We start from the raw sequence: 72089 nt of genomic DNA, 5'->3' as shown, positions 1-72089 counted from the left end.
GAGACTTAATATCATGCTTAAATCTTGTCAGATGGCATCTCTGGGGGAAATCGCTTCTTAGCTCTATAACTAGTGGCTGTGATTCTTTTAAAAATAAACAGATTGATCCTTCATATGACAATGCTGCCACTCTTACCACCAGTCTGACTTTGAATTTCACTTGGCGCTGGAATTCACTTATTTGAAGGGATAGTCCTCCAATTGGGGCAATTCTTCTTGTCCCCTTTAACCCAGTTTTGGCTTCTCTATCTTCACTAGACCATGTTGCTGAAGTTTTAGTACTTTTCAAACCTGAGCCTTAGAAGTGAAGACTAAACTGAACGTTACGTAGAGTAGCAGTTCTCAAAGTCTAGTCCCTCGACCCCTGCAGGTCCCTGAGATGCTTTCAGAGTCTGTCGGGGGGGAACTTCATAATTATATCGACTTTATTTGCCTTTTTCACTGTGTTGACATTTGCACTGATGACACAAAAGCAATGAAGAGTAAAAGGGCTGGTACCTCAGTACAAATCAAAGCAGTGGTACCAAACCACACTAGTAGTCATTGCATTCTTCCTTGCCATACATTTGCAGTTAAAAACAAAAAAGCCAGTTTCACCTAACAACGTCCTTGGTGAATTATGAATTTTATTAAATATCAATCCTCAGGTGTTTGTAACATTCTGTGTAATAGAATGGGAGATGCATAAAACATTTCTGCTGCATTCTAAAATATGATGGTTGTCACTGGGGGAAAAAAACTTTGCAGTTGTTTAAGTTGTGAGCTGAGCTACTGACTTTTCTCATGAAACACCATTGTTATTTGAAAGAATAATTGACATATAAACTATGGTTGTTTTGACTTGGGTATCTGGCAGACATTTTCTAAAAAAAAAAATGGATGAATTAAACCTGTCACTTCAAGGAAAACAACTGACAGCGTTTGTTGTCAATGATAAAATTAGAGCATTCAAGCAAAGATTCAAATATTGGAAAAATTTATTTGCTACTATAAGCGTGATAGCTTCCTAATACTAAAAGGGTTTTCTGATGAGAAATGTGATTCTTTGATATTGTATAATGTCAACATTTGGAAAATCTGCACAACTCAGGAAACCAGTATTTTCTAATAACCAAAGTATGATGATACAAAATTATGCATGGTTAAAAGATGTGTGCAAAGTGCAAGATAGACCAAAGGATTTTAATGTAATAAGACTACAAACAGTTCATTGAGGCAGTTTCAGATTTCATACTGCAAATAATCTGTAAAAAACTATCACTTGTAGAATTTTGTTTTAATGTCTAAGAGGAATAGCCTCAATTATGTGCAAAGGCTAATAAAATATGCTTCCTTTTCCCAACTATATCTGAATTAAGCTGTCTTTCCTTCATGAACTTCAATGAAAACAGCATATTAGAAGAGACTGAATACAGAAGCAGATATTAGAATCTAGCTGTCTTCTGTCAAGCCAGACATTGAAGAGCTTTGCAAAATGAAAAAATAATGCCAGTCTTTACACTTAAATTTCTTTCTTCTGAAAAAGAGTTATTTTTCATTAAATATGTCTATTTTAAAGGGCATTGGGTTTATTATTGTCATTCTTAAATAAACAGGTAAATATTTTTTAAATGTCTCAGTTTTAATTTCTAATATGGTAAATATCAATAGATGTAACTCACACAAATAATTCTTTTGGAGTTTTCAATAGTTTTAAGGATATAAAGGGGGTTGAGAACCACTAACATTATTGAGAATAAGGGTGGAAATATTATCATTTTCTAGATGGCTAAAGGTTCAGACTTTCTACAGCATTCTAGATAATTTACACAATTTAAATTTTCCTTATGCAAAAAATAGCTAAAGGATAATTTGTTTTGTAAAAGTATTACTCATTAGGGATCACCTGTTAAGGATATGTTTAAATAATAATAGCAAATAACTACACAACAAGACAAATCAAGGCTACGGGAAAAAAAGTAATCTTCTAAATTAAAAAAGAAGTCAAATAGATATAGAACATCCATTACCAAATTCCCAAGGGCAGAAACTTGAACTTCGTTGATTATAAAGAAGGAAATTCTAAGATGGATTGTCATTAGTACAAAAATAAGCTTCTCTTCTCATCTAAAAGAAATTTTAGATTAACATGAATACTTTCACTGATCATAATTGTTGCAGAAATTGAGAAGGAATTAAACAGTTTCTCATTGTAAATATTCATACTGTAGGGTATCGCAGTCAGTTTGAATTTGTCAAATTGTTCACAACTGAAGTGTAAAACTCTGGAGGTCAAGTTGTAGATTTATTAAAGTGAGTAGCAGCTAAAACTGGAGCTTGCAGGGCCCCTGTTCCAGTGATCCAGATACCTTTGTCATTGTCTTTGCTGGTCATTGAGTAATAATTATAGATGTCAGGAATTTTTTATTCTTTCTTCGGTACTGTGAAACCATAAAATACTAAAACATTTATGAGGCAAAATTTAATTTCCATACTTAAAAAGACAAGACATTCTTCATTAGAGACGAGACATTCTGCATTATATGTGGATGACATTCAGCAAGGTAGCAGGATACATGATCAACATACAGAAATATGTTACATTTTTTTTACACTAACCATGAAATATCAGAAAGGGAAAGTTAAAAAAAATTCCTTTGAAAATCGCATCTAAAAAAACTACTTAGGAATAAACCTGACCAAGAAGGTGAAAGACTTATACACTGAGAACTATAAAACACTGATAGAGGAAATTGAAGATGATTCAAAGAAATGGAAATATATCCCATGCCCTTGGATTATAAGAATTAATACTGTTAAAATGGCCATACTATCCAAAGCAATCTATAGATTTAATGTGATCCCTATCAAATTACCCATGACATTTTTCACAGAACTAGAACAAATAGTCCTAAAATTTATATGGAATCACAAAAGACCAAGAATTGGCAAAGCAAACATGAGGAAAAAGAACAAAGCTGGAGGCATAACCCTCACAGACTTCAAACAATACTACAAAGTAATCAAAACAGCATGGTATTGGCACAAAAACAGACATATGGATCAATGGAACAGAATAGAGAGCCCAGAAATAAACCCACACACTTATGATCAATTAATCTTCAACAAAGGAGGAAAGAATATAAAATGGAGAAAAGACAGTCCCTTCAGCAAGTGGTGTTGGGAAAGTTGGACAGCCGCATGGAAATCAATGAAGTTAGAACACTCCCTCACACCATACACAAAAACTCAAAATGGATTAGACTTCAACATAAGACATGATACCATACAACTCCTAGAAGAGAACATAGGCAAAACATTCTCTGACCTAAATCGTACCAATGTTTTCATAAGTCAGTATCCCAAGGCAATAGAAATAAAAGCAAAAATAAACAAATGAGACCTAATCAAACTTATAAGCTTTTGCAAAGCAAAGGAAACCATAAACAAAATGAAAAGACAACCCACAGAATGGGAGAAAATCTTTGCAAATGATGCTACCAACAAGGGATTAATTCAAAATATACAAACCACTCATAAATTCAATAACAAAAGATGCTCAACATTAATTATTAGAGAAATGCAAATCAAAACTACAATGAGGAACCCCCCTCACACCAGTCAGAATGGCCACGATCAAAAAGGCTACAAATAATAAAGCTGGAGAGCGTGTGGAGGAAAGGGGAACCCTCCTACACTGTTGCTGGGAATGTAAATTGGTGTAGCCACTATGGAAAACAGTATGGAGGTTCCTTAAAAAACTAAAAATAGAGTTACCATATGATTCAGCAATCCCACTCCTCGGCATATATTTGGAGAAACCTATAATTCAAAAAGACATATATAATAAAGACACCCCAATGTTCACTGTAGCACTATTTATAATAGCCAAGACATGGATAAAGAATGTCCATTAACAAATGAATGGATAAAGAAAATGTGAGATCTATCTATCTATCTATCTCTATCATCTATCTATCTATCTGTCCTACACACACACAATGGAATATTACTCAGCCATAAAACAGATTGAAATAACTCCATTTGCAGAAACATGGATGGACCTTGAGATTATCATACTAAGTGAAGTAAGCCATACAGAGAAAGCCAAATATCATACATATCACTTATATATAGAATCTAAAAAATGATACAAATGAACTTATTTACAAAACAGAAATAGACTCACAGACAGAGAGGGCGGACTTATGGTTACCAAAGGGGAAAGTGGGGAGAGGGATGAACTGGGAGTTTGGGATTAACATATACACAGTACTAAATATAAAATAGAATAACCAACAAGGACCTATTGCATAGCACAGGGAACTATACTCAATGTCTTGTAATAATTTATAAGGGAAAAATTCTGAAAAAGAATATATATATATTTATTTATATATAATATATAAAACTGAATCACTTTGCTGTACACCTGAAACTAATACAACATTGTAACCAACTACACTGCAATAAAAAAATAAAGATAAACCTACTGTAGTATTTCTGATCATCTTTTAATGCCAACTTTTAAAAAATTACAAAAACATAGAAATAAGGCTACTGAGGTGTAACTGACATTAATTATATTCAGTGGGTTTAAACTCAAATTTATTTTTAGCTTGTTTTTGAAAGGACACAGTAACTAATTATCTCTAATATTTATCTCTGAATTTAAGTCCTACCTTTGTAGTTAGCAAACTGTGCTACAGGAAGAATTTTTATCTGCTTGTGAAAATCTTTTCTCTCTTAATTACTTCTTTGTCAGCTACCCCTTGAGGTATTAAATATTGTTACCCAGTCAAAACTGTCAAACTGTCTTTGTGAAGCTCATAGGATTATGGTTGTATACATTTATAGACAGAGGATTTACCTCTTCAGGAGACAGAAAGTGACAAGGTACAAGATTAGGTTAACCTCAAGTGGAAAAATGTAAATGGTTGTCAGCAGTGAAAAGAAATATCCTTGTCCCATTATAAAAACATCTATAACACTGAATTATTTCACAGCAGTTGCGTGGTCTTTCCTACGTGCCAGAGAGCACTCAAAATTCACAAATTATACATGGCTGAGAGTGCATTTTAAAAAATGTGTCCCAAACATGACTTTACTCAGTGGACTTTACTTTACTTTCATCTGTTTAGTGATTGTGATCCTGCTTCTAATAAAACCCTTTGGTAGTTGTTTTCTTTTTTCATTCATGGAGTATTGTGAACGAACAAATAAATGTTTATAGAGCATCTGCTATGTGTTGCTTACTTTTCTAGGTGGTGGGGATAAAAAGAGGAAAAACATGGTCTCCTCTCTTTGGATAGCAGAAAACAACCTGACAAGACACTGCGAAATATTATACAAAGGTAGTGCAGAATTGAGGGGCACTACCTCTATTCTGTTCTAAGTGGGGGAGATCGCCCATCTAGTCATCTTATATAAAGTCAATCACTGCTACCTGGGCAGAACCAATAACTTCTATCACAATTCCCATTGGAAAACTTAGTAAAATATTCTGAAACTGCTGTCTGTATAAAACATCACACTGCCCCCTTTTCTAGTTTTTAAGTTTCTTTAATCTATGGCATAGAAAGAACATGCTTCCAGCATCATGTTCTCTGTGGGGTTTACTCTCAATCCAATATGAAAGAGGTTAAGCAGATTTGAAGATGAGATCAAGACTTCCTATATTTGCATCATCTGTTGTACCCACAGGTTGCTGAGTGAGGAGTGGATTAACTGTACATTGTGTAGGTGTTACAGAGGAAGTGTACTGGACTCTCTTTCAGGCCAGGCCCAGTCAGGAAGCTACCCTGGAAGCTGGGGGCAGAAGAAAGAACACAGTGGCTTCTGGAGAACACAGAGGTACTGGAGACAGAGCTCAGAGGAGCTAGGGTAGCATCAGCATGCCGGTGAAGAGAGAAGCTATTCCTAAGAAACTGCATGGCAGAGATCTAGCAAAAAACTATAGAGAAAGAGAGAAATATAGTCAAAGAGGACTCACACTTAACCTTTGAGCAAATGAAAGCAGGTTGAGAATTTACAGTAATCCTGTTATAAAGAAGTAGTGTTTCCAAGATTTTACAGAGAGGAAGCTTTGTTTTTGTCTTTGTGGACTGCACAAAAATCAGAACCCTTATATATTGTTTACTGTTAACATTTTTGGAGAGATCTTTCCAGCTTTCAGCGACTTTCTTAACTGCTCCCTCTCAATTCATGCATGCGGGGCTGGGGGGCGGCTCCTAGCAGCCATGTGGGTATAAAATAACTCTGCCCTCTGCCCATGGTTGCTTGGTTTAGGTGTGAGAACTTGACCCAAGTTGACCTAGCCTATTTGCTGGAAATTTAGAACAGGAATTGAGAAACACATTCCCCTCATATTGCTGGGCCTGTTGATTCAAGCTGGGTAGTTATGGACAGCCATATTCTGCACTGCAGGCTGGGAGCAGACGAAGATGCTCTGTGGAGATAGGGGAGAAGGAGTCAGTGGTCAGAGCAGAGACATGAGAGAGCGGATCCTGTCTGAGTTTTTAGCAGTTTTCCAGATTCTGCAGCAGGTTCTTCTTGAGGCCAGGCTGTGTGTCTGTCCTATGATGGGTAGTCCTACACATTTATCAAAGTATCCTCTCTTTTGCTTAATTTAGCCTTGTACTACAGAGCACCTGAAATGTGTGGCATTCATAATTGATTTAACTGTACAGTATACCACATAGTAGTTCTTATTCCAAGGGTTTCAGTATGAACCTGGTATAACCTGCTGCAGTTCTTCTGGTATTGGTATGGCTACATCACTATGTGCCATGTGACAAGTTGAGTTCTTCTTCCTCTCTCTCTCTTTTTAAAAAATTTTACTTAGCCACAGCAATCAGAGAAGAAAAAAAAATAAAAGGAAACCAAATCGGAAAAGAAGAAGTAAAGTTGTCACTGTTTGCAGATGACATGATACTATACATAGAGAATCCTAAGATGCTACCAGAAAACAACTAGAGCTAATCAATGAATTTGGTAAAGTAGCAGGATACAAAATTAATACACAGAAATCTCTTGCATTCCTATACACTAATGATGAAAAATCTGTAAGTGAAATTAGGAAACACTCTCATTTACCATTGCAACAAAAAGAATAAAATATCTAGGAATAAACCTACCTAAGGAGAGAGAAGACCTGTATGCAGAAAATTATAAGACACTGATGAAAGAAATTAAAGATGATACAAATAGATGGAGAGATATACCATGTTCTCAGATTGGAATAATCAACATTGTGAAAATGACTATACTACCCAAAGCAATCTACAGATTCAATGCAATCCCTATCAACCACTGGCATTTTTCACAGAACTGGAACAAAACATTTCACAATTTGTATGTAAACACAAAATACCCCAAATAGCCAAAGCAATCTTGACAAAGAAAAATGGAGCTGTAGGAATCAGGCTCCCTGACTTCAGATTATACTACAAAGCTACAGTAATCAAGACAGAATGGTACTGGCACAAAAACAGAAATATAGATCAATGGAACAGGATAGAAAGCCCAGAGATAAACCCATGCACACATGGTCACCTTATCTTTGATAAAGGAGGCAAGAATATACAGTGGAGAAAAGACAGCCTCTTCAATAAGTGGTGCTGGGAAAACTGGACAGCTACATGTAAAAGAATGAAATTAGAACACTTCCTAACACCATACACAAAAATAAACTCAAAATGGATTAAAGACCCAAATTTAAGGCCAGACACCATCAAATTCTTAGAGGAAAACATAGGCAGAACACTCTATGACATAAATCACAGCAAGATCCTTTGTGCCCCACCTCCTAGAGAAATGGAAATAAAAACAAAAATAAACAAATGGGACCTAATGAAACTTAAAAGCTTTTGCACAGCAAAGGAAACCATAAATAAGATGAAAAAACAACCCTCAGAATGGGAGAAAATATTTGCAAATGAAGCAACTGACAAAGGATTAATCTCCAAAACATACAAGCAACTCATGCAGCTCAATATCAAAAAACAAACAATGTAATCCAAAAATGGGCAGAAGATCTAAATAGATACTTCTCCCAGGAAGATATACAGATGGTCAACAAACACATGAAAGAATGCTCAACATCATTAATCATTAGAGAAATGCAAATCAAAACTACAACGAGATATCTCACACCGGTCAGAATGGCCATCATCAAAAAATCTACAAATGATAAATTCTGGAGCGGGTGTGGAGAAAAGGGAACACTCTTGCACTGTTGGTGGGAATGTAAATTGATTCAGCCACTATGGAGAACAGTATGGAGGTTCCTTAAAAAACTACAAATAGAACTACCATATGACCCAGCAATCCCACTACTGGGCATATACCCTGAGAAAACCATAATTCAAAAAGAGTCATGTACCACAATGTTCATTGCAGCTCTATTTACAATAGCCAGGACATGGAAGCAACCTAAGTGTCTATCAACAGATGAATGGATAAAGAAGATGTGGCACGTATATACAATGGAATATTATTCAGCCATAAAACGGAATGAAACTGAGTTATTTGTAGTGAGGTGGATGGACCTAGAGACTGTCATGCAGAGTGAAGTAAATCAGAAAGAGAAAGACAAATACCGTATACTAACACATATATATGGAATCTAAAAAAAAAAAAAGGAAAGAAAAGAAAAAAAATGGTCGTGAAGAACCTAGGGGTAAGATGGGAATAAAGACACAGACCTACTAGAGAATGGACTTGAGGATACGGGGAGGGGGAAGGGTAAGCTGGGACAAAGTGAGAGAGTGACATGGACATATATACACTACCAAATGTAAAATAGATAGCTAGTGGGAGGCAGCCGCATAGCACAGGGAGATCAGCTCGGTGCTTTGTGACCGCCTGGAGATGTGGGATAGGGAGGGTGGGAGGGAGGGAGATGAAAGAGGGAAGAGATACGGGGACATATGTATATGTATAACTGATTCACTTTGTTTTAAAGCAGAAGCTAACATACCATTGTAAAGCAATTATACTCCAATAAAGATGTTAAAAATTGTTTTTCACTTTTCTCCCTTTACCACAGAAAACTTGCTTAGCCTTCACTTAGTTGTTTATCGTTTACATATTACATTCTCTTTAGTTGTTTGAGACAATTAAAAACTTGTTCCTTTTGGCACCAATGCAGTCATGAACATAAACGAATTTGGTCATTGGTCATGCAGATGATCCCAAACATGCTTATATTCATTTTTAAAAGAGTAACTTGCAAATTCTTTTGGAGAAATAACATACAATCTTTTAGAGAAGCACTGACTACTGGATTGTGTGGTGAGAATAATGTCAGTGCCCATGTAAGCCCTTTAATATGTCCTTGAGCAAGGACTTTCCTCACCATTGCATGTTGATCACAGTAATACCAGGTTGTGACAACCAGCAAACCAGAGGTATCAATGCTCTTGGCCTCCAGACCCCCGTGGCTCCCAGCCTGACTTGTGTGCCTCTGACTTTGTCCTTTACAGAGCTCCTGTTTGCACAAAGACCTGTTGCTCTCTGCAAGTCCTATACGTTACCCCCAACTTGAGGTGGGGAAACCCAATATCTGATACTACACCACAATTTTGACCTGGCAGGATCTCCAGAAGTTACTCATGTTGAACCAGTCAAGTCCTGGCAGGGGGTCTTGACCCAAGTCCCATCTGGTCAATCTCTAGCTCCTGACTTCAGTGTGTTCATACAGAAACATGAGACCAAGAATAGCTGGTAACATTAATCGGCATTCCTTGGAAATTATGTAACTTATTTATTTAAATAAAGTCCATGTAATCAGCTGTCACTAGGATTTTATTGGAAATACCCACAGGGATATTTGCTTTGCCTGGTGCATTGCTTTAGTCCCGATATTGCGTTTGGTCATCCACTGGGGATTCCTTAGAGGTCTGCCTTTTCATTGAACTGAACACAATGGAAAAGGCAGAAGTTCATAATCTGGAGAATGTGTTTATAACATTCCATCATATCAGAAAGTTCTAAGTCTGCACTCTGTTGTTCCAATTTTTGTCCATATATTTTGTTGTTACTCACCTGCCCTAGATTTGTCTTGAAAGATCAAATTAGATGACATTAATAGGGTGCGTTTCATAATCTTAATTTTGCAAATACAGCTACAAATGGCACTTTGTAATATTGTAAAACTGCCTCTGTGAGTTCCACCTGCCAACTAGGTGGAAGTGGTGTGCTCATCTTAGCAACAGAAACAAGTTTCCAGAAAGATTGCTACAACAATGCTTCTACCACCCACCTGCTGCCTCCCTATTTTTCTCTTTCCAACTCTCTTTCTAATTTGGAACAAATTCTGCAGTTTCACAATTCACAGACATCCCCACTCTGTAGAAAGGGAAAAGGCTTTTATCCAAATTACTTGAATGTGACAATTCATATTTAGCACACCTACAGAGATAGTTTCTCAGATACTTTAAGTCAAATATTTATACTCTATATTATTTATACATTTGTTTTCAACTTTGAAAAGGTTTGTATGTTTAGTTGAACTTGGGGCTGTCCATCTTTGTCTAAAAAGACTCTGGATAGCTATAATTTATGAGTTTTGCTTTTTTTTTTTTTTGATGGGGGGAGGAGCGAATAAAATAAAACTTTGCTAGAAAGCTAAGGTGTAAAATAACTAACGGAATTTTGAAGGCTGCCCGCATGAGAGGCCATAAAAGGCAACCACAGAGATGGGCTGGGGCTATAAATAATGGCCAAGGAATAAGTACAGTAGTAAGGACTGGTAAGTGGGGAACAAATGAGGGTGGAGGGGTTTGGGTGACAGCCTAGTGAGTTGGCCCACTTAAAGAGATGAACAGGAAGTCTCCTCTTCCTTAGGCTTTGTATCACAGGTGCAGCAGGGCCCCAGGGTCCTTGAAAAGACCTGGCTTATTAAGGGAGGAACAGTGGCTAGGCTCCCATGACTCTTCTTTCAGTTCATACCCTCCCTTGTGCTAAGTGACAGAATGGATTGCATCCTGTGGGAATTCAGTACTTCTTATGTCATGTGTCTAGGTCACCTCCTCAAGTTTTCAAAGCTGGGGTATAGAGAAGCAGTGCAGGGTATGGCAGAGAGTGGATGGATAGTGAGGCAGAGCCACATGAAAGCAGAGGCTAGGTTGAGGTAGAATTTCCACAGCATTAGGAAGGTTCCAGGTGTATTTTGTTATCAGTAAGGGACTTGTGTGTTTAAGGAGGGGAGCCAGATGATGTTTCCTGCTCAGATGTTCTTTCTTGATTCTCGATGCCACGGATGGTAGCTCTTGAATTACTTGTGTGTTGAAGTCGCTCATAGGCTCTCCAGGGTAATGATTGATTAGGAAGGTGATGGTGAAATAGTCAAGGAGTGTTCTGGGTGAAGTGCAGTAATTGGCTAAGAGCAAACTGGTCAACATGAAAATGATCTTTGGATATACCATCGGCACATTTTCCAGCCTTTAGTCTTCTAGTTACTTACAGTCTTCATTACCCACTATTTCATAATTAATTAATAATTAGTTTTCAGTCAATTATTTTTATAAATTCCAATATGTTGAAACAAACTAAATTCCATCAATTGGTGGGTTACTGAAATAAATTATGTAAGTTTAAAATAAAGTAAGTGTGTTTCAATTTTTGAAGAAAAACATATTTATGTACATCCAAAACAATGAGAGAGACTAGATACCAAGTTGCTCACAATAGTTGCCTCTTTCACTACATTCAGGTCTTTGCTGCGATGCTCTTCCCCAGAGAGTCCTTCCCGGACCATATTCTATATAACAAATTTTTATTCTTCTTCCTGGTCCTTTTCCCTCCTTGACATTATGCTTATTATCTACCTGTTTAGTATTTATCTCCCCCTACATTATGTAGCTCCACACTACCAAGGGACTTTGTTTTTCTTGTTTTCTGCTGTATCCCTAGCGCCTAGGACAGCGTCTGGAGCTCTGAAATGTTTGTTGTACGGATGACTGAATATGAATGAATGAAATTGCATAAATGGAAAATACTGCTAGCACAGTGTTAGAACAATGGTGCTTCCTTTAGGTTCAGAGTAGGATCATGCTTCAACTGGTTTTGTCTGCTGATTAAACAGGATGCTTAAGTCAGCTAAGGGAAGGATTTTCTGAGAATATAAGGACCTAGTCATGCTTTGAATTGTAACCAGCTGGGGCACCAAGCTATGAGCCACCCACTGTGATACTCACTTGAATTCCAATAAGCTGGGAAAACTGGGACCTGTGATTCCCTGTCGTCGAGGTGTCATTGCAGGAGTGTGAAGCTGTCTTATGATGTACAGTACAAGGCAGCTGCTGCTTCCACCTCCTGCAGCACTGCAGTCGCTTATTTACTAATGGGCTAGGATTTCCTTCAAGGCTTTGGAAACAGTGACAGCCAGCTGTGTGATTTAAACCACAGGATCTACTTTGGGCGTTCCTGGTTCTTAATCTACTCACTGCAGTGCCTTAAGGTCAGCCAACTGTACAGATCTGTTTCATCATTTCAAACACGAAGGGCTATTAATGTTTCCTGGCATCTAAAGAACATTATGTAAAGTAATTAGTTCATATTTCAAATTGTTTCACATTTATAAGTATCATTATTTTGAAATAGACTCCTTCAAAGAGTCAGAGAAAACTACATGTCAAAAATACTAAGCTTCTCCAATAAAAAAAAAAAAAATCCAAGCCACCTGGAAAATGAGTTGCCAATTGGAGGACCGTTGCCCTGGAAGTTCACCTGGACCCACAATAGGCTTTGCATGAGCAGGAAATAAACCTCTGTGACACTTTGAAAAAACAAAACAAAACAAAACTAAGCTTATAACATGTCTTCTTACTCATTTACTCCCCTTGGGAATGGGCTTGCTCAGTGGGAGTTATTTAGTCAGAAGTGTTTGTTGCATTTTCACTGGATGCAGTTTCTTGTTGGGTATTATCTGGTATGAGGGAGATAGGATGGAGGCTTTTTCATGCCCTACAGAAGGATCCATTTGTCTGAAGGGGTCTCTCGGAAGTGGACTGAACCATTCTTAGCAATGCATACTTCTGATTATGTGTATTTGTTCATGGCTGAAAGATCTGAAAGTTCATTCACCCTGAAAGGAAAGCTTCTGGAGTTCATATCTAGTCCCAACTCTTCAAATACCTTGGGTAATCTCCTCAGCCTATAGAGTCTGAGAAGTCTAGAGAACCAAGGACAGCAGAATATTCCTTATCTGGTCCTTGCATTCACATTGCTGCTGCCATCATGCCCAAGTACGTTGGGAACAGAGAAGGATATGGGGAGGGGGAAGGGTAAGCTGGGACAAAGTGAGAGAGTGGCATGGACATATATACACTACCGAATGTAAAATAGATAGCTAGTGGGAAGCAGCCGCATAGCACAGGGAGATCAGCTAGGTGCTTTGTGACCACCTAGAGGGGTGGGATAGGGAGGGTGGGAGGGAGGGAGATGCAAGAGGGAAGAAATATGGGGACATATGTATATGTATAACTGATTCACTTTGTTATAAAGCAGAAACTAACACATCATTGTAAAGCAATTATACTCCAATAAAGATGTTAAAAAAAAAATGGTGGTTGAAGATTTTGATCCACATTCTCATTTCCAATAAAACTTTTATGTCTAGGGTCAGTTCAACAAATTTTTGTTTTTTAACTTTCATAAAACAACTTATCATCAAAATTAACATTATTGATAGGCATCTGCACTGTGGTAAAGAACTATAACTATTGGGAAGCACTTGGATTCAGAAAAATATGTTTGTATTTTGTCTAAGAAGTGGAAGTATGAAGAGTTTAAAGAGGTTGAAAGTATTTTCTTTGGGGAATTCCCGGACTTGGCTTGGATAAACTTTAAGGCACATTACATTAGTGCGGGCGGGCTTCTGTTGTCCATGCTGTCTCAATAGCCTTGTGTGTGCCATTTGTCAAAGATGAAGATCTAACTTGCATTTCTGAACTCCTCAGGAGGATAGAAATGCAGCAGAAAATTAGAGTAATCACAATAATATCTGATACTTATAAGGCACAGTGCTAAGGTGCACCACTCATTTTATCATCATGACTCTTCTGTGAGGTAGAAACTATTATCCACATGTCACAGATGAGGACACAGAAACTTGGTTGGGTAAGGCAACTTGCCCCATATTGTATAGTAACAGGAGTTAGGGCTGGGGTTTGGACCTGAGTCAGTCTGACTTTGGAACCTGAGGCTTTTAGTCACGATGTGTGTGTCTAGGCCCCTTTCACTGCTTACAATTTTGGGAATTAAATGTGCAAGAAGAGTTAAGAATGATGCTACTAAAATTTTATTTAATGAGGTGTGAGATGGGGCAGTTGAAAGCTATTTAGGATATATCATATTCTGTATGGCTTTTTGCTATAATATATTTAAATACTAAAATATTACATTTTTAGATTAATTAAGAAATCAAAAAGGCATACACACACAAAGGAATATTATTCAGCCATAAAAAGAAGGAAATCTTGCCATTTGCAACAGTATGAATGGACCTCAAGGACATTATTCTAAGTGAAATTCATAGAGAGAAAGACAAATACTGAACAATCTCACTTGTATGTGGAATTTAAAGAGGCAAAGGTTGAAGGGAATAAGTGAAGGTGATCAAAAGGTATAAAGGGCCAGTTATAAAATAAATAAATCCTAGGGGTGTAATGTGCAGAAGTGACTTTAGTTAATAATACTGTATTGTATATTTGAAAGTCACTAAGAAAGTAGATCTTAAAAGTTCTCATCACAAGAAAAAATATGTAAAAAACCTGAAATTAAGAAATTAAAAGATATCTTTATGGAACTCATAACCAAAGCCCTTTATGAAATATTCCAAAGAAAGGTATTTTCCTTTCTATCATTGTCAGGTTAAACCTTGCATTTAATGGATTCTCTGCCTATGTGTTGATCATCAATGTGGGAGAGAATTTTTGGACTGTTTTATTACAACGGGTAAAGAGTATGGTATCAAGGGGATTCCCATTATCCCAAACCTAGTTCCATATCCATGCACCTTGTCTTGTGCTGAGCAAAACCTATAAGAGAGTTGTGCCCAATAATTTTACTTCTTATCCTACTTATCTGAGCCTTAGATGTGTTTTTTATAAATTGTTAAGAGCAGGAGATCAACTTCTCACATCACCTTTCCTACAATGTCTGATCCATTTCTCAGGTTCTGTCACATAAAGTTTTTTTTTTTTTTTCACATAAAGTTTTGAATTTACCTATTGTTTCTCATGACCTATTTCTATCTCAGTGTTTACTATAGCTGTGCTAGGTGCGCTTAGTCTCAGAATCTGAAAAAAAAACCCAAAAAACATTAACGCAAATAAGTTATTATGTTGGGAGCTACAAGTTAGTTCTCTCCTAGCTCTGTCATTCTACAATTCAGACTGTTAGAGAACTATCAGCTTGTATACTGGATACAAAGTCTGAGAAAACCACAAAAATACAATGTGGAAATTTACATTAAGAAATCTTAAATATTTACAAATGGAAAATTTAAGTACAAAGTCCAAGAAAAATAGAGGATACATTCTGAGAAAAGCTTTACAATTCTACCTGAGTTTTTTTTTTTTTTTTTTTTTTTTTTTTTTTTTTTTTTTTTTTTTTTTTTTTGCGGTACGCGGGCCTCTCACTGCTGTGGCCTCTCCCGTTGCGGAGCACAGGCTCCGGACGCGCAGGCTCAGCGGCCATGGCTCACGGGCCCAGCCGCTCCGCGGCATGTGGGATCTTCCCGGACCGGGGCACGAACTCGTGTCCCCTGCATCGGCAGGTGGACTCTCAACCACTGCGCCACCAGGGAAGCCCCTACCTGAGTTATTTAACAAAGACTACAGAAAAGCTACAGCTTTGACACCAGCTCTTGTTCTTACATGTCACCATTACATTACACAGCACATTGTGAGCTTCTGATTTTAATATATAATATTACTGTTATTCCTTTTGTCCAAAAAGTCTTCTCTTTTCTATATGTACCCAGTTATATCTATTCAGTAAGACTCAGTTCTGTTCATTGAGAAAAATGTAATTAAAACTCAGATTTTGTCTCCCCGTTCAAGTCTTTCTTGACTACTTTAATTCTCTTTGACCTTTTTTCCATACCTATAATTGGTAATACACAGTTTAAGACATAAACATGTAATTTTCTAGTTTTCTGTTACTGCCCATTATTTCATCTGCTTCTTATTCCTCCTTCAATTAGAGAGTGAGGTTGCGAGGATAGTACATGACCATTCTCTTTGAGTCCCCATCATAGAACTGAAGGACAGCATAGGGACCCATGAAGGAAGGAATGGGCTCAATACTCTTAAGGTCAAGCCATTTGTATCTCAACCTTGTCTTGATGGGGGAATCCCTGATTTATCTCCCAGGAGGGGAGCATTTTCAGAGTGTTACTTCTGATTTTTCCTCCCTCTGCATCCTCACTCACTTCTCTTGGTGGGAGGGGAAATGGCTTTTCTGATGGGTGAAATGGCAGAGTGTCGTTTGGTTGACCTGAAGAAGACCTGGAGCCCTGCCTGTCTTACTTAGGCTGTTTCTTCTGCTCTTTAAGGGTGGGAAGCAGACTGTGGTCCTCCATGCATCTGGCTAGAGATGAGGTCTTTGAAGAACCCACTGTCCTAGGCATTTTCCAAAGTCTAGATCTGAGGGAGAAGAAATAGGATTCTGATTCTGATTGTGGGTTAAGTGAAATTTTCTAATCCAGGTTGAACAGGAAGACCTTGTATTTTGGGTGAGGAAGGCAATGCTGTATTTTAATCCACATTTTTCTTCTATGGCTTTTTCTCACTCACTTAGAACCAATAAGGAGAAATATATATGTCTATTGCTAGCACCTCCAAATTCATAACAGTTATATATTAATTGCCTTAAAGGAAATTTTCCTTTTTAATGTAAAAATTCTCTCCTTATTTCAAAAGGGAGTTCATAAGTCATTAATCTTAGAATAAAACAAAACTCATACTGTCTTACAGATGGCCAAGAGGCACATGAAAAGATGCTCAACATCACTAATTATTAGTGAAATGCAAATCAAAACTACAATGAGGTATCACCTCACACCTGTCAGAATGGCCATCATTAAAAAAAATCTACAAACAATAAATGCTAGAGACGGTGTGGAGAAAAGGGAACACTCAGGCATTGTTGGTGGGAATGTAAATTGATACAGCCACTATGGAGAACAGTATGGAGGTTCCTTAAAAGACTAAAAATAGAATTACCATATGACCCAGAAATCCCACTTACGGCATATACTCAGAGAAAACCATAATTCAAAAAGACACATGTACCCCATTGTTCATTGCAGCACTATTTACAATAGTCAGGACATGGAAGCAACCTAAATGTTCATCAACAGAGGAATGGATAAAGAAGATGTGGTACGTATACACAATGAAATATTAGCCATAACAAGGAATGAAATTGGATCATTTGTAGAGACATGGATGGACCTAGAGACTGTTGTACAGAGTGAAGTTAAGTCAGAAAGAGAAAAACAAATATCATGCATATGCATGCATATATGTGGAATCTGAAAAAATTGGTATAGACCATCTTATTTACACAGCAAAATATTATCTGATGTCAAAAATTATAATATACGTGCAATTATTGTTTCTTTGAAAAAGACACCACCAAAGATCCAGGATAAGTATATAGCCAGAAACGAATTTCAAAACTACTTTCCACTTGCCCTGAATCCTGCCAGCATATTTGGGTTCAATGGAACTTGATAATTCAGGTATAAGTATTTATTGTGAGTTCCACTGATGTGAGCTCTGTGGGAGGTGTTTTGTGTATAGACGCTGATAGAGTTGGGGCATCTGTTGCTACCCATGGGCCCAAACAGTACAAAGGGGGAAGTTTAAAATCTAAAAAAAAAAAAAGAAAAAATGGTTCTGATGAACCTAGGGACAGGACAGGAATAAAGGCACAGATGTAGAGAATGAACTCTAGGACACGGGGAGGAGGAAGGGTAAGCTGGGACGAAGTGAGAGAGTAGTGTTGACATATATACACTACCAAATGTAAAATAGATAGCTAGTGGGAAGCAGCTGCATAGCACAGGGAGATCAGCTCAGTGCCTTGTGACCATCCAGAGGGGTGGGATAGGGAGGGTGAGAGGGAGATACAAGTGGGGAGGGGATATGGAGATATATGTATACATATAGCTGATTCACTTTGTTATACAGCAGAAACTAATACAACATTATAAAGCAATTATACTCCAATAAAGATGTTAAAAAAATAATAAAGTGATAAATGCCTACATTAGGGGAAAGAAATCTCAAATAAACAACCTAACTTTATATCTCAAGGTATAAAGGGAAGAGAAAGCAAAGAGAAGAACAATCAAAGCCCAAAGTTAGCAGAAGGAAGGAATTAACAAAGATCAGAGCAAAAATAAATGAAATAGAAACAATAAAGACAATAAAAAAGATCAGCAAAACTGAGTTTTTTAAAAAGATACACAAAATTAACCAACCTTTCTAGACTAAGAAAAAAGGGAGAATACTCAAAAAATAAATCAGAAATGAAAGAGGATTCATTACAACTGATACCACAGAAATGCAAAGGATCACAAGAGACTACTAACAACTACATGCCAACAAAGAAAATCCAGACCAGATGACTTCACTGGTGAATTCTACCAAACATTTAAAGAAGAATTAATACTAATCTTTCTCAAACTCTTCCAAAAAATTGAAGAGGATGGGACACTTTCAAACTCATTTTACAAGACCAGCATTAACCTGATACCAAAGCCAGACAAGGACACCCTAAGGAAAGAAAATTACAGGCCTATAACCTTGATGAACACAGATGTAAAATTCTTCAACAAGAGTCTAGCAAAACTGAATTAAACAGCACATTAAAAGGATCATACACCATGATAAAGTTTTATTTATCCTTTGGGTGCAAGAATGGTTCAATATACACAAATGAATCAAAGTGATACACTGTATTAACAGAATGACAGATAAAAATCATATGATCATCTCAATACACACAGAAAAACATCTGACATAATTCAGTAACTTTTCATGATAAAAATTCCCAACAAACTGGATGTAGAGGGAATATAACTCAACATAATTAAGTTCACATATGTTCAGGAACAATATAAGGATACCCACTCTTACCACTTTTATTCAACGTAGTACTAAAAGTCCTAGCTAGAACAATTAGATAAGAAAAAAAAAAATAAAAATCATCCAAATCAGAAAGGAAAAAGTAGAAGTCTCTGTTTGCAGATGATATGATCTTATATACAGAAAACCCTAAAGACTCCACCAAAAACTGTTAGAGCTAATAAATGAATTCAGTAAAGTTGTAGCTTCAAAAGCAACACACAAAATCAGTTTCATTTCTATATACTATCAACAAACCATCTGAAAAGAAATTAAGAAAACAGATCTCATTTACAATAACATCAAAAAGAATAAAAGACTGAGGAATAAATTTAGCCAAGGAAGTAAAATATCTGTACACTAAAACTCACAAAACTTTGATGAAAGAAATTGAAGACACACATAAATGGAAAGATATCCTGTGTTCATGGATTGGAATAATTAATATTGCCAAAATATCCATAATACCTAAAGCAATCTACATATTCAATGCAATTCTTATCAAAATTCCAATGGTATTTTTTAGAGAAATAGAAAAACAACTCTAAAATTTGTATGGAACCACAAAAGACCTTGAGTAGATAAAGCAATCTCAAGCTAGAAGAACAGAACTGGAGACATTGTACTCCCTGATTTCAAAATATACTACAAAGCTATCATAATCAAAATGGTATGGTACTGGCATAAAAACAAACACATATACCAATGGAACAGAATATATAGCCTAGAAATAAACTCAACCATATACAGTCAACTAATCTTTGACAAAGGTACCAAGAATACACAACAGGGAAAAGATAACCTTTTTAATAAATGATACTGAGAAAACTGGATATCCCCATGCGAAAGGATGAAATTGGACTGTTATCCTATGCCATATGCCTATCCTATGCCAAAAATCAACTTAAGTGAGTTAAAGACTTAGACACTTAAATGTGAGACCTGAAACCATAATAGTCCTAGAAGAAAACATAGGGAAAAAGCTCCTTGACATTGGTATTGGCAATTGTTTTTTGCATATGACACAAAAAACACAGGCAATAAAAGCAAAAATAAACAGGTGGGACTATATCAAACTAAAAATTTTCTATGCAGCAAATGACACAATCAACAAAATTAAGAGGCAATCTATGGAATGGGAGAAAATATATGCAAACCATATATTCAATTAGTGATTAATGTCCAAAATATATCAGGAAGTCATACAACTCAATGGAAAAAAAAAAAACAATTTAAAAATGGGCAAAGGGCTTGATTAGACATTTTTCCAAAGAAGACATAAATGGCCAACAGTTACGTGAAAAGATGCTCAACAACACTAATCATTAGGGAAATGCAAATGTAAAATGAGGTATCACCTCACACATGTTAAGATGCCTATTATAAAAAAAGTCAAAAGATAAGTATTGGTGAAGATGTGGAGAAAATGGAGTACTCGTACACTGTTGGTGGAAATGTAAACTGGTACAGCCACTTAGGGAAATAGTATGGTGGTTCCTCAAAAAATGAAAAATAGAACTACCATATAGTCCAGCAATCCCACTTCTGGGTATATATTCAGAGGAAATGAGAACAGGATCTGGAAGAGATATCTACACTCTCATGTTCAATGCAGTGTTAATCACAAGTTATGGAAGCAACCTAAGTGTCCATCAGAGGATGAAGAGATAAAGAAAATGTGATAGATATACACAATGGAATTTTATTCAGTCTTAGAAGGATATTCTGCCATTTGAGTATAATGGATGAAACTGGAGGACATTATGCCAAGTGAAATAAGCCAAACATGAAAAGGCAAATACTGCATGGTTTCACTTATATGTGGAATTTTGCAAAGTTTAACTCTTATTAACTGAGAGCAAAAGAGTTGTTACTGGGGTCTGGTGGGGAAATAGAGAGATGTTTGTCAAAGGGAACAGACATTCAGTTATAAGATGAATAATTTCTGGAGACCTAGTGTACAGTGTGATGACTATAATTAATAATACTGTATTGTATACTCGATATTTGCTAGGAGGACAGATCTTAAGTATTCTCACCACACACACACACAAAGGTAACTATGAGGTAATTAATATGTTAATTAGTTTGATTGTGGTAATAATTTCTCTTTGGGTATGTATATCAAAACACCACATTGTACACTTTAAAAATATACAATTTTTTATTATCAATCGTATCTTAAGAAATCTGGGGGAGAAATCTGTTTTACAGAATATCAGGACTAAGCTCAGACAGAGCCTGTAATATAAGTGACTGACCCAGAGACTAAAATATTTCATCTCTTTGATTAATTGTAAAAGTTTTTGTAAATGTTGTAAATATTTGCTCGTTCTCCCTGTTTCTTCTTTTCCTGACTTCCATTAGTCCCTCTTTTTCTCTCCTTGGCACACCCCATATCCTGAAAATACCCTCGATAATACCTGAAATAACCTGCTACCTCAATATCCATGATTCTATGAATGTGATCCTAGTGAAAGAGTTTCTGGTGAAGACGTTTGTTCATTGCTAACTTTTCTAAATCATTGAAGAGATACTTTTTCCTAGCCTGTGTTTTACATATAAAACAAAGAATTTGCCAATTCATATAAAAGGAGGCTAGGAGAACTTGGTAACTTAGAACATTTGTCATACTATAGAAATTATATATACTTTTCCAGAGCAAGATTTCATATAAACCATTTTGTTAGAAATCTCCAATTTTCAGGTCAGCTTTAGCTCAAGTTGTTACTCTGTCCCTTTGGACTTCTGAAATGTCCAATTTTGCCAAATACTCATACATGAGTAATTTTGGAATTATTAGACAATTCACTGCACTGATCTAGTCTGAACTGAGGGATAAACTCTTGCACATGCCCAGTTTCTTAATTACTGTGTGTCACTGTTAATCTATAATATCGTAATGATTGTAGGAGGATTATCCTTTAATAATGACTAAACTGAGAACAAAGAAGAGAAGGGCCACACAGACACTTTTAAGCCAAAATGGCACAGAGTATGGAGCCTGGTCACAGGTGAGGGTGCGAGTCCTCAGGGGCTTGATGATCTGCTCTCTCTGAGTCAGGATGGCTCCTTGGGCCCCAGCCCACTTCCCTGGCCCTTGTAGGTGGTACTGGTAAGGTGTGCATGGCCCAAAGAAAATTTCCAGAGCCAGCTTTGGATCCCACAGGAAAAGTGAGAACAGGTTGGGCTTCACTCCTATTTCAGAGGCAATTTCATCCACGTAATCCTTACACTGCACTCTGCATGTATCACAGGGATTATTCAGGAATCTGAAACCAGAAGGGGAAAATACCAGAACCTCCATCTCTCCATGCACAATTTCCTCTAAACATTGGTTGAAGGTTTCTCCAAAAACTGAGAGATAAAATGAGTTTTCTTGTTTTCACTGACTATGGTCTCAGTGGTTTCTAACAAAATATTCATGCAGTGCATTTTTCCCCATTAAATCCCTCCAGGGATCTTGGATAGTAATAGGTGGGTTTCAGAATATTTTTGTCTTTTCCTAAATCCTGTACTTTGGCCATGAAATTAATTCTCAATTAGGATCTAGTCTCATTTTGGTAAATCGGTGGTGAGGAATATGTTATGTGAATTGTACAGGCAAGTTATTTAGATACGTGTGACATTAATTTATTTTAAATATTAATGAAATGCAATTCTTGGCTCAGTTTCTGAAACCAAAATTACTGGATAACTGACTGTTCTTAGGATAAAGGCTGTGGCTCATAGAGAGCACGCTGTGACCTTCACATTGTAGATTCTCAATAGATATATGCTGAATAGAAATAAATTACATTCCCAGCCCCAGTGGTTGAGAAGAATTTTCCATTAAGAAGATTTGGTGCAACCCACAAGCTTCTGACCTCACATCAGAATTTTAATTGGATTCTGTAATGATTTGCTATCTCATTTCTCACATTGGTTTATCTTCTCAACACCTTAAAAGGGTGAAACAATCCTTCCATTTCATCACATATATATTCACATGCTTTACATCTCTAAGGCTATGGTAAGACATAAATTTATAATTGTATGTTGTACTTAGTGTTCCATGAACTTTAAACAAAATTCTGAGTTTTCCAGGTTAGACCATTCTCTATCCATTCCATTCCATAAATATTCCGTAAGGGATATTTATGCTTGGTTAAGAGGAAATTAAAAAGTTGATTATTTGAGATCCCATCCAGGCAAATAGACTCAGAGTCTATCATAAGAAAAATATAACGAATACTTGAAAGACAAACAGCTCCACCTAAACACTTCCAATTGATTTTCACCAAGAAGCAAGCTTCTTACTCTTTCAAATTTTTTTCTCTTCTTTCTTATGTCAGCCATCATGCCACTCACTGAGGGTAATTTGTTCAGTCCTGGGAAAGAAATTTCAAATGTGAACATGGTTTTCTTATTGAAAAGATGTGGTTTCAGGAAGAAATGGGTACTGTGAGACTCAGTTTGGTAGAGAACATCATAAGTGAGGTAACACAGGAGTGGGGGAGATGGATTCAGGAGTCGCTTTGCAATGCCCTCCATTCATTGTTTTATCTGCCTTCCATTCATTGTTTTATCTGCCTTCCATTCATTGTTTTATCAGGTGCACGTGACTTACAGATGCAAAGACGTGTGTTTAATGAGTTCACTAGCAGACCTCAAAGCTCACGAAGAAGGATGGACTGAAGGGAGCTGCATCCCATGACAAGACACAAGGTAGTGTGTGTGTAGTCTCATTACCAGAGTATTCACTCTGGCTCTCCTTTAAATAGTGAGTTACACTTGTTCAATTATGTTATCCCTTAGTTTTCTAATACTTATTGTATTATAGCTACTAATGGTGACTCAGTATCTCCTGATTGTTTTCAATCGATAGAGATTTCTCTTTAATTTTCCATCTTAACTCATGGAAGACACTTTCCTATATCTTCATTTCTTTGATGGATGACATCCTACATTTTGAGAAACAGAATATTCTAGGAATATATGCAAAACGTTTTAAAGGAGAAGCAAACAAATGAGCAGAATTATTATAACGTGATTGACATCATTTCATTAAGGTAGGTTTGAATTTGTCTTCATCACTTTATTCTTAGCCTTAGAATTAATGATATAATAAAGAAGAATAATAAAGAATTTCAACCACAATGGTTAATCTTCATTCATTCAATCAATATTTATTGAATGCCTACGAAAGTCAGGTGCTTAATTGTTAATTCTTACTACTCTGCAAAGTACACGTAAGTATTCCCATTTTTATAAGTGAGGGAATTGTGGGGTCGATTAATATGTCAAGGTCATGCATTCAGTACATGGAGGAACAGGGTTTTAATCCCGAGTTCATTTGATTACAAAGTTCTTGCTCTTTTAACTGTGCTGTAGTGCTATTCCAGTTACTTTATGACTCTGCCGTAAGTTTCATAATTCACAGTTCATAATTCTGTGACTCTGCTTGTCCTTTTTATATTTTGAACTTGAGAGAATAACATTCCAGGCAGAAGAAACACCAAGTCCCAAGGCAGGAATGAGCATGACTTATTCCTGGGAGGTGATAGGTCCATTCTTTTAATTCACATACTTGCTACCTATACAATAATGAACACACAGACCAGCTCAGAAAATATTTGTTGACTCATTACTCTTGACACTGCTGACCATTCTCTTCTTGAAATTTTCCCCTTCTTATTACCTGTCCTTAGTACTGATTCTCCTACTTCTTCACTTGTAATTTCTTTCTCAGTGCTTTTAATGGCTACTCTTCTTCAGATTTCTCTTTAACATTTGGGATTCCTTAGCTTCTGACCTAGAACCTCTCCCCCAGAACCACACCCAACCCAGATTATTGTTTCTTAAGGCAGCATGAGAAGAAGGGTGTGTGGGCACGTGCGCGCAAAGGAAAATAACAGAAGTACCTGTTCAAGCTTTGCCAGTCTCCTTCTTCCTAACCCTGACAATCACATACTCTATCACTGAGACTCTGATATACATCTTCAGGGCTGATGACTCCAAGCCTAATCTCTACTTTGATTTTCAGAATCATCTATCCTAATGCTTGCCATGTATCTCTGTTGGGATACCTCACAAGTATCCCAAACAGTTTTCTGAACCTTAAGTCCTCAGCAAGCCTCCTAAGATCTTCCAAAGTTGCTTTCCTCCTGAATTATTTACCTTTGTAAGATGGTACACTCTCTACTCAATCATTCAAGCTAGAAACTGGATGTCAGCCTATAATTGTGCTTTTATTTTCTATATTTTATGATGTTTTGATATCTTAAAAAACTTGTTGACCAGGGAGAAGGCTAACCTGTTTTAAAGATAGCAAAGAGCTCTGCCAGGAGCATGTCTTTCATATGCGAACCAGCCAAGCCCAAGTCTATAGCCCCAAACAATTCTCCCAAGTCTGTAGCCCCAACCAACTACTTATCTAACTCTCATACCCCAACACAATATTTCTCCTGCCTTAAATCATCCCAGGGCTAGGAACCAGGCAGATCGCTATAGATTAAAGCCCATGGGAATTATTCAAATTAGCCAATCCTAAACTGTTTGCGATGCCCTGCTTTGCTTGTCCCACAGAAACCCCAGTAAAGGCTCTGGCCTCAGCTTTTCTCTTGTTCCTTTTTCTGTCTGAACAAACCCAGTGCTCCCATGTGGCCCTGCGAGGCCTGGCATGTCTCTTTCTCTTAGGAAATGTAAGTCATACATTCTTCTTTCAATGGCATTGACCTCTCTGTGTTGTCGCTCAATCACCTCCAAAAACTAAAATCCCATGAGTATAATTTTAATCTAGTTAGAAAGTTAATAACATAATAAAACAACAGAAAATTGTTGAGCATTTACTATGTGTTGGAGACTATTCTAAATTATACATGTATTTTCCTCTTTAATGTGTAGAACAACCCTCTGAATTGGTGCTAATGTTATTGCCATTTTATACATAAGGAAGGTGAGGCACAAATAGTTAAGTAAATCTGATATCACACAGCTGGAAAGTGGTGAAGCCCGGATCCAAACCACAGCTGTCTGGATTCAGAGTTCTATTCAAGACAAAGAAAGAATGTGTTGAATTTCAAAGGACTCTCCCCCAAATCTCCCATCTTATTGCTGGCATCTTACCAGATTCCTGATTCTTTCTCTTGACTTGGAAAAATGGAGTTAAGTTTTGTGACATAATATACCATTTGCTTGTCCACCATCTAAGGTCTCAGAGCCTAAATACCTGCATGTTAGCCTGAAACCATGAAGGGTGGGGACAGATGAAGCTGCTCTTATGTCCTGAAATTCAATTTCTTTCTTCTAAGGTTAGTAAATAGAAAGGTCCAAAGAAACATGAGAAAAGAAATGATGATTAACATTCTCCTAAGATAGGTGAAGTCTATTTTCAAGGTGGCAAAACTGAACTCTAAATCTTCCTTATGTTCCAAGTCTGACCTGCTGACTCCAAAAGGCAGGAGCAAAATTATTTTTAAAAAATCCTAGAACATACCTGTGTTGAGGCAGCAAACCATAAATGTCATGGTTAAAGCGAGCATTTAATTTATTCTCTGCCCATCTGTTGATTAAGAATGTAGGGTAAACTTGGTTGACAACAGAGCTAAAATGAGTAAAGAGAACAATGTCCATGGGCATCCCATAATCCCAGACCCAGTTCCAAATCCATGCACCACGCCTTGTGCTGAGAAATACCTAGGAGAGAATGCAAATAAATGCACAATAGATGTTTCCCAATATAACAGTTTACTTTCATAGGATCATTTTCTCACTTCTTCAGATATCTCTCATTTGGCTCATGAGAAGAAATGGATAAGAACTCTCTTGTCTTTTTAGTTTGAAGAGTTCTTCTTTCTCAAGACAGGAAGGCCAATAGATAGCCACACACATTCCCACATACAGAAACATCTGACTTGTTGCTTATAGCTCCGGAGATCTCCTCAAGCTTTCCTCTGGACCTCACCCACTACCCCTTTTGAACCTTCTCCAAGGCAGTCTTTGATGCCTGCAATCTCTTAAATTCCAAATTCTGGAAAAACACAATGATGCAAAAAGACTAGAGATCCACAAATTGACACAAAAGATCCCATCCATCTGTTAATTACTGTATTGTAGTATCTAGAACACTTAGTTAATCTGTATCCCTGTTGAAGGAATTGGAGTTGGAAGACGGTGTCAAGTGTCATGTCAATGAAAAATATTAAGGGATTTTAAAAATGGTTTTCTGGTAAGTTCATTTTTGTAACTCTTAGCTGAGTTGGTAAAGCCTCCACACTCTGTTAAAAATAAACATTATGGAAGTCACTAAAGTTTGAAATATTTATTTGTATTCCATTCTCTATTTTTTTTGGAATGGATTAACAAGATGTCTATTGAGGAAACTGGTGAGAGAAGGTAATTAATCAGTATTGAAGCAGTGTATGAATACACACTACACATATTTCATGCAATGATCACATCTCAGCAGGTAGTAGGCAGGTTGCATCTCAGGAAAGAGAATTTAGGCACCAAACCTGTGCAGCTACATGACTGAGCTCAGTCGCCAAATCACCTCCAGCATTTCCAATGCCGATCACAATGATTTTCTTGCCGTGAAATTTCTCTGGACTCTTGTATTCCCAACTGTGGACACACTGACCTTTGAAACTTGTGACTCCTGTGGGCAAGAATAGAATTGCTCAAGTATTGACCATTATTTTATTTTATTTTTTAACTGCTGGCCTATTCTAAAGCTTATTGCTAAATTCAAATGCTATGCTATTTAAACCTCTCATTTTCTGGTCTACTGTTCCTGGTCTGTGAACTGTGCTTGCCGAACATTATCAGACAGAATTAATTCTCCTACAGTTTTGGTCTGGACCAAAATTTTATGATCTCAGGTTTACTAGAAACTCAGATATTTTATTTCTGCCTCCTTTTTACTTGTCTATACCCTGCCAAGCCTTCAAAGAGCTTGGCTCCTCCTTAAGTAATATATCTTCTTTATCCATCATCTTTGTTATTTACAAATATGGCTCTGAACCAATTCCCTGTCTTGCTTTCCCAGCCTATGCTTCATCCCTGTCTAGCTTGTTTCCATCTCTTTCTAGGCCCAGTACACCCTTCCTGCTAACACTAGCAGTATTCACTCTGCTCTCCTACTAGGGACAAATGCTCACTTGACCCTGAAGCTGAGAGGACATAAGAACGTATTATTTTTGTTTAAAAATATGCTCATATGGTAAAGCCATAATAGCTGGTTGATTTTGTAGCCTTTCATCTTTTAAACAATATTGGGGCATACGCACATGTGGCCTTCATTCTCCTCCTGTGACACTGAACAGCCCTACTCCATCCTAATTGTGGTTCATTCCTTGCCCTGTTCCTTTTTCCCTAGAGAATATGCTCCCAAACTTCAGCTTTCCCCTGGAAGCAGTTCTTTGATCACCTAGTGAACTCCTGGCACAAATCTAAATGTTTCTGAACTCAATCATTGCTAAGTTCAATTTTCCATTCAATTTCTTTTTTTTTTAGAAGATGTTGGGGGTAGGAGTTTATTAATTCATTTATTTATTTTTGCTATGTTGCGTCTTCGTTTCTGTACGAGGGCTTTCTCTAGTTGTGGCAAGCGGGGGCCACTCTTCATCGTGGTGCGCGGGCCTCTCACTATCGCGGCCTCTCTTGTTGCGGAGCACAGGCTCCAGACGCGCAGGCTCAGTAGTTGTGGCTCACGGGCCTAGTTGCTCCGCGGCATGTGGGATCCTCCCAGACCAGGGCTCGAACCCGTGTTCCCTGCATTAGCAGGCAGATTCTCAACCACTGCGCCACCAGGGAAGCCCTTCCATTCAATTTCTGACTGCAGCTCTTTCAATTATTTCCCCTCCCCTTGGCCCTACTGAAATTCCTCTCACTCTCTGAAGATAACCTTTTCTTCTCCTTTGTTATGAAACAATAAAAATCTGAGGTGCGTTCCTCAACACCTAAAAGTTACTATGTTTTCATCTATTCTTCCTCTGTCTCCTGTGTCCCCTGCATCGGCAGGCGGACTCTCAACAACTGCGCCACCAGGGAAGCCCTAAGGTCCTTCTTGATCTGGTGTAACATTCACTCTCTAACATCATCTCCTTCTATTCTTTCTTCTACTTCCACCACACTGGACCTGTCAGGTACATACCCACCTCAAGTCCTTTGCACTTTTTTCTTCCTTCTGTACGATCTGTTTCCCTCATATATCTGCATCACTTCCTCAACTCCTTGGGGGTATTTGTTCAAATGCCCTTTTCTCACTGAAGTCTTATCTGGCCATCTTATCTAATCTTGCATCACAAGCCCTTCTCCCCAACCACCCATCCCTTCGCCCTCCCCTGGCAATTGTTTCTCTTCACAGTCATCACCTTCCACATATTTATTTCTTTTTGTGTCTCTCTCCATCTACTGCTATGTACACTCCTTGGGGACAGAGATTTTGTCTGCTTTATTCTCTGCTAAGTCTCTGGTACACAGTTGGTGCTCTGTAGATATTTCTTGAATGAATGCTGAATGAATGAATACAGGAATATTTACACATCTAATAAGCTAATAACTAATTAACTAATAGACCTCTTTTGACCAACCTTAACTTTATCATCTCACGCACTGGGAAACAGACACTCAAAGCAATGGAAGTGGAGGGAGTCTAGCATCTCCTTAGACCCCAAGGGAGTCTCAGGTTCAGCCGTCTTTGAAAAGACCAAGTATATATCCTGCTCCTAGAGATAAAGAAGGAGATCTTGTGCAGGTAAATCATTCCTGTACCATTCCTTATATTCAGGGTGCTTAAGCTTCCAAATAGTAAACAATAGCACTGCAGTCTTTTCTAAGATGTGTAGTGACACTAGCACATAGCTATTTATATCCACCATGCCATACATATAGATACACATTCAGGAATAAAGCTAAATATTAATATATTTTCTGTATCTCTGATCTCACTATTTACTCCAAACTATTACCAACACAAAACAATTCCCACATTTTGCCTTCCAACTGTGGTAAAATGTAGCACTTTCCTCTTATAACCCAGAACTGGTGGTTGTATTAGTAATTTTTATTTTCAATTTTATAATATGTATTATTTGAATGGAACTTGAAAGAACATGCATTTCTTTATAATCAGAAAATATGTTTATTTTCAAACTAAGATGACTTTCAGAATGATAAACTTTCTCCCAAAATAACAATAGCCACTATGATAAAACCCCATAACACCAGTGTCTTAGCGTTCGGTAGGACGTACCTGAGTGGCATGAAGGGATCGGTTTCAAGGCCACTACACACCACAATCCCATCAAAGACATAGGATTCCTGCTTCCCCTCGGTCTGGACGACAACATCTCACTGTCCTGTGCAAGAGAAGTCAGAGCGCTTCCTCACGTTGCACAGCTTCGACTGGGAATGAGACGAACTCAGACTTGTGACCGCTCTTCCCAGCTGCCCTTCTGCCCAAGAACTCTGCCTCAATGAATAAGGTTGGTTACAGCTACTCTCCTCTGGGTTTTCATTAAAGAGTTCATTTATAACTGGTCTCCCTACCAAGGCATTTTTAAGTAGAGATGTATCTCAGTTTGTTCCAACTGCAGTCCTGAATGTAGTTAGGGGTGAGCCAACACCGGGCGCACAGTCTGGCATTTCAGCCAATCCACCATACTTTTTTTCCTGAGGAAAGTGAGGAGAGAAGCTCTCGCCGACTTCTCTGGAGATTTATGTAAAGCTCACCTCCAAGACTGAATGAAAGCTTTAGTGCATTTTGCTCTGGCCTGGCTCTTGGCTCTAACAAGAGGGTTCCATGTATGCTGAGTGGTCTCTGCCCCACTTACCAGAAACCGGATGTGCTTCAAACGGTGAAAGGGTTTGACAGACATCCGGAGATACTCCATGATTTTGGAATTGTGCAAGTAGTTGGGAAAATGATCAGAGAAAGGATAATCACTTCAAAGTGTTGCTGGTGGCAGATCTATAGACACTGGGCTTGCCACCTTCAGTCTTCTCCTACCAAGAAAATAAAGGACACCTTGATAACTGAAGCCAAGGAGGGATAAGGAAGTATCCTAAGGAACCTGCAAAAAGTTAGAAGACCGGAAGACTGAGAATAGAGCTATAATCAGCAACATTTAGAGGCCAAGTAGAAAAATATTGAGAAGGAAAATCAGAAAGAAAACAGAGTGAAACCACAGAAGCTAGTGACAAGTGTTTTGAAAAGGAGCTGGTTTTTAACATCATTGGATCCCCTTGAGAAGGCAATAAAATTCTTGGCAGAAAGTCCATTCAACTTGTCAACTTTTATTGGTAATGGCAGTGACAGCAGTTTTGGGGAAGTGCTGGGATAACCGTCATGTAGTGATGGTGGAGATGAAGGAAGAAGGAGCACACAGTTCTCCTTCAAGGAGCTAGACCCTGAAACGAAGAAAGATTGATTGAACATCATCCTTGGGAGGAAGGAAGGAGTGGGATTCAAAGCACATGTGTCAGGTACTGATAAAGATAGCAACTATTATGCTGGTAGTTGAAGGATAAATCAGTGCTGTAATCCTTGCATTCCTATTTCCCAGATAAGAAAAATTGTCATTACACATATAGAAGCATAAGTCTATTTAAACTTATATCTCCACAGCCCTCCAATGTCACTGCTTCCTTCAAAACAGATGGGCTCCAGTCCTTCCTCCAGACAGACCTAAATGGCGCTTAATCCACTGACCCCAGCACCAATCACCGCAATTCTTTCTCCTGGCATTGTGTCTTGTATCTGGAAACATATTAGTATAAAATCAGATTTTTATTGCCATGTAATTTTTTTCTATCATGCAAGATTAGTTTTTTTTCTAAAATTGCTAGTTAGTGCATTTAAGGAATATCCTACTCAAAGCTGTTATGCCTTTCAAAGGCACATCGAGTGACAGAAAATCCTAGCTCACGTGGGCTTTCTTATTTTTAAATACGAAGGAGATTGTTTTGCTTTTTCTGTTTGTTTGTTTGTTTTGCGGTACGCGGGCCTCTCACTCTTGTGGCCTCTCCCGTTGCGGAGCACAGGCTCCGGACGCGCAGGCTCAGCAGCCATGGTTCACGGGCCCAGCCGCTCCGCGGCACGTGGGATCCTCCCGGACCGGGGCACGAACCCGTGTCCCCTGCATCGGCAGGCGGACTCTCAACCACTGCGCCACGAGGGAAGCCCTGCCTATTTTTTTTTTTCCCATACAAAGATCACACTATCTTGTTTCTCCAAATGTCTTATGATTTCTTGTTGAAAACTTGACATTTAAGTTATTGTAGTGAGTCTGGATTCTGATTAGTTCCCCTCTCCCATTCCGGGGCTTATTAATATTGCTGGGGGGTGGTGGTTGTTAGTTTATTTGCTTGGTGGCTTGCGTGGACAAATTCTGTGAAGTATATTTTCCCTGCGGTGTGTAACCTCTGATGTCACTGCTCAGATTTTTTTCCCTTCTTTTATGTATATATTTTAAAATATTTATTTATTTATTTGGCTGCACCAAGTCTTATTTGTGGCACTCAGGATCTTCATTGCCACGTGCGGGATCTTTTAGTTGCAGCATGCCAGCTCTTGGGCACATGCTGTGATATTCCACTGGAGGTGGAGACAAGGGTAACAGGGTGGCCTACCTTTTGTAGAGTAATACCACACCCTACCAACTGGAGATGTAAGAGGGTGGCAGCCCTATTTTTCAGTATTTCCCCTTGTGGCATGAAATCTCTGCCCTACAAGCAGGAGCTGGGAATAGGAACAATCAGAGCTCCAGGGTCCTTGGTTTTTTACACCTGGAGTAGACCTTCTTTGCTACAATGAGTTAGATGGAGCTTTGGAAAAGGGGTCTTGCTTAGACCATGCTTCTACAATCTGTGGAGCTCTCTTCTTTACTATCCACAGCTACATCTGGGGTAGACATGGAAGAATATGCCTTCTGTAGGGGCTTCTCAGATTTCACAACTCACTTTCTGATGGTACAGGTTTGGGAGCCCAAGTGATGCTTTAGAGTTGAATAGTCACAAGCCTTTGAAAACAATGTTTGTGTTTCCTTCAGTATTATAATCTCTTCAAAGACTTTATAGGATTTTAGGTTATTAGCTCCTGGCTTGTTTTATGTCCAGAAAAATATAAATAACAATAATCAAAGTGCTTCCATAGACAACATTCTTAAGCCTGTTGACCCTCCTCTTATTCATTGGTCTTTGTGCCTTACCCATCTCTCTTTCACTGAGTTCAGTGGTGCCTATCTTGAAATCACCTGAAACAACAGGCTTGGGTGGGAAGACAGCACCCTTAGTCTGATACTGCTCCTGGGCTGGTTCCCTTTGTCTTATCATTTCTTATAAGATACATTAATATTCTCGATGTCCATCTAATATTCACTGTCCTAACAGTATAGGCACTTAGTTTGACAACACTTATTTTTGCACATCGACCAAAATTTGAGAGCACAATAAATGGTTCACAGCTTATTCTTCTTCCACTGGGTCTTTAGCCTCATTTGAGCTTAGATTTTTTTTCCCCATGTATACCACATTTAATACTTTAAAAAGCATTTCTGTCAGAAGTTGGAATGTTCTGCCAATGTGGGATGAGACCCTGGTCTGCTCTTAACTTAGGGTGACATTTCACATAGTGGTGTCTGAAAGTCTGGCAAAAGAGACACTGGGGACCCTTTCCCCTAATGTCCCTGAGATGTACACTAGGCCAGAGAGGGAGCTCTTTTCTTGCTGTTCTTTTGCCCAGGACTCTGGATGGGAAGTGTTTCTTTGACAGTGGTGTTAACATCTTCTTTAGTCTTTGTTTTTCTCCTGTCTTCAATATATAAAGCATATTTTATACCTCTTAGTAATTTTTGCTATTTTTTTCAAGATATTTCCAAAAATTCTTATTTTTCTTAAAATCTGACTTCAAAATTATACCTGGAATATTTCTGTAGCATAGGTTATTACTGTAGTTAAGTGTTTTGATTTAATTTAGTTTGGAGAGAGCTATTATTTATTGAGCATTAACTACGTTCTAAGTTAATAAGCACTTTGTAAGTATAGTCTCATTTAATCCCCACAACGACTCAATTACAAAATTTATTATTTCCTTTCATAGACAAGGAAAGAGACTCAAGGGAGATTAATTGTCTAGTAAATGGTAGAAATAGAATGGAAACCCTTGATTATCCAAATTCAAGTTCTTTCTTCATCACTCTGATTTATCAGCTCCTTTAATGATTGTTGTGGTGGTTTCAAATAAGTGGTCTCAAATTCTTTGATATTTCTCCTATTGAGAGGTGGAGCCTGTGCTTCCTACCCTTGAATCTGCGTGTGTTTTTAACTCACTTATAACACATAGAGTGCAATGAAAGTGAACACATGATTTCTCAAGCCAGATCATAGAAAGTGATTCAGCTTGTCTCATTCACTGGGACACCCATTTTGGAGGCCTGAGCTTCCATGTGAGAAGTCCAGCTATCTTAAAGCCACCATATATTATGAAGAGGCTCAGGACACTTGGAAAGATCCCGACTGACAACTGTGTCCACCACCAGACTTGAGAATGAAGATGCTTCCAGATTGCTAGCCCCCAATCGCCAAGTCTTCCCATCTGAGGACCAGACATAGTGAAGAAGAGACTGTCATTTTTACTACACCATTTTTCTGAGTTCTGGATGCACAGAACCTGTGAGCATTACAAAAAATGGTTATTTGAAGCTTCTAAGTTTGGGGGTAACTTGCTACATGGTGATAATAACTGGAACCATTGAACAACCTGTATAACTGCTTAGATATATCTTTCTCTATTCCCCCCATGGTGTTACCTTAGCAGTGGGGTTAAATTAGTACTAAGCTAAAACCAGATCTAGATTAATGATAACCAAACTTAAAAGCAAACTTCAAAAGAATTAAATTGATTCAAAGTATCTTAACTGCATATCAGAGCAAAAGTTAAAAATTAGTTAAAGAAAAGCATTAAAATCCAATATCCTAAAGCCTAAAATGTCCAGTATGCAAAAAAAAATTATCAGAAAAACTAAGAAGCAGGAAAATAAGACCAACACCAGGAGAAAAATAAAAATTATTTTTTTTACCAAAAATGAAAGAGATGATATAAAGAAAAATTAAAACAGCTATCATAGCAAAGTTATGTATGCTCAAAAACTGTAGAGGAAAACATAGATATGAGAAATAGAAGACCTAAAAAAGACACAAATGGTATTTCTAGAGGTGCAAAATACAATGTGTGAAATGAAAAATACATGCTTGAAGTTAATAACAGAATAAATACTGCAGAAAAAGAGATCTGTGAATTTCTTGAAGACACAGTAGTAGCTACTACCTAAATGAGGCAGGGAGGGGAAAAAGTGCAGGGAAAAATGAGCAGAGCATTAGTGACTTGTGAGGAAATATCAAGCAATCTAAATATGTAATTGGAGTCCCAGAATGAGAAGAGAGAGAGCGACAGAAAAAGTAGGTAAAGAATTAATGATCAGAAATTTTCCAAATTTCATAACAATTGTAAGCCAATAGATCCAAGTAGCTCAAAGAACCCCGAGTTGGAAGAAACTTAAATCAGACCACACTTAGATACATCATAATCAAACTGCTGAAAAATAAGGAATAAATTAAAAATCTTAAAAGTAACCAGAGAAAAATGACATATTGTGTTCAAGGTAAAAAGATAAGATTGACGGCAGATTCCTGGGTGTATACGTATGGCTCATTCACTTTGCTGTACAGCAGAAACTGGCACAGCAGTGTAAAGCAACTATACTCCAATTAAAAATAATCATATGACCATGGACAACCAAAAAAAAAAGATAACAGATGTCTGAGGGTACAATTAATAGCAGCATATTGTAAAGATTAAAGTATATATGTAGAAATAAAATATAAGAATAGCACAAAGGACAGAGGGAGAAAATAAGTATACTGGGCTGTACCATAAACATTAGTTGAGAGTGCAGTAAGTTAAAAATATATTTTACATCCCTATAGCATCCACTAAAACAAAACAAAACTTAACTAAACAAAGTACCAATAAATATTTTTAACATGTTCCAAGCAATAATTCTATATTTGCAACAAAAGTTTCAATTAGATTTAATAATAGTGCTTATTTTTTAAAAGTTCCAGAGAATAGAAAAGACAATATTGAAGAATCAAAGTTCCACTTTCAGATCAGCCTTCAAGTTAGAAAGCAAAGTCAGTGACAAAGGGGCAAAGGACTTCGGAGACTTTACCCATTTCTTAATCTCCACCCTCAAACTGGGCTTCCTCAGCAAGTATAACATTTGTAAATATGGTATATAAGTCCGGTGTGAGTAAACTTCTTTTGAGAGCAGGGTCTCTCTTTTGTTCATTACTATATCATTGGTGCCTGACATAGCAGGTATACAATAGTATTTGATGATTTACTGAAAGTGTCAGAACCCTCTGGAGAAGCAAGCAAATTGAGCACCAGGTGTCAATCTTTGCAACTGGGTGAATAAGAATAGAAGATGTTATCATTTGTGGCCAGGTGTTTAAAGCTCCTAACCCCTTTCTGATAAAGGTACTGCTCTCAACTTCTCTGTGACCCTAAGTTAGAGTGCTTATTCGACAGCTTCCAACTCTGACTTTGAGTGTGCTTGACCTTGGTTTAGCAAAACTAACTCTTGACATCATTCCTTGTATCCCAACTGACCTCAGCTTGACAATTGAAACGCTGTATCCTTATTCTTCCTTTAATTAGTAGTTTAATTTGGACTCTAAATCTGGGCCTGAATCCAGATTATTCTTATCATAACTATTTAGCACAAGGAGCCTGTATTTCACAGGCATCATGCCAAGCGGGGGGAATAAGATGTGGAACTCATGCCATCAAGGAACCCGAGATCTGGGGAAGAGGCAAACACATAAACAGCTAATTAGCACATATAAGACTAAAAGTAGCAAAGCAAATAGGACAGTGGCAAAAAGCACTGAAATATACAAGCCTATTACAAAAACTTGGCATACACAAAAATACTTGTAAGAGCTTGGCATCTGCCATTCTACATTTCTTGAATCTCATGACAACCCAATCTTTGCACCCAGTGAGATGGTCCTGAGGACATATTTCCCATGTCTGTTGATAATTTCCTCTAACCTTGAAAATGGAAGCTACAAGTCCCAGCATTTCATCATTTGCTTCTTGTTTGACAGCAGAGGAAGAAGCAACTATATCATGTAATTGGACTAACCACTAAACTAGGAACCAACAATCATGTTATATGAAAGCCCTCTGGTTCTGTATAGACTATAAAATTAATCCAAATGAATTAAGTTAATAATGGAGTCCAAAAATCACAATTTATTATATCACCATGGGAGCAGCAGCCTCTGAGTTCACTGTAGGCTATGTACTGCAGACCCTAGATCGTAGATGATCGTGAAAGAGTTGCAAGGAGAGAAAGGCACAAGGTAAGACAATCACACTTGACTGAAGCCAACACCAGTAGGCTCATCTTGTTGACCCGGTATGGGTTTCCCAACCTCGGCACTATTGGCATATTGCACTGAATGATTCTTTGTTGATGGGGTGGGGAGGGAGCTGTCCTGTGCACTGCAGGATGCTTAGCAGCATTTCTGTCTTCTACCCACTTGATGCCAGTAGCACCACCCACCACCAGTCATGAAAACCAAAAAGAGACATTATTAGATGTTCCCTGGAGGGTAAAAATCCCCTGTTCGAAAACCACCTACCTAGTAGCCTGATAGTATTCCTGTTACAACAGGTGTATTTTCATTTCATTTCACCAAAATAAGTGAGGCTCCTTACCATGGCCCTCATGTGTACAATTAAGTTGAACTAAATAATTTCCATAAACATTCTTACTTTAACATTCTTTAATTCTCTAAACCTCTGTCCCTGCGCTGTCTCCAGGTTTTACTCTTGATCTCTCTCCTTTTTAAACTTTTTTCATTCATTCGTTAATTCTACAAGCAATGATTAAGCATATTCTGTGGGTCAAACCCTGGGCTGAGCACTGGGAATATGTGGTTAAATAAGGTAAGTTCCCTGCCCTCAGAACATGCACGGGGGAGAGAAACGTAAGTGAAGAAAAGCAGCTCATACACTTCAACAGGGTGACCACTATAGAGGCCAGAGCCTTGAGTGTGTGTTGGGTACAGGTGGGAGATGGGAAGGAGGGTGGCAGAGGATAGAGCTGGGGTTTTACTCATCACTTGACTGGCTGCATAATGCACAGGAAATCTAGAAGCTGACCCTCTGAGAAGGCTATTGAGCTTAGCAGTTTTCTAATATCTGAGCACTGGTTTAGCAGCTGCACTACTGGTGTCATGGCAAAGGCTCATCCTATCTCTGCCACAAAAATACAGAGGAGATAAGGCTGCATTCTCAAAAAAGGCTTTCATTCCATGTGGAGTCAGCCTGTCTTCCTGGCTTGATGCCCATACAAGTGAACAAACAAAATAATTGTGGGCTAAAGTACTCTCTACCTCGTTCACCCAAGGGTCATCTTTTGATTGCCCATAGCGTGCAAGGCATTTGGGGCATTTGCCAGGAGCCTACATGAGCCTGTGTGCGCCTTTCTAGGCTGAGGCCTGGGGACGGCATGAGAATTGCAGAACAACAAATTAAGACTTTGCTTATCCCTTCTGACACATACAAAGCCTTTGCACCACCCTCAATTTGCAGAAAGTTTATTTCTCTAATTATATATTTAAGGACCTGAGTCAGTCAAACTTCTGCCTCCACAGAACTATCTCACTGCATAAACAGAATTTCATTTCCCAACCCTGGCCCTAAATGGCAGTGGAATATTGGGGTAAGGCAGTTCACATTGCTCTGCACATGTGTCCAAAGAGTGCAGAGTCCGTCTGGACCCGATCTGTCTCTTGAGGCAAACCCACACCTCTGTCCCAGAGATGAGTTAAGACATGAAGTGCAGAAGGGCTCTGGAATGTGAGAGTGGCTGTCATCTCATTCACATCCTGGAGCTGGTTTCTGCTTTCCCTTCTCCTGATGCCCATGATGTAGCCCAAACTGACTGCATTTTGTGACTTTAGATTTTGGACTCTTGTCCGGATGTCCTAGCGTACTCCAGTCCTTGCCTTTGCAACTTTTCCAAATGGTGCCTCTCCGTCATCCAGTCAGCAAACCTTTATCTCAGGCTGATGATGTGTTGCTATCCAGGCATCTCTGGCTGCTCAGAGATTAACCTAGCCCAGTACACATCCTGGAGAATGCCCTGCTGTCGCTGGGAAACAAATAAGCAATAGCTACAATGTGTATGTTACAACGTGTACAATGTTGCAGGCAGTAACAGAAGGACACTTATAGAAGAGAAGTGGCACAAGAAGAAGAAATTTATGACTCCAAGGGAGGTGGGGACAGAGAAGTTTTCTCAAAAGGGGTATTATCTGAGCTGAGTTTCTAAGAAGAAATAGAAATTGATCACCCAGATAAGAGGCAGAATGACTGAAGAATCTGTGTGTACACAGACACAGAAGGGAGCAGCAGTCCAGGCAGGCAGGCAACTACAAGTGTTGAAGGCTTTCCTGGAGGGCAGAGCAAAGGGGTTGAAAGAAGATGGGGCAGATTCCATGGCCTGATGGGGAAGGAGTCTGCTACTCACAAGACTTTCCCTACATCACTGAAGGATTTCAAACAAGACAGTGCCACGGTCAGACTTGGGTTTTGGAAGGATTACTCTGTAAATAGTGGAGAAAATATTAAGGAAGGAAAACTGATTAGCCAGAACTGAAGGAGGTGAGCCATCGTGAAACAAGGACCTGCATAGGCAGAGGTTACAGATAAGACAGACATTTAGGAGGTCAAGATACGGAACTCAGTGACCGATGGAGTGATTGGTGAGGGAGAAAGAGGCATCAAGCTGACTGGTGGGCCTCTGGTTTGGCAACTGGCTCTGTGGTGATGCTCCCACCTCTTGGCTTCTGTTTGGACACATGGGACAACGGTCCACCCTGTTGAAGTCTATGAGCTGCCTTTCTTCACTTATATCCCTCTCTCCAGTGCATGTTTCTTCTCTTATTCAACCAGTGCTTGCCTGGTATTTGGTTCACAGAATATGCTCAATTACTGCTTATAGAATTGGTAAATGAATAAAGAAAACTTAAAGGGAAGAGAGAAAATAAAACCTGGAGGCAGTGCAGGGACAGAGGTTTAGAGAATTAATCAATGTTAAGGTAAGGATGTTTGTGGAGGTTATTTCCTTCAACACATTAATTATACAGATGAGGAAACCAAGGCCCAGAGAGGTAAAAAGACAGGAAGAGTGGGTGGTGGGAAAGTTTGGGGAGGAGAGACAATGCATTCAGTTTGGATTGTATTACATTTGTTTTGCCCATGGTAAATCCAGTTTCTGATATCCAATGTGCTGTTGGAACATAGAGCTCAGGAGAGGGGTCGAGTCTAAACATATAGGTTTGGGATGCAGATCTTATGGAGACCAGGGCAGGAAATGTTACTAGTACCTCATGAGAATAGATGAAGTCAGGAGCCAGGAGGACCAAGGGGAGAGCTCTGATAACCTCAGAGCTAGCATAGAATAGTAGGAAGCAGCACAGCAAGTTACTTATTCTTCCTACACCTCACTCTCCCCCAACTATATGTGTACCTACATTATAGGGTTGTCATGACATTTATTTATTTATCATCTTTATTGGAGTATAATTGCTTTACAATGGTGTGTTAGTTTCTGCTTTATAACAAAGTGAATCCGCTACACGTATACATATATCCTCACATCTCCTCCCTCTTGCATCTCCCTCGCACCCCTCTAGGTGGTCACACAGCACTGAGCTGATCTCCTTGTGCTATGCGGCTGCTTCCCACTAGCTAGCTATTTTACATTTGGTAGTATATACATGTCAGTGCTACTCTCTCCCTTCGTCCCAGCTTACCCTTCCCCCTCCCCATGTCCTCAAGTCCATTCTCTATGTCTGCATCTTTATTCCTGTCCTGCCCCTAGGTTCTTCAAAACCATTTTTTTTTTAGATTCCATATATATGTGTTAGCATACGGTATTTGTTCTTCTCCTTCTGACTTACTTCACTCTGTATGTCATGACATTTAAATGAATGAATATTTGTCAAGCCCTTAGGGCAGTGCGTGGCAAGAAGTCTATGCAAGTGTGAAAATTAATATATAAACACTAATATTTGATGGTGGACAGAGGAAAATAGCTCTAAAAAAACAAGTAAACTAGGTATGATAAGAAAGTAAGAGGAAAGCAGGCGGCTGTGAGAGCACCAAAATCTAAGGGAAAGAGAGTTTAAAGAATGAGGGAACAATTATATGACAAATGCCAAAGAGAGACTAAAAACAGGAAGGATTGAAATGTCTATCCACTGTGGCAATTGGAAGTTCACTGGTGATTTTAGAGCTGCGGTTCAGGGAGAAGAGGGGTAGGCTCAGGTGTGCGTGGCTTGGTGGGCAGGAAGTGGGAAGGATAATGTGGGAAGTTGGCTCAGAGCAAGGCTGGGCAGAGAAGAGGAGAAACCCTGATCAGGGCGCTGTTAAGCCAGCGCCTGGTCAGGATACACAGGAGCATAGGGCAAGCCCCTTCTCCTTCCCAGAGTCCTCATCTGTACAATGAAAGAGGACTTGATCTCTACATTTCTACCAGTGATGATGACCTCATCTTTTCCTTTTTTTTCCTACTAACATTTGATGATGATCAAGTTCTTTTTGATTTAGAAATGGTACCTGGATTCGCTAATGATATCCTTTTAAAATGTCGTTTTTAGTTTATGGAGATAGATGCTGTCAGGTGTTGGTTTATTTTTAATTTATAAAAATGTTTTCAATGTAAACTTTCACCTTTGATCTTTGGGAATGTGTTTTCAGTATTCTCCCATTAACAATGAAGCCGACTCCATTGTCTGTGAGTGATGGGGTGATTATTCTCAAAGTCACGAAAGGAGTAACCCAAGATTTTAATTCAGGTTTGCTGGCAGCTGGTGAGAATAACTGGGGTGGTGGCAGAAAACTAATTTAGAACTGGGTCTCTAAAGAACTCAATGTTTATAAATGCAAAATGCCTGTCAGTGTAAAATGTCTATTTCTCAAAACAATGTTTTTTTTCTGCCACATTCTCTTCTCCCACAATAGGGTATAACATATCATAAGCTTTTTCCTCTGGAGAAATCAGCTTTAAAAAAATTTTTTTTAATCTTTTTGTTTCTCCCTTAGTGATAGTGTTTTATAATAGCATCAGTTATATTTTATTAGATTAATGTGGTTATGTATGTACCTAGACAATTTCAAAGCACTCTTGCATGTTTTATTCATCTGATTTTCTCAGCCACTCTTTTAGAATGGCAAAATAGGGGTGACTAGTTCCATTTGAGAGGTAAGAATCGAATGCTAAAAAGACCATGTGACCAACCACGGTCTCACAGAATTGCCCAGGAGCACCTCTTAGACACTCAGTCTGGAGAGAGTGCCCACATGGGGAGTCAGTATGCAAGCGCTGATTAGGTAGTGTCAGTAGATGCCTGGCTTATAACTGGCACTCATAAATCAGTGGGCACTAGGGAAATAAGGGCCCCCTGACGTCTCTCTGTGCAGCACTCATCTTTACTGTCAGGGTGTTAGATGAGGTGATTTTAATCTCTTAGTCACTGAAAATTAAGAGAAAACCAAAATAATGCATAAGGTGAGAACGAGGGAAGAGGAGAAGGAAAGAAGAGAAAACCTTAGCAGTAGTTAAAAATTTCACAAATGGTGGCTCTAGATGGTGAAAATATTTCTGTAAAGTGCTGACTTCATCATTTTATGAAGCATTTATGGGATAATATCTAAGAAGCATTTTGAGTGCCTTGGAAAATAGTATTAGACAAATGTAAAATAGTGGGCGTATAAAAGTGGAAGAGAATCTCAGATATATATTCTCTGAATTAGAAGAAATAAAATTGCTTTATTCATCAAAATGACCAGTATAAAGTGAAGAAAGCGAGTTTTTTGCTTCTCAGCAGGGTAACCAGTCTGGTTTTCCTAAGGATTAATGTAGTGTAAAGATGTTTACCAGCAATAAAAAAAAGTCTATAGAAATATTGCTTTCGTTCAGCATGAGGGTGAAAGATTGCTAATTTAGTCTCAACAGAAACAATTTAGCTGTCTTTAGGACACATGCTCATATAAGTTTAAGTCATTTACAGTAAGTAAAAAATTCTATGATCAAGTTGTTTACTTTATCAGGATGTCAGATTTAGAGGGTGCCCTGATCTTATCTCAGCAGGATATCTTTTCAGACAGCTTTTTAATATTCTGGACATTATCCTTTGAACCAATTGGTGTCATAATTTCAAAGGATGATAAAATAAAGAATAATCTTTTCTCAATGTTACTATTACCAAAATTCTTATGCCAATTTTAAGATAATGGTACTGTAAGCTTGACTATAAAATACTGTACCATAAACTTGAAAGAAAAACAATTATTTCTTTCCTTTATCCCAAGAAAATAATTTTGAAGAAAAAAAAGCTACATGTCCAAAGATAATTTTAGTTGCATTATTCATGATAGAAATAAAATAACAGAGACAACTTAAATAATAGACAAGTAGTTAATAAATAATTGCATGTTGCTATGGTAGGCTATTATGCAACCATTTCTTTTTTTAAGATTTAATTTTATTTATTTTTGGCTGTGTTAGGTCTTCTGTGCGCAGGCTTTCTCTTGTCGCGGCGAGCGGAGCTACTCTTCATTGCGGTGTGAGGGCTTCTCCTTGTGGTGGCTTCTCTTGTTGTGGAGCACTGGTTCTAGGCATGCAAGCATGCGGCCTCAGTAGTAGTGGCGCACAGGCTTAGTTGCTCCGCAGCATGTGGATCTTCCCGAACCAGAGATGGAACCTGTGTCTCCTGCGTTGGTGGGCAGATTCTTATCCACTGCACCATCAGGGAAGTCCCTAGTCAACTATTAAAATGATAAATACAATGTTCATGAAAAAACTGAGAAAAATGTTTACAATATAGTATTTTGAAAAGTGACAAAGAAGATATGATTATGTCCATGTAAAAACTGTGTATTTATGTAGATAAAGTGTGATGGGAACATGAAGAAATAGAAACCCTTGATGTAACAATGTATCAGTCAGGATAAGACAGATTATGCATTCCCTATCAGTCACTCAACAAACCTCATTCTATGAAATCAGACTTTGCTCCCTGTAACCACTCAGGGACCCAGACCGAGGAAGGTTCCATCTGTATACCTGCTTCCTCAATTATTTCAACCTCAGCAGAGGAAAGATGTGGTTGCCACTATATCTTAAAGATTCTACACAGGAGTGAAATATTTCACATCTACTTACATTTATTTGGCCAAAGCACATCACATCATCATACCAAACTTCAAAGGGGGCAAGAAAGCTAATTCCTACCATGTGATCAGAGAGAGAGAATGAGAAATATTTGATGAACAACACTAACGAATCTCACAATGAGATTGGTGGATTTATAGACGCCTTTTCAAATATTTTATAACGTGAAAATAAACGTTAATACACATTTTACACTATCATTACCTCAGATTTCATTTGTGAGCCAGAAATTGGGAGCTGATGATATATATCATATTAATCATTCAAAGAAAGGCTTTTTAACTGGAGATTCTTTAAGATGCACATTCCTTGGATAAAGAAGATGTGGCACATATTTACAACGGAATATTACTCCGTCATAAAAAGAAATGAGATTGAGTTATTTGTAGTGAGGTGGATGGACCTGGAGTCTGTCATACAGAGTGAAGTAAGTCAGAAACAGAAAATCAAATACCGTATGCTAACACATATATATGAAATTTTAAAAAAAGTTCTGATGAACCTAGGGGCAGGACAGGAATAAAGGCACAGACGTAGAGAATGGACTTGAGGACACGGGGAGGGGGAAGGGTAAACTGGGATGAAGTGAGAGAGTGGCATGGACATATGTACACTACCAAATGTAAAACAGATAGCTAGTGGGAAGCAGCTGAATAGCACAGGGAGATCAGCTTGGCGCTTTGTGACCGCCTGGAGGGGTGGGATAGGGAGAGTGGGAGGGAGATACAAGAGGGAGGGGATATGGGGATATATGTATACCTATAGCTGATTCACTTTGTTATACAGCAGAAACTAGCACAACATTATAAAGCAATTATACTCTAGTAAAGATGTAAAAAAAATGTACATTCTTTTATTCAAACATTTAAAATGGACTGAGATGATAAACATTTTCATGTTAGGAAATATAGTTTGAAAATATTTTTGGCTTCACATCATGGTAATATGCAATTTGTAAATTATATGGAAGAAAGAAACTTCAGCAAAGCATTCTGTTATAAATATTTATGTGTTGTTAGAAAAATACATCTTTTGCCTATGTACAATGTAACAATTTGCTTACTTCAGCAGGCAATCGGCAATAAAGAGAATACATATCACACTAGCAGGGTTTTAAATATTCTAGTATGTAAACTATGTAGCAGTTTAAAATGAATGAGAGGGAGTGTGATATACAGTAAAGAACACTGTCTTTGGTATCAGGTTCAAACGCTGAACCACCATTTATTATAATATATCATCTTGGGCAATCTTAGCTAACACCTTCCACAAGAGGAATTTAAAATTCTTCCCTTGTATATACTGTTATGAAGTTTATCAGATAACACATGTAAAGCACCTAGAACTGTGGCTAGCACATGGTAGAAAAATAAATGTTCATTTATTTATATTTATATCATTGAATCTTGGGCAACTGAAATTACACAAGACTCCTGCCATACACTAAGGGCAGTGGGTATCTTTTAAATTCCACTCTGTTACGAATAAATACATAGAGATCATACAATCAAGGCACCATTATCTAAATGTTCTTACTGAATGGAGATACAATTCAAATAAAATTCCACAATGGGCTTGTCGTTTAACTGATGCTCAACCAGTGTGGGATCTTACCGTTGCTGGTTACAGTGCCACGTGCACACGTGAGCACTTAATAGACAATGATAGAGAAAGACAATGACAACCAGGCAAACCTTCTGTCTCAGTGATCTATGATGAGTAAATGCCTTTCTGGGAGCAAGCCAGGCCAGGGGAACTAAGCCATCCAAAGGCAGCAGGGATTGCCTTAGGAAGTGGATGGACACTTGGGTCCCTGTAGCCTGTGCTTTATTCTGTCATGTTAATAGGTGATCACGAACACTGAGATGGCCAGGCTGGCACAGAGCAACTGGAACCAGGCTGGTTTATGAGATTGGCAGATGTCTTCACGTACCTCCGAGGGTCCTTATGGGTTTGAGAATCCACTCACTCTGTATCAGAATGGTTCTTTGCACTCCATCCCATTTCCCCAGTCCCTGCTGGTGGTACTGGGGTATATAGTCCAAAGACACCGTCCACTGCTAGTTTGGGATCAGTGGATAAGAGAGACAGCAAACTGGGTTTCATTCCTGCCAGAGGAGCAACTCTGTCCATGGAGTTGTTATAATCGTCCTGAAGCCTCTGCTAAAGATTCTGAGTATACCTATAAACAAACCACATGGCTCTCACTGGCTGTGCAGAGGGAAGAGAAACCATTACTGACTTTGCAGTTTCTGGGGTCACACTTCATCTTGGGAGGCTCAGCCTCTTTCCTTCCCTTTTGCATAAACAACTGTTATTTTCAAAGCAAAGCTCAAGTCCTCCCCTTCTGACCACTTGAATTCTCCCCAGCCAGCCACCCTTGCCCTACCTAATTGCTCTTACCATTGCTTGTCTCTACTTTGTATACTGTCTGGGTGCGGTCTGTGCACATGGAGTCTTGTGCTGTAAGCTGTCTGTGGGCAGTGATCAGATCTTATAGTCTTTTTTACAGTCTACAGAGGTCTCAGCAAATATTTAGGTATGGAGTAGACATTTACTTAACAATTCACTGCAATTATCTAAGGATACGTTTGGAGAATCTGGCTACAAAAGGTTGAATTTGGCTTTATTCTTCTCCTGTTCTAAGTGTTAAGGTCATTATACTTCGTTACTAAACCTAAAAATGGACCTATGTGAAAGTCTCCTAAAAGATGGCAAAAAGGAGTCTAGAAACTATTCTAGTTGCCTTAGGTCTTTTCCTGATCAGAGCATTAACATTATTCCTCCACCTTCAGACTGTCTCTTAGGACACATATGTGGTCTTAGCTTATGTGAAGATTCATTCTCTCAGTTGGGAAGCATTTAATTACCATCAGGTGCGAGCTCTTTGTTGTTGGGTGTGATGTTATTGATACCTTGACTAGCATCTGACTAGCAAAGTTTCTGGCACATAGTAAGCACTCTGACATTTTTCATCAGTGAATTTCTGCTTTGCTTCTATCATTTCTACATTATGAAATATTTTCTCTTAGCCTGTAGGATAATCAAATTGTACTTGAATATTAAAGCCAAGGACAGAATAAGTGCCTACTTAAGGAGCTTTCAATCTTTTCTCTGAATATTCCTGGAAGCTGCCTCCCTGGTTTTAGAAGTTATGTCTAAAATCTGACTCATCGATTTTGCCTTTTTAGACCCCACTCCCTTAAGCCCATAGACCCTGCTTTCAGTAATTGCCCGCTGGTGGAGGGCCCCACCTTTTCCCACAAAGAAGATAATGTCTTCTCCAGACAATATCAACCATCATGTCCTCAGAGAAGGGCAACCTGTTCAGTCCTATGAAAGGAAATATAGTATAAAGAAGGGTCCAGGGAAAGACAGAGTATGGTTCCAGGAAATTAAAAAAGTGGGATTCTGGTGCTGAGCTTCTCCAAAGCTGATTAAAAGGATCTCAGAGAGAACCCCTATAAAGAAAATACATACCTGACTTTTACCTGTTAGCAACAGAGATGGGAGTTTTTATTCCTATATTGCGAAGCAGAATCACTTAAAAAAGAAAAAGATGGGAAAGTCTTCCACATTTATAAACCTGTTATAAATGGATTTCTCCTACTTTTCTTTTTCAGACATTTCTAAATTCTCCAAAACGAAGTGAGAGTAGCATGGACATATATACACTACCAAATGTAAAATAGATATCTAGTGGGAAGCAGCTGCATAGCACAGGGAGATCAGCTTGGTGCTTTGTGACCACCTGGAGGGGTGGGATAGGGAGGGTGGGAGGGAGGGAGATGCAAGAGGGAAGAGATATGGGGATATATGTATAACTGATTCACTTTGTTATACAGCAGAAGCTAACACAACAAAAAATCTGGCCTTGTTATGGCCTTTAAGCTAAATAAAATCTGACTGGAAGATGGATTTATTTTAAAAGAAAGAAATGAGTGAATAGTAATGTTGGTTGTAATTGTCCAGTCCTTTAATTTAAACTGGCTTGATTTTAATACTCCTCTGGTTCAGTGTACCTAGCAGTAGCAGAGAAACAATGGGAACTCATTCAGCAACATTCTCTTACCTTTAAATACACATCCGGCCCAGTGACTGTGGGGTTCCATTGTTGGTGTTACCACTGGCTGGATTAAACCAATGAAAGCCAAAGTTAACTTTTCCAAATGAAGTGGAAATACACAAAGATATAAAGATACTTGGTCATCAGTGATATTCACATATCATTGAAGAAAAGAAATGAGAAGGTATATCCTGTGGCAAAAATGACCACGTCAATGTTCTACACAGTGCTACCATCTTCAAAGTGTTGGCTATTTCCATGAAGTCTTTCACACTGGATTTGACCAGTATTCTTCCAGAAACGATGTGATTGGAAAGCTTGCCATGAATGCTCACTTGAGAGTTTAGAAATCTGTAAAAACAGGGAAGGTGATTCATATTAACCTTTGTCTCACTTCATTTATTCATTCACTTAACCGCTTATTCATTCCAGAAAATTTTATTGGCTACTCTTTTTCTCCCCTCTGTTTCTATAAATGAGATGAAAATATTCTTTAGAAAAGGTTAAGACTCCAGGGTTATCCTTTTCCTCTTCTTTTATTCTTCCTTTATAAGGTCATTCTCATACTAAGAAGCCAGTAAAAAGCCAGGAAAACAAAATTCTGGTCCTCCAGTGCAAAGGGCTTTGTCTGGCTTTCCACCCCTACACTAGTGCAAGACAGAGGTGTAGATAAACACTGCAATGTGAGGGTCCCATTCTTAACTTGATTCTGACTCTCAACTCTGATCAAGCCTTTATCACAATGACCTACTCTTCATTCTCTCTGTGCTGTGATGCCTCAGCTCTGGCACACAGCTCTTGCCAGGTGCTGAGAGCTTTAGCGGAATTTCACACAGTGGTGGTGATCGTGTATATACAGCAAAGCTTCATTTACCAGGCACTTTCATATAATCAGAATTTTGAGGAACTGAAATTTACACAGGTGAAGAAATCCTTCTTTTACTTTTTACTTTGTGTTTTGATGAAAATATTTCTAAAATTTATTATATTCATCTTATTTCTTAAACAATGCATAATGACATAACCTTCTCTTATTGCTCATTCTCATTATAAGCAACTTAATTACTGCTCAAGTACTGTAACACATTTTTAATGTCTCCTCCCTATGTTATTCATTATTATGCCTCTTGTCACTGCATCTGTAGCCAGCAGTATTTCCCTTCTCTCTTGTAGCTTTGACCTGACAAACAAGACAACTCATGGTTAGAATTATCTGTAAAATAAGAATCAATATCTTCTGAGGGATTATCTTGAATTCCATCTCACTAGTGAAGTGTACAGGTCATAATGCATAGAAGTCTGTTTGGCCTTTCCAGTTCTTATAATCACATCAGCTGAGACAAAATAATTGCACCCTAATGGGTAACATTAATATCTTTTCTAAGGATTTAAACTGTACTTTACATGGTTGTATCTTGAATTTAATTTATTCTTTGCCTGGGACACAAGATGGCAGAGTAGAAGGATGTGAGCTTACCTCTTCTTACAGAAACACCAAAATCACAACTAACTGCTGAACAACCATTGCCCAAAAAATGCTGGAACCTACCAAGAAAGATACCCTACATCCAAAGACAAAGAGGAAGCCATGAGATGATAGGAGGGATGCAATCATGATAAAATCAAATTCCATACATTCCGGTAGACAACCCACAAACTGGAAAATAATTATACCACAGAAGTTCTCCCACAGGAGTGAAAGTCCTGAGCCCCACATCAGGGTTCTGAGCCTGGGGCTCTGGCAACAGGAGGAGGAGCCCCAGAGAATCTGGCTTTGAAGTCCAGCAGGGTTTGACCACAGGAATTCCACAGGATTGGTGGAAACAGAAACTCCAATCCTGGAGGACACACACAGGGTCTTGTGTGCACCAAGACCCAGGGAGAAAAGTGATGACCTCATAAGAGACTGGGCCAGAGTTACCTGCTAGTATTGGAGGGTCTCCTGCAGAGGTGGGGGGCAGCTGTGACTCACCATGGGGACAAGGACACTGGCAGAGGTAGTTCTGGAGAGTACTCATTAGCGTGAGCCCTCTTGGAGGCCGCCATTTTCTCACCAAGACCTGGTCCCATCCAGCAGCCTGTAGGCTCCAATGCTGAGATGCCTCAGGCCAAACAGCCAACAGGGTGGGGACATAGCTCCACCCATCAGCAGACAGGCTGCCTAAAGTCTTCCTGAACACACAGCTGCCCAATAAACACATCCTCTGACACAGACCTTCCCACCAGAGGGACAAGACCCAGCTCCACACACCAGTGCGCAGGAACCAGTCCCTCCCTCCAGGAAGCCTGCACAAGCCTCTTAGATGGCCTCATCCACCAGGGGGCGGACAGCAGAAGCAAGAAGAACTGCAACCCTGCAGCCTGTGGAGTGGAGACTGCAATCACAGAAAGTTAGACATAATGAGATGGCAGAGAAATATGTCCCAGGTGAAAGAACAAGATAAAACCCCAGAAGAACAACTAAGTAAAGTGGAGATAGGTGATCTACCCGAAAATGAATTCAGAGTCATGATAGTACAGTAAGTCCCCTACATATGAACCTTCAAGTTGCGAACTTTCAAAAATGAGAACGTCCTTTCTCATGTCTAATCACATATGTTAGCTCATGTGTCTGGTGTACATTGTCACATGTGTGCCTCCTCTACAAGTGGTTGTGCTTTTGTGTCCTTACTTTGTGTAGCTTACTAATGAAGACCTGATGGATTTAGAGGCCCAGAGAAAGGATGAAGAGAGACAGAAGGAAGAAGTAACTGAAGAACTGAAGAGATTCACAGCACAGGAAATGGTAAGGGAATTTATTTGAGGAGGCACTGTTAGTTTTTGAGGCACAGGACCCAAATATAGAATGGTACATGAAGGGTGCAGCAGCCGTTTAGAATGCAATCCAGTGCTACCGTGTCATCTATGATGAGAAAAAAAGAGCTACTACTCAGACATCACTGGCTGGTTTTTACAAGAAGTTAGATAGAATTGAATCCAGGAAGGAACCAGAACCTGTGCAATCAATGTCAGGCATGATTGAAATTTCAGCTTGCCCTCCATCTCCTATTGCTGATGATCCTTCAGCTCTACCACTTCCCACCTCCTCTCCCTCCTCCAGTCAGTAACTTTTCTTGCCAGTTCACTCGATGCCAGCCTCTGTATGCCAGCTGTTGTACTGTACTACTGTACTTTTCAAGGTACTGTACTGTAAGATTAAAAATGTTTTCTTTATTTTTTGTGTTTGTTTTTTTATGGATTATTTGTGTGAAAAGTATTATAAACCTATTACAGTATAGTACTATATAGCCGATTGTGTTAGTTGGTTACCTAGGCTAACATTGTTGGACTTACGAACAAATTGGACTTACAAATGTGCTCTTAGAATGAAACTCGTTCATATGTAGGGAACATACTGTAAAGATAATCCAAGATCTTGGAAAAAGAATGAAGGCACAAATGAGAAGATACAAGAAATGTTTAACAAAGACGTTGAAGAACTAAAGAACAAACAAACAGATGAACAATACAATAAATGAAATGGAAAATACACTAGAATGAATCAATAACAGAATAACTGAGGCAGAAGAATGGATAAGTGAGCTGGAAGACAGAATGGTGGAAATCACTGCTGCAGAACAGAATAAAGAAAAAAGAATGAAAAGAAATGAGGACAGTCTAAGAGATCTCCGGGACAACACTAAATGCACCAACATTCACATTATAAGTGTCCCAGAAGGAGAAGAAAGAGAAAAAGTACCTGAGAAAATATCTGAAGAGATAATAGCTGAAAACTTCCCTAACATAGGAAAGGAAACAGTCACCCAAGTCCAGGAAGCACAGAGAGTCCTAGGCAGGATAAACCCAAGGAGAAATGTGCTGAGACACATAGTAATCAAATTGACAAAAATTAAAGACAAAGGAAAAACATTAAAAGCAACAAGGGAAAAATGACAACTAACATAAAAAGGAACTCTCATAAGGTTATCAGCAGATACTCTGCAGGCCAGAACAGAGTGGTATGATATATTTAAAGTGATGAAAGGGAAGAAGCTACAACCAAGAATACTCTACAAGGGTAGAGGGTAGCAAGGGTCTCATTCAGATTTGATGAAGAAATCAAAATCTTTACAGACAAGCAGAAGCTAAGAGAATTCAGAACCACCAGACCAACTTTGCAACAAATTTTAAAGGAACTTCTTTAGGTGGAAAAGAAAAGGCCACAACTAGAAACAAGAGAGTTATGAATGGAAAAACTCACTGGTAAAGGCAAACATACAGCAAAGGTAGGAAATAATCTGCACACAAATATGATATCAAAACCAGCAATTGTGAGAGGAGGAGAGCACAAATGCAGGATATTGGAAATGCATTTGAAACCAAAAGACAAGCAACTTAAAACGATCTTCTTTATCTATAGACTAGTATATCAAAACTTCATGGTAACGACAAACCAAAATATCTACAATAGATACACACAAAAAAGAAAAAGGAATCTAAACACAACACTAAAGTTAGTCATCAAATCACAATAGAAGAGAACAAGAGAGGAAAGGAAGAAAAAATACCTACAGAAACAAATCCAAAAATAAGGTGACCATATGTGCATGGGTTTATCTCTGGGCTTTCTATCCTGTTCTATTGATCTAAATTTCTGTTTTTGTGCCAGTACCATACTGTCTTGATTACTGTAGCTTTGCAGTATAGTCTGAAGTCAGGGAGCCTGATTCCTCCAGCTCTGTTTTTCTTTCTCAAGATTGCTTTGGCTATTCGGAGTCTTTTGTGTCTCCATACAAATTGTGAAATTTTTTGTTCTAGTTCTGTGAAAAATGCCGTTGGTAGCTTGATAGGGATTGCACTGAATCTGTAGGTTGCTTTGGGTAGTAGAGTCATTTTCACAATGTTGATTCTTCCAATCCAAGAACATGGTATATCTTTCCATCTGTTGGTATCACCTTTAATTTCTTTCATCAGTGTCTTATTATTTTCTGCACACAGGTCTTTTTGTCTCCTTAGGTAGGTTTATTCCTAGATATTTTATTCTTTTTGTTGCAGTGGTAAATGGGAGTATTTCCTTAATTTCTCCTTCAGATTTTTCATCATTAGTGTATAGGAATGCAAGAGATTTCTGTGCATTAATTTTGTATCCTGCTACTTTACCAAATTCATTGATTAGTTCTAGTAGTTTTCTGGTAGCATCTTTAGGATTCTCTATATATAGTATCATGTGATCTGCAAACAGTGACAGTTTTACTTCTTTTTTTCTGATTTGGATTCCTTTTATTTCTTTTTCTTCTCTGATTGCTGTGGCTAAAACTTCCAAAACTAGGTTGAATAATAGTGGTGAGAGTGGAAAACCCTGTCTTGTTCCTGATCTTAGAGGAAATAGTTTCAGTTTTTCACCATTGAGGATTATATTGGTTGTGGCTTTGTCATATATGGCCTTTATTATGTTGAGGTAAGTTCCTTCTATGCCTACTTTCTGGAGAGTTTTTATAATAAATGGGTGTTGAACATTGTCAAAAGTTTTTCTGCATCTATTGAGATGATCATATGGTTTTTCTCCTTCAAGTTGTTAATATGGTGTATCACATTGATCAATTTGCTCATAGAGTCTGTCATACACAGTGAAGTAAGTCAGAAAGAGAAAAACAAATACCATATGCTAACACATATATACGGAATCTAAAAAAAAAGCTTCTGAAGAACCTAGGGGCAGGACAGGAATAAAGACGCAGACATAGAGAATGGACTTGAGGACACGGGGAGGGGGAAGGGTAAGCTGGGATGAAGTGAGAGAGTGGCATGGACTTATATATACTACCAAATGTAAAATAGATATCTAGTGGGAAGCAGCCACATAGAACAGGGAGATCAGTTCGGTGCTTTTTGACCACCTAGAGGGGTGGGATAGGGAGGTGGAGAGGGAAACGCAAGAGGGAAGAGATATGGGGATATATGTATATGTATAGCCGATTCATTTTGTTATAAAGCAGAAACTAGCACACCATTGTAAAGCAATTATACTCCAATAAGCATGTTAAAAACTAAAGAAATAAAATAAAATATAAAAACAAACAAATCCAAAACAATTAACAAAATGGCAATAAGAACATACATATTGATAATTACCTTAAACATAAATGGATTAAATGACCCAACCAAAAGACACAGACTGGCTGAATGTTTACAAAAAGAAGACCTGTATATAGGCTGTCTACCAGAGACCCACTTCAAATCTAGGAACACATACAGACTGAAAGTACGGGGATAGAAAAAGGTATTCCATGGAAATGGGAATCAAAGGGAAGCTGGAGTAACAATACCCATATCAGACAAAATAGACTTTAAAATAACGACCGCTACAAGAGACAAAGAAGGACATTACATAATGACCAAGGATCAACCCAAGAAGAAGATGAAACAATTGTGAATATATATACACCAAACATAGCAGCATCTCAATACATAAGGGAAATATTAACAGCCATAAAAGGAGAAATCAACAGTAATATAATAATAGTGGGGGATTTTAACACCCCACTTTCACCAGCTGACAGATCATCCAGAGAGAAAATCAACAAGGAAACACAAGCCTTAAATGACACATTAGACCAGATGGACTTAATTGATGTTTATAGAGCATTCCATCCAAAACAACAGAATACATTCTTCTCAAGTGCACATGGAACATTCTCCAGGATTGCTCACATGCTGAGCCACAAAACAAACCTCAGTAAATTTAAGAAAATTGAAATCATATCAAGCATCTTTGCTAACCACAATGCCATGAGATTAGAAATCAACTACAAGAAAAAAAAAACTGTGAAAAACACAAACACATGGAGGCTAAACAATATGCTACTAAACAACCAATGGATCACTGAAGAAATCAAACAAATACCTAGAGACCAATGGAAATGATCTAAAACCTATGGGACACAGCAAAAGCATTTCTAAGAGGGAAGTTTATAGCAATACACTTTTACCTCAGGGAAGAAGAAAAATCTCAAATAAACAACTTAACCTTGCACCTAAAGCAACTAGAGAAAGAAGAACAAACAAAACCCATAGTTTGTTGGAGGAAAGAAATCATAAAGATCAGAGTAGAAATAAATGAAATAGAGATGCAGAAAGTAATAGAAAAGATCAATGAAACTAAAAGCTGATTCTTTGAAAAGATAAACAAAATTGATAAACCTTTAGCAGATACATCAAGACAAAAAGGGAGAGGGCTCAAAGCAATAAAATTAGAAATGAAAAGGAGAAGTTACAATGGACACCACAGAAATACAAAGGATCACAGGAGACTACTACTAGCCCTATATGCCAATAAAATGGACAACCTAGAAGAAATGGACAAATTCTTAGAAAGATACAATCTCCCAAGACTGAACCAGGAAGAAATAGAAAATATGAACAGACCAATCATAAGTACTGAAATTGAAACTGTGACTTAAAAACTCACAACAAACAGAAGTCCAGGACCAGATGGTATCAGAGGCTAATTCTATCAGACATTTAGAAAAGAGTTAACACCTATCCTTTTGAAACTATTCCAAGTAATTGCAGAGGAAGGAATACTCCCAAACTCATTCTATGAGGCCACCATCACCCTGATACCAAAACCAGACATTTGTTCCTGTTTTTAAAAAAGACTTAGGAAACCAAGACTTTTCAATATTTGGATGGTGTAACTATATGTTTCCTCCCGATCTATAGACTTCTCAAGATCAAGTGCTTTCATCTTTTACATATCAAATTCCCAAGCAGCGCCTGGGTCCTCTCACCCCCTGGGTGTCCTGAACTCTGCCAGTCTCTAGCCCTGGATTAATATGAGCACTTTCTCAGCTGGATCTCCTAAATCTTACATCTTGCAAAGGTCTGGGATTAGCTTTCCTCTTTTTTTCTTCTCAATTCACCCCCTGGTGTCCTCATCCATTCTCTAATGTCAGCTATTTACTTCTGTGTGGATTAATCTTAAATATACAACTCTATGCAAACAGTTTGAACTAGTCTTTATTTGTTTTTTTGGTCAAACCAGTGGTTTTGTTTAAACACACAAAAAATACAAACACACACACAACTTGATTATTTCTTTTATTCTTAGGTTGAAAATGTGGCAGATCCACTAACAAGGCGATCTAAATTTTAGTACTGGCTTTTTTTTTTTCTTTCTAATTTTCTGCCTGTCTCTACACTAGCTGTTAATGCCCATGAACCTCAGTTTTCTTGTCTCTAAAATAAAAAGAGTTGAACTAAATAATTTCTTAAGCCATACACAGTTCTAAAATATTATGATATTTTATATATTGCATGACTTTATCTCATTTAATTGGTCCAAAGAACTACCATCTCAACTTAAGGTATGAAATTCTGTTTATCATATATTTTTCTGACCCTTTGTCCTCTTAACATTGGATAGTTTTTTAATAAGAACATTTAAACATATAAAAAAGTAAATAGAATCATACAACAGACATTCAAGTATCATGTATGATGATTCATGGCACATGGTAGGTGATCAATACTCAGAATGAATGAATGATCTGGACCATAGAGAAGACACAGTCGCTTTAGAATAGCTGTTATTTTTCAAGAATGGGCAGCAGAGGGCGAGCTTGTACCTCGACAAAACTGACCCTTGCTTCAGATGAGTTACCTCGGTGTGTTAGCTCCCCTCGGTGTACAACTCAATAATTGTGCCATTACTTAACACATTTCCGACAACTGATCTATTTGCACCATGTTAACCATATACTAAATGGGCACAACTACACATGTGTAAAAATTGTTCACAGACCTCAAAGTGAGTGGCATGTTAAATACCTATTTGGAAAACTTGAAATATTTAAGTCATCTATCTAGATCATTCTAAATCCTCCTTCATCCCCACTCAACTCTTCTTTGCAGGTGGTAGGGGTATTTCTAAACCATGCCAGTCAGGATAGCAAAGTGATGGGCTGAATTTATTATCCATGTTGCTGTCTATTTTGCTTCACTATTATTTTACACACACACACACACACACACACACACATTCATTATCCCCAGAGGAAGTCACTGTTAACAGTTTTTTGTATCTTCCTGGAGTTGTATATACATGTGCAACCATGGGTATTAAGGTTTTTTTCCTAAAAATGCTATCACAAATGCACATGATCCTACAATTTGAGTTTTTAATGAGTATCTTCTGATATCTGCACATGTAATTGTGCTTCATTCTTTCTAATGAGCATGTAGTCTCCCCTAATATAAACGTGTTAAGTAGTAGGGATCTTGACAAAGAGCAAAAGGGCTGACTATTTCTGTTCATGATTATTATTATTTTTTTTTTTTTTGTGGTACGCAGGCCTCTCACTGCTGTGGCCTCTTTCATTGCGGAGCACAGGCTCCAGACGTGCAAGCCCAGCGGCCGTAGCACACGGGCCCAGCCGCTCCGCGGCATGTGGGATCTTCCCATGCCGGGGCACGAACCCGCGTCCCCTGCATCGGCAGGCGGACTATCGACCACTGCGCCACCAGAGAAGCCCTGTTCATGATTATTGAACACCATTTGGCCCAGCCAACATGCTCAAACCTCTCCTGCCTCTCATGTATAGATGTGTGTTTTTAGTGGAAAACCATTTTTAAAAGCCTTGAATCTTAGCTCTCTTAGGTTTGTGCATCTGCACAGGCAGGTGAAGAATCCCCTATCAACAACACACAACTATACGAAAACAAACCAGCTTTGCTATGTGGCTGAACTCCACGGCCAAGTCACTGCCAATCACAAGGATTTTTCTTCCCCATAAATCCCTCCTGACTTGCATATGCCTTGCTGTGGAAATACAGACCTTCGACCTTCTCAATCTTTTTGTAAACCAAAAAAAATGGAAAATATCAGTTTAGATTTAGAAACAAAAAGTTGACATTAGCTCTTACGTTGTATTTGCACAGTTGCATAGTTATCCCACTTTAAAACTAAAATCTATATATCATCCCATTCAACTTCTTTTCCGTTGGTCCTTCTATGATACACAAACATCAATTGTTACTAACAGAAATTTGATTTACCATAGTATACACATGAAGTTATTTTATATATACTTTTACAAATTCATTTTGATGATACCCAAATTCATACAGTGTACTATGTTTTTTTCTATGATTATTATTATGGATGCCCATAATTGGAAAATTAGAGTCATCTGGTCCAAGCTTGCATGATATATTAATACAGTCTTGTTATGCAAAATGTGATTTGCAGACCAGCAGCAGCATCACTTGGGATCTTTGTCAAGGGCGGATCCATGGGCCCCCTCAAGACACATTGAATCAGAATCTCAGGGAGTTAGAACCGGCAATGTGATTGAACAAAAAGTCTCCAGGTGATTTCTACTATATCAAAGTTTGAGACCCACTGATCTAAAAACTGGATTAACAGACAGATGAGATGGTAAATGTATGGACACATGTTTAAAAGTTGTCTTTTTAGAGATTTATGCCACATTAAATGCTACCTAATACTAAATCAAACTCTTCTGTGAAGCGGTAAACAACCTGCTGTGGGCAGTAATCAAGCAGGAACTAGATATCCATCCATCAAAAAAATGAATTGCAAGAGAGATAACTCTGGCAAAGCTTTTCCAAATATAAGGTTCTATGAGTCTAGAAAAATGATGATGATGATGATGATAGTAGCTAATGCTTACTGGGTGTTTATCTTACAATAAGCACTGACCTAAGTATTTTCTATGCATGAATTCATTTAATCTGGAAAGAGACCCCTCTGCAAGAGGACTGTATCAATAGTCTGAGTTTGTGCAAGGAAAATGACACATGAGAAAATTATATGGTTGATGTATGCATATGTGAAAAAGACAACTATATGGGCAACAAGCTTTTGCAAATAAACACAATATTGCCTCTAATTCAGTAGTCAGTGTTTCTATTTTTTATTTTTAGTTTTTGGTCACATGTGGCTTGTGGCTTAGTTCCACGACCAGGGATTGGACCCGGGCCCTGGCAATGGAAGCATGGCATCCTAACCACTGGACCGCCAGGGAATTCCCCAGTAGTCAGTGTTTCTAAACCAGTGGACTTAATCCCCTGAAATTGCATGAAAAATGCATTTATGTGTCCAATTCTGGAGAAAGGGGACAATTACTTTCCTCAGATTCTCAAGTGTCAAGATGACAAAAAAATTCTAAAGTTTACCTGGAAACAGATATATTTCACAAGTTCAAGGTGTTTGGCATACAGCCTCAAATACTCCAGGAGCTGTGAGTTGTGAATGTAATTTGGAAAATGACCAGTCATGGGGAAGACACTGAAGCAGGTCACTTCCTTGGAAATGTTGATGTTCACAGATCTATAATGCTGGGCTTTCCTTCTTCTGACTTCTCCTTCTTTTTTAGAAAGCAAAGGAAAACATTCCCAACGAGTTCCTGCTGAATAACGCAGAAGAGAAAGATTGTGTTTTAAGAGGCATGTGCGAGTCTGCACTTCTGCTAGTCTTCTCCAGTACCTGCAAGGCAGAGAGCATCCACAGGACTCCACGAAGATGTTCTATAAGACAATGACATTTGTTGCATGCTTTCTCAACTTGAATCTCATTCATCCTCCTCCAACACACCTCTATCAGCTGATGACAGATGAGTGTTATCACTCCCCCGGGACTCAGCGCATTACTCCCTCACCCCTAGGGCCAATGGTGTAGCTCAGCACAGTCCTAGATCCTCCAACCCTTGGACCTGGCTAATATTATCTGGTGGGACCTTGGTCTGCAGCAACTGCCCATGTTGTGGCTATTTCTGAATATGTATCTAGATAAATTCTCACAACAATCTTATACTTGTTCAATGCTTAGTTGTCATCTTCCTAGCACTTAATAAACTTATTTTTTTTCCAATTTGAAAGTATGTAAGGCAAGTACTACTACAAGCCCATTTTCCTGAAAAAAAAAACTGTGACTCGTTGAAGGGAAGTCGTTTGTTTAAAGTCTGCAAGTAGCAAACAGTAAAGCAAGACCAAGGACACAGGCTGACTGACTTCTGGCCAGATGCTTTTCCCCAGCACTTCCTGGGACCCGCCCACCAGAGTTTGCAATGCCCATCTATCCACACTTCCTTCTGGGGAATCCCTGCCCGGACCACCGACTGTCCTAAACAGTTGTGCTCTGGACAGTGTGTTTTTTCCCAGCCCTGGTATCAGCCTTCTAGATGGGGAGTGAGCTCCTAATCCTTCAAGGTTTGGCATTGAGGGAGAGTGGTCACAGAGATATAACATATGGAGAGCTACAATGCTGCAGAGGAGGCTAGGGCAGCCTTTCTGGGCCATGGGTAAGGTAAACTGAGGACATCACTCAGCAGGGAAAGAGGAGAAGACGAGAGAAGCAGAAGAGTAATGGCCCAGCTCTTAAAGGAGGAGATAGGTCCTTGGCTTCTCCAAACACCTGTGGTTCTCTGTATCTTGAAATAATCCCAATATCTCTAGCTGGCTAGACTCTGTGCCATGATTTATGGCCAATCTGAGTCCCAATGAGGTCAGAGTACTGAGCCCTTCCTACAAACGGTGCTGACTAGACAACTCAGATGCCACTACATATGGCAGCTTTACCAAAACAGAAGCAGGAAATAAAACTAGCCTGAAACAGCGGGTCCTTTCTTCATCATGTACCTCTTGGGATATTTCTTTAAATTATTACTTAGTTCCCCAAGTTTTTAGCAAGAAGTTTATGAAAAGTTCCAATCAGTTGTTCATCCCCATGGCTCACTTTATTTATTTCGGCAATAAAATATTAATATGTTAAATTGTGATTTATATACATATCTGTCTCCACCCTAGACTGTGACTTCCAGGACAGAAGAGACTAGTTTACTTGTCTTTAAACATACTGTGCTTCATGCCTCACCTTGCTTGCCACAGGGAGCCAATAAGTATGCGAAGAATGAATGAGCACAGTACCAAAGACAGCTAGCTTTACCTCAGTGAATGAGGCCAACGTGTACTCTCAAAGCAAGAGCAAATAATGTGAAAAACTTATTATTGACCTAAAGTCCGATTCCATCCCCCCACTTCCATTAGAAGAATATGTTAACAGTATACAGCCTGTCTTCTTTGAGTTGAATTCCAAGGCAGAATTTTTGAACCCTATTGTAAAACTTCCATGTTTTTTCATAGAACACCACTGCTGACTGGGTTATAGCCATGCTGCCTGAAGCTTTCCCAGCACTGGGCTCAGATGGTCTGCTCTCTGAATCACGAGCATTAGCCTGCTACCACAACTGATTTTGCTTTCTGATTGCTTTCTGTAAATGTAACCAGCTTTCCAGAAAATGGCTGCGGGGATTTCTCCCCTAAGGGCCAGAGGAGTTGTGGAAGTGATCATTTACCTATAGGAAAACGTAATTTTTTGATCAGAATATCATGTGCACCAGGCTGTTGGAATTAGCCTGTCAGACCCAATTGTTAAGTTTTAAGGAATTTTGCAAACCTACTGTTAAACACAGTTATTGTGATGCTCCAGGGACAAAGAACAAGATAAACTCAAAGAGCCAACATTGCCGGAACAAAGACAGGACTCCTATCACTCTGTCACCTTGCGACCATTACAATGTCCCAGAGCCTTCCCAAGCAGCATGCCCTGTCCCTTTCCCATCCCAAATAAGGAAAGGTATTTGTCCCGTTCTTCTCACGCTCTGCACACTGAAAGTATACGTACCCTGCCCAATCAGCAGATGACTTGCAGGTGCCTTTGTTCCCTGGCTATAAAAACAGAGCAGTAACCCTTGCTCCGGGTTGACTCTCCCTGATTATCAGGAAGTCGGCCTGCTGCTCTGGCAGCAACCCTTCCCTTTAATAAATTCTATCTTCTTTACGTTCTGCTTGGTGTCTGGAAGTTCTTTTCCAACCCATGTTCAGACCACAACAGTTATTAGTAAAAGTTATGTAAACTTACAACTAAATGGATATTGTTAAAAACAAAGACAGTAAAAATTCAACCCCCATCACTTCCTGTTTTGCTACGTTTTACTATTATCCATACTAGTGAGGTTTTTTTTTTTATATCCATTGTATTTGTACCATACTACATAATGATGTACTACTATGCATCTCTTTCCCAACTCCACATTCAATGATACCATTTGGTAGCTTGAAATTGGCCTTCGTGGTAGTATTTACACTTTAGAAATGAGCGAATGCTACAAGTCAGGGCTATCCCCCGCCCTGCCCCCAGAACGTGTTGTTATTCATTGCCAACACGCCACTGATGTGCACTATAATAAACACTTATTGATTTACTTGGCTCACAAAGAGAATGAAACATTCAAACGAAGACAGTGTCTTAGAATGCACACGGAGGATGCCATAAACATCTACTCAACAATCTCTAATGCCTGAGAAAGAGAAAGTCCCATAAAATTGTTGGAACTGGAGCTCCACGGCTTTATTTCTTGAAAACCACCATGTGTAGACTCTCATTCTCCCTGGGAAGCACTTCTTGGGAACCAAACACTAGAAAGAGATTATGTCTCAACTGTATTTTAGTATTCTGGCTTCAAACCCGTAATGAAAAAGGCAGAAAAAGTACATTAAAAGCCTCGTATTGATCCATCAGGCTTTTTATGATCACAGACACAGAAATGGAGGGTAAAGCAGAGGCTATTATCTTACTGTGATAACAGCAGGACAAATAAACAGGAAAACATTAAAAGAAAAAGTGTAGGTATGTGCTTAGGTAAGCAGATTGTAGAGAAGTCACCAACCTCGGTACTTTATATTCATCAAGGCAATAAAAGGGTCAGTGATTTCAACCAGCGGTAGACAAAGGCGCAGCCTTTCAAACCAGATGCCACACATCCCAGTACAATTGCTAAAATTCAGGTCTCTTGGAACAGTTTGCATGTTTTGAATTCAAATTAAACCAAGAAATTATTTCTAGAGATTTATGAGGTAGTAAAAATCATTTTTCACCCAAGGTTAGGTCACAGTCCAATGAATGTATCAAGCCACAGATTTTTTTTTTTTCCTGCCTAGGAGACAATATTGTGAGGATGCCTGTAATAGAAGACAGTAAATGCTTGCTTTGAAACAAAACACAAGTTACAATAATGAAAATAAACATTCATTCAGGTGCTATATTAAATCTAATCATAATCATTAGGTCAAACAGGAACATATCTTGGCAGTAATTCTTTCCTCTGCTCACAATTTTCTCAGCTTTGGTGCTTTTATGGATTTTGGAAATCAGGACACTCACTTCTGCTCTATGACGCTCAAAAAAAGCAAACAGTTTTATATATTTCTTTGCATATAGCAAGTATTGTTTTCGTGAATCAGTTTGCTCAATTTTTGCTCAAGCAATTTTCCTGTGAGTTATTGTTGAAGTTGCTCACAAAACATTTACAAATAACCTAATTTGGGTTAAAAAATTAATTTGTTAAGAGAAAAACTGTGGCAAAAGAGACAAATTTTCTTAAGTTCAAAAGCAAGTGTGTTTATCACCTTGTTCTTCTCTGTTTTCAACTCCTTTTAGGGGCGGCCTGGGGGAAAATTTTTTGCGTGGGTTGGGGGATCACTTCTGAATCTGCTTGTTCAATGAAACCAAGAAAGATATTTTCTATTTGCCCTTGTTGATATCATTTCTGTCTGCATTTCTGAAAAAAGAGAGTGATCACTTTCTTTATCTCTACTTTGGAAAGATATTTGCACAGAAATTTGTCTTATCCAGTGAGCCCCAGTCTTACTGTGAAGCTTCTATACTACATAGATTTCCACTGATGAATCATTTCTAGAAAAATTAAAATATTTCCCTTAGTAAACACATCTAGTCACAGTCCCTTTGCAACATGTTAAATCAGTCTTTGATTCATGTTTATTCATAGTTATAACATTTGTGAAGGAAAGAAAATACAAGGCACACACATATTCACATCTTACATACACCTTAGTGAGGCAATTTGATAGCCTTCTAACTGGTCACCTGCTTCCTATCTCTCTGCATATAGAGGCCAGGATTATCTCTGGAAGATTACAGTCCTCCCTCAGTGTCTGGGGGGAGGGAGAGGTGGTGGGTTGGTTCCGGGATCCCCCACGGATACCAAAATCCATAGATGCTCAATGCCCTTAATAAAATGATGTAATATTTGCATATAACTTAGGCACATCCTCCCATATACTTTAAATAATCTCTAGATTACCTATAATACCTAACACAATGTAAATGCCATGTAAAAAGTTGTAAATAGACTGTAAATGCTATGTAAACAGTTGTGGCAAATTCAAGTTTTGATTTTGGGAACTTTACAGAATTTTTTCCCCCAAATATTTTCCATCACCCTCGGTTGAATCTGCAGACGTGGAACCCGCAAATACAACAGGCCAACTACTCACGTCAGCCCCCGGCTCATAAGCCTTTGATGAATTACTGTGGGCTACGGATAAAGCTGAAAATGTTTAATATGGCACTCAAGACTCTCCAAGATTTGATTCCGACTTTCTGGCTTCCCTTTCCCCACAATTACTCACAGGTGAATTATAGCACTTCCTATGAATCCGCGACTGTGGTAAGCCCTTCAAATTCATTACAACATTTATATCTCATGAGAACCCTATGAAGTAGATTCTGTTATTACCAACATTTTACAGAAAAGTAAACTGAGGCTCAAAAAGGTTAAATAAATTTTGGGGTCACCTATGAGGTCGGTGATAGAGCCTGGTGGAGGCCTTCTCACTGCGCTGCTCAGGCTGTAAGCACGACTGCCCACTGTGTTCCAGGGACTTGCTGACGCCAGTCTGCCCTTGCGCAAGCGACCTCTTTGGTTTGGAGTGCCATCTCTCCCAAAACCTCTGCCCGTCCTTCAGGATCCAGTTCAAATGCTACTGTGTCCCAGAAGTCTTCCTTAATCCCTACTTCCCTCACCTCCCTTTAGGATTTCCCTCCCTCCTCTCCTCTATAGTGCATCTTAAGGCATTTCCCTCCTTTGCTCAAGAAACGTCTGTCACTTCTACAATGCCTTGAGGGGAGGGCAGAGCCTGTCTCCTCTTCGTGTATATTCCCCAAAAGCCTTCCACGAAAGCTTGTGATTAGTTTGTGCCCAGTAGATTTTGTTGAGCTTAATTGAACATGGCCGCTTCCGGAATAACCCTTCCTGACTACATACGGTTACATTGAACGAACAGCAGGGGGCAGCAAATCCAGCCCCCCCCCGCCCCCCCCCCCAAAAAAAAAAAAAAAAAAACATCTGAGGCACAAGATGAAGACCTAGAGGATAAACCTGCTGGTGTTGGAAGGCAGTGTGGTTTAATGAAGATCTTTCAGTCGGACTCTATGGGCTCCGATCCCGGCTCGTCCTCTTCTTAGCTGAGTGGTCTCGCATGCTTCCTTTAATCTCTTAGCCTCAGTAAGGTCATTTATAAAATGTGAATGCTGAATAATGCCCTGTGGGGGCATTCTAAGAGCTATGAATTATCGTACACATGATCACAGTTTAGAGAAATTACAGCCATTATCATTACATACTCAGTCTCTTGTGACATGTTTTTACTACCGTATGTCTCTTATTTTCTCCTCCAACTTGCTCCCCACCAACACCATCTCCTCTACCTCGTCAAATAGCACCATCACCCCCGCCAAGTGCTTCACAAAAAACTAGAAGCCTTCCATGATTCCTTTCATGCTTTCATTCCCCCATGACCAATACAATAGCAGATTATATTGACGCTGCCTCTCAAAAGTATCTAACATCTGCTATCTCTCTTTTATGCTGCCATCACCCTAGTCCAAAGCACAATTTCTCTTGTCTGGGTTTCTAAAATGACCTCCAAACAGGTCTTCCTGTTTCCACTTTGGCCCCTTCAATCCATTCTTCACACAGCATCTAGTGACCTTTTTAAAATGTAAGTCTAATCACACCACTCCTGGCTTGAAACCATCATGGTTCCCCACCATCCTCAGAATGAAATCCAGCCCCTACATGATCAAGTCCCTGCTCCCATTTCTGACCCTTGATACCACTCTTCCCACCTTTCTTTCCAGCCCACTTGCTTTCTCACTGTTTGTCAAACATGTTGGGTTCGGGCCCAATTCTAAGAGCCCTGTTTCCTACTTCCCTTAAACACACTTTTACATGAGCTGTTTCCAGTGCCTAGAATGCTTTGCCTTCTAGATCTTACATTGGTATCTCCTAGTCATTCAGCCTTCAACTTAAATGTCACTGTCATATTTTATATATATAATTTGTGTATATACACATACAATGTTTTTGTTTGCCTGCCAGCTAAAATTTAAGTTTCATGAGAGCAGAAACCTTATTTTTCTTGTTGAAAACTGTATCCTAACACGGTTAAACTATTACTTGAGAAGAAGCAGATAAACATATATTGAATAATTGAATATTAATAAATTTGAATAATAAATAAATAATGAGTCTGAATAATAGGAATCTACATTAGCATAGAAAAACTACAAAATAGTCATATTCATACATTAAACCAACATTGATTAAGTGCCTGCCATGGAATCAAAAGTGAGGCACAATGTCACCCCACAGGGAGCTTAGTTGCCCGATATTATATTTTTATTATAGTAATTAGGACTTTTTTATAATAAGAAAAAATGTATTCTTCATGTTATTCTCTTATTTCTTCATCTCTCCAGTTCTTATTGCCCACATGACCTAGTGGGAGGGTAGATAGTTTAACAGGATAAAGCAGCTTTTAGACTTTGACAGGCCTGGGTTCAAATCCAATCTTCCCCCAACCAGTTGTATGTATATAAGCAACAGGTTATATATAACCTATATTTGGGTCTCCCTTGTTCATCTATAAGAAAAGGAAGATGACAATACCTCTCTGTCAGGGTTCCTTTGATATTTAAATGAGTTAACACCTGTGAAGCCCTTTCCCTAACTTTTTATTTAGCTGATCATCAGATACCAGGCATCTGATCCCGTGATTTCCTCCAGATATAAACCATGGTTGAAATACATCTGTATCTTCTCAAAAATCCTGTTTTTGAGTGGCATAATGGCATAACGGTTAAGAGTGTACGGCCCCAGGGCTGGACCACCTCCGTTGGATTACCAGATGGGTAAATAGGGACAAGTTATTCAATTTCTCTAGGCCGCAATTTCCCTTCAGTAAAGGATGAGAATAGCAGTACCCACCTGACAAGATTGCTCTGAGCATTAAATGAGCTATTACAAGTGAAGCATTTAGAAGAGTGTTAAGCACACATCAAGCATTCAGTGAAGGTTAGCCACTGTCCTGGTTATTCACTGCTGTGTTAGCAAACCACCCACACTTAATGACATAAAGCAACAACCATTTTATTATGCTTCTGGACTCTGTGGATCAGGGACTTGGAAAATGCATTGTGTGGACAGCTTACCTCTGCTCTACAGTCTGAAACCTCAGCTGGGAAGTGAGGGGGCGACTCTATAGCTGGAGGCTGGAATCATCTGAAGGCTTCTACACTCACAGGCTTGGCAGTTGAAGTTGGCTGTTGGCTGGGAACTCAGCAGAGGCTGTTGGTCCAAACACCCATACAGGGCCTCTCGGTGTGGGTACTTGGTTTCTCTCAGCATGGTGGCTGGCTTTTGTGACTCAGTATCCCAAAAGGCAGGAATTGGAAGTTGAGAGTTTCCAAAGATCTTGGCCCAGAAATTAGCACAGCATCACTTCCTCTGTCTTCTTCTGGTCAAAGCAGTCACAAGTTCTTCCCAAATTCAAAAGCAAGGGACGCAGACATCACAACCTAATGGGAGGATGTCAATTTCATGGTGTAATAAGAGCATGTGGGGTGGAGTATATGGTGGTGGCCATCTTCGGAAAATACAATCTACCACAGCTATCATTATTATTAATGTTATGGCCTAATACTCATAAAAAAGATTTTAGTCCTGAGGGATGCCCTCTCCAGAAATTGGGATAAGAGAAATGAATAGGGAGAACGGGAGGGTAAGCCCTAGCCATCCATGGACCATCACAACTTAGAAATTTTTGTCCAGTGCCCTTACTGAGCAGATGACAAAACATGGCTAAAAGAGGGGAAGCGACCTGCTCCAAATCACACAGTTGCAGAAGCCAACTAGGATGTTTCTATTTCCAGTAAACCACACACTTGGAAGAGTAACAAAAATTAGTTGGAAGGGGAAGAAATAGGAAGATGGTGAAGAGGGGCAGAAAGAACTAGAGAAGGTCATAGAAAGGCAAAGGGTAGGAAAAACAAGGAGAGAGTTGACAACAACATTCTCTGTTTGAGACCCCAGTCATTCTTTGGATGCATTCCACACTTAATTTTGAACTATGATGCTTCTGGGAAACCTTAAGCCCTGGAATAACATTGGCAAAACCCTTTGGGTCTTTGGAATGACTTCCGTTCCTTCCTAACCTTGGGGATAGACTCCAGGATGGAGAAGTTAATGGCGAGTGGACATTTACCAAGTAGTGCCTGCAGCAGATGCCTCTTTTTTCCTGTTATTCCCTGTTATCTTCTTTTCCTCATTGCCAGGACCAAACTTCCAAGTCTGTGTCATCACACTCCTCTAAATCTAGCCCCTACCTCACCCCTTGAAGTGGATTTCTCCTCATGCCTCCAGTGTCGCTCTGCTCACCTAGTGTGCATTTGATTTGGGGTCCTGTTCATTCTGGTGTTTGGTCTCAGATTAGGGTTCTAAGCCCTCGGGGACAGAGAGTTCATTTTGAAGTTTGGTGCTTGCAGAGCCCCCGTGTGTGAAGGCAATATCTATGGTGGAATCTCCAGACTGGTCCTTCAGTAGCCTGGCTCCTCTGCCTTCATGCTGCTCTGTTCCATCATGGAGAACAACCCTGCTCTAAAAGGAGCCCAGAGAAGTTCACTTGTCTTTTAAACTCACTTCAGCATGAAGACACCAGCCTTTCTACTGGAAGGCCTCCTTTATTGCCGGCTTAAATGTCAAATTAAATTACTGGGAGTAATCCTATTTCTCCTTTTTATATACTCAATGGTGCTTGAAACTAATAGCTATAAGAGCTAATGTAATAGACATTCTTATAACTAACTGAGCAGATCTTCCCTCTTTCTTTTCCAAAATAATTGTTCAAACTTTTTACTTTTGTTAGTTCATCAAGCATTCACCAGGTATTTATGACATGCCAGGTTCACTGGGAATACAAATGTGATTAAAGTACAACCGCTGCTCAACTAGAGTTTACAGTCTAGTGAAGGAATTAGAAGCTTAGAGTCCATGGCTCAGGGAGTTTGTGAACACCCAAAATTACATACAAAGCTTTGGAAAGCATGTGCATTTTTCAGAGTGCAGGGTGAATACCTTTTAGCTGATTCTAATCAGGGGCCATTGCACAAAAGATGAAAACTCACTGAGATATAGGTATAGTCACAAGCAAGCGTCACATTCATGATCACAGACAAAGGAAGGGGGGTAGGGTTTACTGTGTGTAGTCTCAAGAGAGAATAGGTCAGTGTCTAGTCCAGGAGGGACTGTGCAGGGGAAATGATGGTCCACCACCAGCTGGTAGGTGTCTGATATTGAAAAGACCTACCTGACCACTGGGCTGGAGAAGGAGGCCGGTTGCTGACAGAGGTACAACTTTGAAAACTCTGCCTCAAGGGAGGCCCTCTCATTGCTACTTAATCCACTTTGGTAACCTTTCATCATATTTCAAAAGCTTTGTCATTTTCATGATTATTCTCAGAACACATTTCAACTTCTCCATGTGCCTCTTCATCCATTAGTCTAGGACCAAACTGGTGAGTTACGTAACAAAAGCATGGTACCGAAGGACACTTTCTTCTTGGCCTTAGTCTTGCACAGTTTGGCCAAAAAGATCTTAAATTAATTTTACAAAGGATTTACATAGCACTGTGCATTCATTTTAAGATCATTGTGCCCCAAAAATGTTATTACCATCTTTCAAAGTTTGTCGTCCTTTGGAGCTTTTCCACTGCTGGTATATGTATAATATACCAGATATATAATAAATATGTATAAATGATATATACATATATATTATCATCCATACAAGCCTTCTTTTATTAGAAATGGAAAATACAAAGAAAGAAGAAAATTTGGAAAGAAGCAAAGGGTGCGAATTGAGGGCCCCCAGTAATCAATCTTGTGACATGAATTGTGTCTCATTGACACTTTAGAGAATTCTATTCTCGTGAGAGGACAAGTCATAGTTTTTACAAGCCAATAAGATCATAACAAAGCACTATAATGGACCCAGGTTAGATTAAATTATTCTGCTTTTATCCAAAGGCAGCCAAAATACTCATCAAGTAAACAGGCAAAGTGTGACATCTAGAAAAAGAAACAGATTACAGTGAGTTCCTTTGCATGAAGATATTGGGTGTTTCAGAAGGATAACATTAAAGAAAGCATCTGACCAAACATACCATACTGTCAGTAAGACAGCAGAATCTAAAAATAATTTTAGCTCTTACTTCTTAAACATCCAGTTTTAATGGTTTCATAACCTTTGTCACACACTCAGACACTAACTTTATTAGAATGTATTTAAGTCACCAAGCATTTACTGAATACCTATTATTAGCAAGGTGCTGTGCTAAGCTTTGCAGAGGATACAACTATGAAGAAGAAATGGTCCTTCCCTTAGGGAAGTTATAGAGTGGTGAGACATACATATATATACAAGCAACTGTAAGTCAAGGCTGAAACTATCAAATGTATAATAGTAAGAAACTCAAAATGCAAGGGAAGCTGAAATGAAGGAGAGAGTAGGTGGACTTGCAAAGCATGAGAAGGGTCTCACAAAGGAGGTAGAATCTGAACTGGGCGAGGAAGGTGTAAGATGTCATCAAGCAAATAAGGGGGTAAAGTCACTTTAGTTCCAGCATGTAGCAAGAGGCAGAGAGAAGGAAATTATAAAACATGTGCTGGGAACAGCAAAGGAACAGTTTGGTTAGAACAAGTATCCTGAGGGGGAGTAGAAAGCAATACATCTAGAAAATTATCTTAAAGCAAGAAATTTGAGAGTTTTAAACACATAGCAAGGAATTTAAACTTTTCCATAGAGATAGCCTATGATTTGGGGTCGGGGAGGGGAGTTTTTGAACAAAAGTAATAGCATGAAAGTTTAGAGAGACCACTTGGGAGGTTATTACAATAGACTAGGCAAGTGGAAATTAGGCCCTGGACAAAGAAAAATGCATGAGACTGGACTGAGAATATTGATGAAAGAAAGAGACATTGGCAAGATCGTAACCTCCATAGAAAGCTAATTAGAATTACCCTCAAAGACCTTCTGGCATGAATCCCAATATACAGAGTAGGAAAAACTAGGCAATATAGACGATCCTCCAAATCAGGAGCTCAGCAAGTATAGATTCTCTGAACCAGAGAAGTCCAGTGGCATGGCATTTAATCATGGAGGTCAGTTTAATGGGCAAGAAGCGTCCCACAAAAGCTTATCTGAAGTTGGGAAGAATAAGGCTAATCAGGTATATTATCCAGTGATTATATTTGCTTAATCTACTCTCCATGGAAAACAATTGCATCTAAACATGTTACCTGATTGGAGAGCATTTTAAGTAAACCCACTTGCGAAATTTGGTTCTTGCTTGAACATTGCTTGAACACTTGTGAGTGCAAGAGATTGCTATAATGGAGG

General features: G+C 38.7%; 1 protein-coding gene across 1 annotated transcript; it reads right to left on the bottom strand.

The window, feature by feature from the left end:
• Positions 1–22041: 22041 nt before the first annotated feature.
• LOC132427421 (flavin-containing monooxygenase 5-like) lies at positions 22042–50537 on the bottom strand. The gene is given in 7 exon segments (XM_069540724.1): positions 22042–22396; positions 26602–26801; positions 27620–27762; positions 29151–29160; positions 30357–30512; positions 30941–31052; positions 50464–50537. Coding segments are annotated over 7 exon segments (1050 nt in total).
• Positions 50538–72089: the final 21552 nt, after the last annotated feature.

This window comes from Delphinus delphis, chromosome 1, assembly GCF_949987515.2.
Source record: "Delphinus delphis chromosome 1, mDelDel1.2, whole genome shotgun sequence".
Taxonomy (NCBI): Eukaryota; Metazoa; Chordata; class Mammalia; order Artiodactyla; family Delphinidae; genus Delphinus; species Delphinus delphis.
This window is presented reverse-complemented; position numbering and strand designations above follow the sequence as displayed.